At 37.6% G+C, this 70,575-nt stretch overlaps 4 protein-coding genes and 5 long non-coding RNA genes across 14 annotated transcripts; 4 read left to right on the top strand and 5 right to left on the bottom strand.

The window, feature by feature from the left end:
* Positions 1-1,890: 1,890 nt before the first annotated feature.
* LOC139195120 (uncharacterized) lies at positions 1,891-3,764 on the bottom strand. The gene is made up of 2 exons (XR_011579759.1): positions 3,427-3,764; positions 1,891-2,525 (listed from the first exon to the last, which is right to left on the bottom strand). It is a non-coding gene; the product is annotated as an uncharacterized lncRNA (long non-coding RNA).
* Positions 3,765-17,007: 13,243 nt separating this feature from the next.
* On the top strand, positions 17,008-19,881 carry LOC103433678 (vacuolar-processing enzyme-like). The gene is made up of 9 exons (XM_008371944.3): positions 17,008-17,252; positions 17,371-17,535; positions 17,643-17,799; positions 17,928-18,010; positions 18,124-18,320; positions 18,472-18,520; positions 18,627-18,818; positions 18,988-19,194; positions 19,334-19,881. Exons 1-9 carry the CDS (start codon positions 17,064-17,066, stop codon positions 19,481-19,483), a joined length of 1,389 nt encoding a protein of 462 aa, XP_008370166.1. The 5' UTR covers positions 17,008-17,063; the 3' UTR covers positions 19,484-19,881.
* Positions 19,882-22,573: 2,692 nt separating this feature from the next.
* Positions 22,574-24,071, top strand: LOC139195228 (uncharacterized). Its single transcript, XR_011579876.1, has 3 exons — positions 22,574-22,887; positions 22,981-23,073; positions 23,931-24,071. It is a non-coding gene; the product is annotated as an uncharacterized lncRNA (long non-coding RNA).
* A 1,440-nt stretch (positions 24,072-25,511) lies between these two features.
* LOC103400623 (uncharacterized) lies at positions 25,512-28,548 on the top strand. Of its 4 annotated transcripts, none has more exons than XM_029100827.2 (6): positions 25,512-25,693; positions 25,950-26,014; positions 26,108-26,176; positions 26,955-27,107; positions 27,716-27,816; positions 27,965-28,548. In XM_029100827.2, exons 4-6 carry the CDS (start codon positions 27,010-27,012, stop codon positions 28,468-28,470), a joined length of 705 nt encoding a protein of 234 aa, XP_028956660.1. In that variant the 5' UTR covers positions 25,512-25,693; positions 25,950-26,014; positions 26,108-26,176; positions 26,955-27,009; the 3' UTR covers positions 28,471-28,548. The 4 variants fall into 4 exon arrangements, with proteins under 4 accessions (XP_028956660.1, XP_028956661.1, XP_028956662.1 ...); XM_029100828.2 differs by having other exon boundaries at positions 25,512-25,851; XM_029100829.2 differs by having other exon boundaries at positions 25,555-25,693; positions 26,114-26,176.
* A 30-nt stretch (positions 28,549-28,578) lies between these two features.
* LOC139195230 (uncharacterized) lies at positions 28,579-29,311 on the top strand. The gene is made up of 2 exons (XR_011579878.1): positions 28,579-28,696; positions 29,098-29,311. It is a non-coding gene; the product is annotated as an uncharacterized lncRNA (long non-coding RNA).
* A 224-nt stretch (positions 29,312-29,535) lies between these two features.
* On the bottom strand, positions 29,536-31,287 carry LOC139195229 (uncharacterized). The gene is made up of 3 exons (XR_011579877.1): positions 31,065-31,287; positions 30,732-30,803; positions 29,536-29,731 (listed from the first exon to the last, which is right to left on the bottom strand). It is a non-coding gene; the product is annotated as an uncharacterized lncRNA (long non-coding RNA).
* A 12,834-nt stretch (positions 31,288-44,121) lies between these two features.
* On the bottom strand, positions 44,122-50,960 carry LOC103400622 (uncharacterized). 3 transcript variants are annotated; one of them, XM_008339274.4, is made up of 10 exons: positions 49,474-50,960; positions 48,811-48,970; positions 48,159-48,220; positions 46,647-46,806; positions 46,436-46,556; positions 46,118-46,199; positions 45,929-46,038; positions 44,689-44,767; positions 44,552-44,602; positions 44,122-44,398 (listed from the first exon to the last, which is right to left on the bottom strand). In XM_008339274.4, the coding sequence occupies exons 1-10, from the start codon at positions 49,726-49,728 to the stop codon at positions 44,315-44,317; spliced, it is 1,164 nt and encodes a 387-aa protein (XP_008337496.1). In that variant the 5' UTR covers positions 49,729-50,960; the 3' UTR covers positions 44,122-44,314. The 3 variants fall into 3 exon arrangements, with proteins under 3 accessions (XP_008337496.1, XP_070676514.1, XP_070676515.1); XM_070820413.1 differs by having other exon boundaries at positions 48,811-48,973; positions 49,474-49,881; XM_070820414.1 differs by having other exon boundaries at positions 48,811-48,973; positions 49,239-49,786.
* A 198-nt stretch (positions 50,961-51,158) lies between these two features.
* On the bottom strand, positions 51,159-53,806 carry LOC114824316 (uncharacterized). The gene is made up of 2 exons (XR_003772522.2): positions 53,264-53,806; positions 51,159-51,669 (listed from the first exon to the last, which is right to left on the bottom strand). It is a non-coding gene; the product is annotated as an uncharacterized lncRNA (long non-coding RNA).
* A 459-nt stretch (positions 53,807-54,265) lies between these two features.
* On the bottom strand, positions 54,266-70,098 carry LOC103400619 (15-cis-phytoene desaturase, chloroplastic/chromoplastic). Its single transcript, XM_008339270.4, has 14 exons — positions 69,685-70,098; positions 69,456-69,588; positions 69,190-69,278; positions 68,349-68,406; positions 67,052-67,207; positions 66,463-66,611; positions 65,413-65,532; positions 64,848-65,061; positions 64,660-64,762; positions 56,738-56,785; positions 56,015-56,060; positions 55,671-55,858; positions 55,105-55,267; positions 54,266-54,554 (listed from the first exon to the last, which is right to left on the bottom strand). Exons 1-14 carry the CDS (start codon positions 69,877-69,879, stop codon positions 54,492-54,494), a joined length of 1,725 nt encoding a protein of 574 aa, XP_008337492.2. The 5' UTR covers positions 69,880-70,098; the 3' UTR covers positions 54,266-54,491.
* Positions 70,099-70,575: the final 477 nt, after the last annotated feature.

The following is a 70,575-nucleotide window of genomic DNA, read 5'->3' as shown; positions in this document are numbered from 1 at the left end:
TCCGCCACTTTTTGGATCAAAGAATAACAACCCTTGCACAACAACGCTGGCTCTCTAAGTTGCTTGATTACAATTACACAGTGGAGTATAAGGCAGGTCCCCGAAACACAGTCCATGATGCCCTATCCCGCAAAAAAGAGATACTCATGTTAATAGGGTTATCCCAGCCTATTTTTTGAAGGCATTCAAGTCATACATCAGGCATGCACAAAAGATCCTGAACCTTCTGATCTCATGGTCAAAATTCAGCAAAACCAACCTCATCCTAAGCATTATTCTCTTCATAATGGGTTTTTGTATTACAAGGATCGCATGTTTATACCTCAATGTTGACAGTGGCGTCACACCTTATTACAAGAATTTCATGCGTCACTTACTGCAGGTCACTCGGGTTATTTAGCCACCTACAAGCGCATTTCCCATAACTTCATGTGGCCTGGAATCCGCAAGGATATCAAAAACTTTGTTGCCACTTGTGATACTTGTCAACGGAAAAAGTATGAGGCAATCAAACCCCCAGGTCTTCTGCAACCTCTACCTATTCCTCAGGATGCTTGGTAGGACATCTCTCTGGATTTTATGGAAGGGTTGCCAACATCTAATCGCAAAAATGCTATCCTAGTGGTCGTGGACATATTTACTAAATATGGACATTTCATACTTGTCTCTCACCCTTACATAGCAGTCAAAATGGCTGAGCTTTTCATTCACCATATATTTGGCCTTCATGGTATACCTCGATCGATTGTGAATGATCGTGATTCCACTTTCCTTAGCCAGTTTTAGGATGCTTTTTTTCAAGGTTTAGGGTTCAATATTGTGTCGAAGCTCTACTTACCATTCTCAGTCAGATGGCCAAAATGAGATGCTGAATAAGACATTGGAGCATTATCTTCGTTGTTTTGTGGGAGACAAGCCTTCTTCTTGGACCTCTTATTTGCCATGGGCAGAGTGGTGGTACAACACTTCTTTTCACTCTTCAATCCAAATGTTCCATTTTGAAGCCCTTTATGGCAGACCTCAACCCACGATCAGCTCCTATACCCCTGGATCAACTTCTGTTCATCAGGTTGATGTGGCCTTGAGGACAAGAGATGAGTTACTTTCTCAACTACGCCAGAACTTACAATTGGCTCAAAATCGAATGAAAGGCAGACAAGAACAGAACAGAGCGTGAATTCAATGAAGGAGACATGGTATTTTTGAAGTTTCAACCTTACCGCCAAGATTCCGTTGAATTTCGTTGTAATCACAAATTGTCACCAAAGTTTTTTGGACCTTATAAAGTGTTGGCCCGTGTGGGAAAAGTAGCATATCGATTACACCACCGAATTCTCACATTCACCCTGTGTTTCATGTTTCACTCTTGAAGAAACAAGTGGGAAATTCTAGCCTTGTCACCTCTGTGCTCCCTCCCTTGGATGGCTGCAACAATCAAGAAAAATGGCTTCCAGAAAAGATTTTGCAACGTGCAATGTTCAAGTCAAAAAATCGTGTTATGACTCGTTGGCTTATTCAATGGAAGGGTGTACATGAATCTGATGCAACATGGGACGATGTTGATGTTATCATCAAACGTTTCCCTCAATTCCAGCCCTGAGGACAGGCCTGTTCTTCAGGGGCTGCACTTGATGCGATAATTATTGTTTTGACCCTTAAGTATTAGCTATCATTTTAATTTACTATCTGTCATTTCCATTTATTATTCCATGCTGCTGCGCAGCACTGAATCATAGTTGTAGTAGTACCTAATTACTTGGGTTTTCCCATCTGATCCACTGTATAGTGTAATGATTCTGCCTCTCGAAGGGGTATGATATATGAAAGCCTCTTCTTTTTTAATTTCTTTTCTCTCTTATAAAAATTAACGCACCGAGGTACTGCATTGTCTTGTCATACGCAAGGATTTCCAATCTCATATATTTTCTATTAAAAGTCATATCTTAAATTCAACTAATCAAAATAAAATACTAGTTCAAAACTAATTTCAGAATCACAGACAATCATCTAATACTCCTCCTCTTCAACGTTCTCGCTTGCCTTCTAACATTTCTCACCTTGCTAAATTGAAGACGTCTATTGACCAAAAAAAATAAATTGAAGACGTCTAGAGCTTCTCACTGTTTGAGACATGCCCATAACCTAAACAAACCTTCCCCGGGACTTTAACCTGACATGGCGATGGCTGCGAGTAACATGCCTACTTGAAGGGTAAACAGAGCTCTGCAGCCTATCCTTTCTTCTCCTGTTGACTGACTTCCGCTTTCTACTGACGTTTAAGTTATGATAGTTATCCCACATGTCATTTTCTTTACTCGAACTGAAGTCTTGTTTTATGTCTTGAAATTGGCGGCGGCGGCGTCGGTCTACCCTCCTAGTGTTCCTTAGCTTGTACCACAAGAAACTAGTAATATCGTCCAATGCAAACCAATACGTCTCACATGCAGCCCAACACATTTTACATTGGCTTTATCCAATGCATTGGAAGATCCCCAGCTTGAATAATAGATAGAAGAACAATAAAGCTGAAAGAAAATAAAAGATTTGAGTAAGCAAAAATAAAAGATTAGAGTAAGCAACAAATCAACCATTCTGAAAGTGAAGCTCAAATTTAAATGCTCTTAGGAGATAATCCTCGAATCGAAGAAAATAGTAAATTAAAGATTAAACTAATTAAAGAAGGAAGAATTAGTTATGTAGCAGAGGATCGATATCATTAATAGTCTCAACAGATTGGAGACGAAATGATGCTCAATAAAATATATCAAATCTCAGGTCCTGAGATTGATATAACTCCTCATTTTGGTATCTGACAATGAAAATCGATAGAAGTGTCCCTGAAATTGTCTACTATAAATTATTTTGGTTATTCCGTAAAAAAATTTATCAATATCCTCGTTAAGTGAAGGGGTTAGTCTGACAAAAATACTCTTAAAATGTAGTCACAGATCATTCACCTACAAATTTAATGAGATTTCACGGAATGATCAAAATAATTTACGGCGAACAAACTCAAGGTTTCATTATCATTATATAATGTCAAAACCCCATTTTGGATAAAATAAAATAAAATTAAATTAAAATTTAAAATTTAAAAAAAAAAAAAACCTAATAAAAAGGATAATGCTAGGAAGCTAAATTTGTAGATAAAATTTGCAACTTAAATGATGTGTCACTAATAGGAATAATTAAGTTTATCAATGCTTAAGTAATAAATCAATCATCAACTCTCATATCATTTAATTTACAAAATTTTGTCTACAAACTTAACCTCTGTAACACTACTCAATAAAAAAAATAGGAGAATAATAGATAATGGGTGTGGAAAAACAATCATAGAAGCAGAAACAATGGCTGTAAACTTTTACTAAGATTTGACAAATCGGTACTGAACTAATGTTAGGGTTTTGAAGTTAAACAAATTACCAGAGCCAATAGCAGATTTAAAGGGCTATGAAACTGATCCCAGTTTCTCTCCCTTGAAAACTCAGCCATTTTCTTCTTCAGCTCCTGCAGGGTAACACCATCTCTTTCTGCAACTGCAACTGCAACTCGAACTCCACTCAAGCCATATCTCCAACCGCTGGATAATGACCAAACCCTCAAACTCTCTTGGTGGTGGCTGGTCTATTTTCTTCTCAAACAGGACGTCATAAGACTGGCTACCGGATTTTGCCGGTTCCTTCCAGCTGGGGGATTTTGATTTTCATTTGACAGGCACGCGCCGGTTTGCTGGTAGGGATTTGGGGGGACCAAATGTTGTTGGTTGGGGAGAATCCCCGATGGACCATTTTGGAAAACCGTAGCGTGCAAAATTGCAATGATGGGAGAAGGGCTGTATCGTGCAAAATTGCAATGATGGGAGAAGGGCTGTACCGTGCAAAATTGCAATGATGGGAGAAGGGCTTTGGATGTGGATAGACCCGTGGTCACTCAAACTCTGAAGTCAAGTTGATTTCATCTTCCTTGTATGATAGTATTTTTGCTCACCACCATTTAAAATGGTGTATCTCATCACCTTATTTATCATCGTTATATGAGTTTGAATTTTGAGATTCGTGTACAGGAGTGCAACACGGTTATCAATTTCTCTTATTTTCATGACAAGTAATATTAAGTAGATTAAATTTATAAACTATATGATGTGTCATAATAAAAAATAAGAACGTTAATCAATATTTAAGTAATAATCAAATCATTAACAATCATATCATATGACTTATAAAATTTGAAATTAAACTAGTGATGTCATTCCTTAATAAATAGAAATTAAACTAGTGAATACCTAAGTATTATCTATTAACTTGGCTCCTCAATGAATGAGAAGGATTTCTTCCTTAATTTACTACGTGTTCGATCGACGGAATTTCATGCTTATGATCGGAATCGTTCATATTAAAAAATAATTTGTAAAGATCATATGTGAAAAAAATAAATAAAATATGAGATAGTTTAGTTATCGAACTATTTTAAAACAGATTAATTGATTTTGTAAAAGTATCGAGAACCGTCTATTTATTTCTTAAGTGACCTTAGTTTTGATTAAGTTTTTGCATTGATAATTTTTATATACAGATTTATAATATGAATCATTAAACCTGAAATTTTATGAACCGGCGTCTTGAGGAGCCCACATAACACAATTTTTATTCAATGATGGCATACGAGATTTTGTCAGCATCTTGAAATTGATTTAACATGACTTTCAGTTAGGCTTTGGAGTCAAGCCCACTATTGTTAGATTTGTCTTACATGGGTCAATTCCTTTGGTTGCCCTCTTCGTTAACTGTGAAGAATAGTTTTCTTCTTGGATATGTGGCACTACTGTTTTCATGTCTCAATCTCAAGAATTTGTTGATTCTATTCACCTTAGTTAAAGTTGTCGATTGCACAATTTGGTTGACTTCTCATTCAACTAGATGTGAGAATGCTTTTCTTCATCAGTATGTGAGCACTAATGTTTTCACTCAACCTCTAGGATTTGTTGATAAGAAGTGATTTTCACACACTATTTTTAACTTCTTACGCAAACCTTATTTAATCATGATCATTAATTTCGTTTGATTTATTCAATCCGATTGCTATAAATAAAGAAGAATATGTGAGAATGTAAAAAAGATGTGCAAAAATATCTTCTTTTAATTTCCTTTGCTTCTCTCATTCTACAAGTGGGGTTTAGTCATCATCCAACCATTACCATACTCTCTATGTTTACTTTGACTAACATGCACGCATGGTTTGCTTGTTTCCCGTTCAACTTATAACCGGATCAACTTGTTGGTTTCTCCACTGACCTCTCCATGCACCGTTTGGAAGTTGGTTGTTTAAAATTCTAGTCCTTTCGGATCGATGGTTCTGGGAGGAGTGTTTGACAACCCACTTAATTTGTGCTTAATTTTTGTTTTAGATATAGCTTACAGTAATCAACTTTCTTAAGTGTACATCTCTATAGATAAGGAATCCCTTGCTTATGTCCTACTAACTCCTAATTGTATTGTACATATATGCACATGAGTGTAACTATATTGGCTAAAGCACATGTCTTCTCATTTGTGTAGTTAAAATATGGAGCCTAAAGCTTATGGAGAATATTCTATTATGCATTCTTCTATCTGGAGGCATATATTTTACAGAGATACAATTCCTTGCTGAGTAAGGAGAAAACATTTTTAATTTATACAATAGAAAATAAACGATATTATCTAACTAAGGAGAAGATGATGGGCTTAGCCTCACAAGTGGTTCAAATTCGCCTTTGAAGAAAATCAAACCTAAAACCTTTCACTTACCAATAAAGAGGAATGTAACTAAACAGTAGTACAAGTGCACATGTTGGATGTTGACTCACTCCCATGTGCACCCCACCTAAGTTTGAATTTCCATTCGGAACTTTAAATTAGTTTAAAATCAAGAGTTGTTTTATTCATACCACAAATATTGTTAAATACACTTCACATTTACTTTTTCAATTAATATTCATCTAAAACAACTCACATTCTTTCTCATAGCACCCTCACACCCCATCCTTCAAAATTTTCTCTATACACCCCACAACCCACATCAACCTTTTGTGAACCATATTCGTCTCTTGATTTCAAATTAGATGGTGACGATACTTCCTTTTGCGCAATTAACCCCTTCCTAAGCTTCCATAACATATAACCTAAAAGCCTCTTCCCCAACCATTCGGAAAGCAAAAGCAAGTGTATACTTGGTATTGACAAATTAGCAGGACTGGTCTAGAGATTTTTTAGGCCTGGGGCAACGCCAAAAAATGTGCTCTCACTTTATGAGAAAGTTATTTGTTTTCACACATAAGACATCGATAAAATTATACTTAGAAAATCACTTCAAACTTAATAATTTAGAAACACGGAAAAACTAATTTATTTTGTATCGTGAGAAGGAAACAAAAAAAAAAACTCCAAGTTTACAAGTAGATAGATATGAGTTTTGTTTTCCATCTGAACTTTTATAAGTGTTTTTGTACAAATCGTGAGGTGTTTTTTCTTATTTACTAACCTTGTCAATATGGGATTAAAAAAATAATGATGTTTTTGAGTCTTTAATTGATATGTATGAATAATAAATGGGTACTAAATTAAACTTTTTAATGACACGTCATATGATTTGCAAATTTGGTCAACGCATTACTCTTTGTTGAAGATTAGACTTGAATTGAAACAAATGTTTAAAAATAAAAACTCACATAGCTACTAGCTACTAATTAAAAATAAATTAACAACCAAACAAAAATTCGTAAAAATTGAAAAGAATAAACATGCACTTAGCATTTCAAACTTAGGACCCCTCGTTAATTTTAAACAACAAAAACCATCGATGCTAATTAAACTTCTTGATTATTTAGACAAATTTTATATATTTACACTCTTATGAAAAGAAGTTTGTAAAATTTGAAAGGTAAATAAGCACACATGGTGTTTTGAACCCAAGACATCCTCATTAATTTCAAACAACAAAACCATCAGTTCTAGTTAAATTTCTTTGTCATTGAACCAAATTTTATAAATTTATACTCTTATGAAAACATATATAAATATACCACCCTAACAATTTTTGTGCCCCCAATTATTTTGGGCCCCGAATGGTCGCCCTACCAACACTAGGCTTGGGCCGGGCCTGCAAATTAGTGTTATTCATACATCATTTTTTTACTTTCCACACACTATTGTTAATTTTTGTCTATTAATCTTCTTCAATTCATTCGATCTGACAACCAAAAATTGAAAGGAGTGTAAAAAGTAAAATTGAGTGTGTGGAGAGCATCACCCATATATAAAGTCTTACCTCATGTGAAGGAAGCCTCCCAAAATGTCAATTTTATGTTCTATTCGTCAAAAATAACGTTTTCTCATCAACATGTTTGTACTTTTATTTGTTAGAGTTTTGTTATAGAACAGACGATGGGACATTGGGAGTGCCTTTGAGAGCTTGAAAAGTCATTTGGGTTACACGTTGAAAGTGATATGGAGTGCATTCATTATCTTTATTTTTATTCTTAAAACTGTATGGGTATAAATAGTTATTTCATATGGTATATAGGTCATTTGTGTCACATCCTCGCCCGAGGCGGATCACTTCCCAGGCCCGTTCCACCACCGTAGCACGATATTGTCCGTTTTGGGCTTACCATTCCCTCACGATTTTTGTTTTTGGAAACTCACGAGCAACTTCCCAGTGGGTCACCACTCATGGGAGTGCTCTGGCCACCTACTCGCTTAACTTCGGAGTTTCGACGAAACCCGAAGCCAGTGAGCTCCCAAAAGGCCTCATGCTAGGTAGGGATGGGAATATACATTTAAGGATCACTCCCCTGGACAAAGTGTGATGTTACAATTTGACAATAAATTTTTATATACGTCCATTTAACAATACGTGAGGTGCTAATAAAAAATTATAAAATAAAATATAACTCGTATTGAAAAAAAAAAGTTTGCATTTATTTCCTAGCACAACTGTTATTCTAAAAGGGAAAATAATATAAACATGTCATACCTTACAAACCTTACAAATTACTAGGTCATATAATTTTTTGGTAGACTACATATATATGGAAGACTCTGGTGCATGACCTCGGAGATCAGTCCACTAAATTGTTGGTCAAATAAAATAAACATTACATGTTCAACGTTCAATTATGTGAGCCATTATTTTGGTTCGATACAAGTTTTTTTTTTTTTTTTTGGTACAATGGTATATTTATTGTAAGGGGAAGACGGGTGTTCGGTTAAGTCACATAATTGAAAGCCTAATTTGGTATCGAATTCGTCATCCATAGGATTCCGATACCAATTATTTCAAATCTCGTGCAGAGAAATACTATCAAACCGTAATACTGAGTGATGATACAAGTATTCATCAAAAAAAAAAAAAGAATTTTGAAATCGAATGACAACCATTCCTGTAAGGTGGTTGTGCATATCAAATGAAAGGATGTCCTTTACATAGCAATTTTTCATGGGTATCACACAGCAATTCTGTGAGAAATGCCAGTACATACCCAGCAATGTAATCAATTGAATGGAAGAAATTTATCCAAATTTGCATGATTTAATTCCCCAGTCATAGCTACTAATTCAATGTGAAAATAGAAGATCCATGGTAAAAAACCATGACCACGAATTTTATTGGATGATCCTTGTATGGATGATTTGTAGTGGCAATTATACCATAGTAAAATATCCAAACCCAATATCTTAAATTTTTAGGCAATTAGCTCAAATCAATCTAAGTATAACCTTGTATTAAACATTAAGGAATGGAAAATTTGGCCAAGTTATACAATGTGTCAATCAAAATACTTCGATGTTAAACTCATCAGATCTACAAAGTCGAATGTAAACCTCTCACTTATAAGTGGAGACAAAATTTTCATATACAACGATATTGCGGGTTGAAATTTTGGATAAGTCATACAATGAGTCAACCATAGTTTGGTATCGAATTAAAGGGTGTCGAAACCTATGACCTACCATGCACTTACAAGTGAAGATAAATACTACTAAACTATAATACTAAGCTTGTCATTTTGAAGAATTGAACATAAGAGCAAGTCCACTGTGGGCAATAGCCTTGTGGATTGGCAACAATTGCAAGCCAACTGCCCCTAGAGTCATGCCAGCCCAGTTGGGCAATTGGGCTGAGGAGGAACCCATAGTAGAGGTCAGGCAGAAGTCCAAGGCCCGAGCCCATGATGGGGGAGTGATGCAAGGCTGACGTCAACCACATTCTAAAAGAATTTGCGTCAGATGCATGGACAACATGCGCGTGTGGGAGAACATCTTTGACAACATTTCAGATGCTGCGGCCCGCGTGGCATCCCACTCAGTTACCATTTGACGAGGCACAATCTGGACAGTTTGATTTCTAGATCAACGGCCCAAATTTTTCGGTTTAAAAAAAAATGTTACCATTGGGCAACGTGTCAAAATCTCGACTGTTGGATTTCAATTTTTGTAATCCAACACTCCAAATTAACTAAGTTAATAAAAATTTAAAAATATTAAAAATTAATTACAATTTCAAAACAAAAAAAAAATTATCAATTTTCTTTTCTATAAATATGTAATTTGTATTTTTTTTCTATAAATTTAAGTTAATAACACCGTTTGGTATTTAATTTAGTACTTTATGTAATTTGGTGCTTTATGTAATTTTTCATTTATTTAATTTGGTACTTTGTGTAATTTGTATTTATTAAATTTGACACTTTATTTAAAATTAAACCTGTCTGAAATTAAAAATAGAAACATTTTTTATTATGTGATAAAATAAAAAAGTACTAATATTTTAATACGAATTGTCTAGGCCATTTAATTTTAGGAGTGAAAATGCAATAGACAATTACTATTCATTAAAGATGGTTACTATTCACTTGATTAGCCACACTGTGCTACGGTCTGGTGGTATTCATCTTCACTTAGTTGGAAGTGAGAGGTCTTAGGTTCGAATCTCATGGATGGCGAATTCGATACCAAATTAGGCTGCTCATTGTATGGATTAGCCAAATTCGTCCTTCCCTCAATGTAAAAATATCGATGTACTATAAAAAAATAACAAAACAAAACAAAAATTCCCCCTTCCCTTAATGTAAAAATACCAACGTACTAAAAACAAAAGAATTTCATGTTGCCAAGAGGGACCTTTACACACTAGAAGTGCTCTAAACCTCATATTTAAAATACTGAAAATATGATTTTAACCCCTAAAGCTTAATTTTTTCTACATAAAGCCTGACATAAGTTTTTTACTCTAATAAAACCCATTGACTAAATTCCACATCAGCAAATTCATTAATTGTATTAGTCTTTACACATTTAAAATTTTTTTGATGCCTAAAATACCCATATTTGAATGTTTGAAGATTTAATGATTTTACAAAAAAAAAAAAAAAAAAAATTATTTCCTAATTTATAATAACAATAAAACATGCCTACTATATGTAATAATACATGCTTAGTTTAGTCAATCAAATTATATTTTACAAATAAATGTAGGTAAATTATTTCACACACACACACACACATATATATATATATGGCCTAATCGGATAAATGGTCCCCGTGGTCATAAGGTATTCGGATGATAGCCCCTGTGGTAAAAAAATTCGGATTTAAACCCCTGTGGTCTAAGTCTGTTAGGATTTATGCCCATCTGTTAAATAATGCTCACATGGCTGCCAAATGTCTGCCACGTGGCAAAATAATAATTTTTTTTTTTTAAAAACCTGAATTTTTACAAACAAAAAAAAAAAAAAAAAAAAACCAGAACCTCCCCCCCGCCCTCCGCCCGTTCCCCCCTCGGCCGTCCTTCTCCTTCTTCCTTCTTCTTCTTCCCGCCGGTCTCCCCGCGCGACTCCTCCCTCTCCCTCTTCCTTCTTCTTCTTCTTCTTCTTCTTCTTCTTCTTCTTCTTCTTCTTCTTCTTCCCGCCGGTCTCCCCGCGCGACTCCTCCCTCTCCCTCTTCCTTCTTCTTCTTCTTCTTCCCGCCGGAGACCAGCTCCCCCCCTCCCCCGCCGGAGCCCTCTCCCCGCGCCCTCCTCCCTCTCCCTCTTCCTTCTTCTTCTTCTTACAGATCTGCGTTTTTTTTTTTTGGTTGTAAAAATTCAGGTTTTTAAAAAAAAATTAAAAATTATTATTTTTGCCACGTGGCAGACATTTGGCAGCCACGTGGCATATATGTGTCAGCCACGTCAGCATTATTTAACAGATGGGCATAAATTCTAACAGACTTAGACCACAGGGGTTTAAATCCTAACAGACTTAGACCACAGGGGTTTAAATCCGAATTTTTTTACCACAGGGGCTATCATCTTAATACCTTATGACCACGGGGACCATTTATCCAATTAGGCCTATATATATATATATATAACCCACAAAAAAAAAAAAAAAAAAAAAAAAACATGCCTGATATCGTAAAAATTAATTCGAAATAATTTACCTACAAAAAAAAATGTTATTTGATTTAGTGCACCTACTATTCAAAATTTAAAATTTTAGATGCTTAAAAAAACAAAAATAATTTACCCAATAAATGTAAAGTACATGAAAAAAAATTTACCTACATAATAAGGCAAACCCAATACATGCAAAATAATGTGCCTATATAAAAAATAATATTTTTTATTCAATACTAGTTTACTTATTATTTGTACATATAATAATAAAATGTGCTCAATATATGATACATACAAAATAAAATACCCATAAATGAAGAATGTTATTTGATTCAAAATTAATTTACTTACAAAATAAAGTAATTTTATTTGATTTAAAATTAATTTACCTATTATTTGTACATATATATATGTTAGTTTAGTCAATCAAATTGTATTTTAATACGAATTGTCTACACCATTCAATTTATTAAATTAATTTACCTATTATTTGATTTAAAATAAAGTAATTTTATTTGATTTAAAATTAATTTATCTATTATTTATACATATATATATGTTATTTGTACATATATACAATAACTATAAAACATGCCTACTATATGTAATAATACATGCTTAGTTTAGTCAATCAACTTGTATTTTACAAATTGTTGATGCACAAAACCGGAGGTCTTGGAATAACGTAAATCCGATCGTGAATCTGCAAGAAAGTAAATAACACAAGATGTATCGTGGTTCACCCCAATGTTTGGGCTACGTCCACACTGATATTGTATTTCTCTGTTTGTGAGCCTTGTGGCTTTGTATGTGAGGAAGAGAGCTTCTGAGGGTGAGAGAGCTCTCTCCCATGGCCTAAGAATTAGCCTCCCTTAATGAAGAGAGTGAGGAGTCCTTTTATAGAATAAGGGCTCATCACTTATTAAATATTTGCCCCTTCATTTATTACATAATTACATTTGAGTCCCCCGAGTATTTATACGAGATCTAAATACGGATGCCCTAAGTATGATACAAACAGTAGTCCCCCAAGTCTTCAGTCAAGAGAGTATTTTGGCTGGAGACTTGAAATTCAGTCCATGTGTGGGCTGAAGTAACTAGATGTCGTCTTAAACTGATACTCGATATGAGGCGGTGCTCAATCTGAAATGATGCTCAACTAGAAGTAGCACATGTTGCGAGGCTGCTCTGCTTGTGGCTTATGTTGCCTTGGTTGGCTCGGCTTGTGGCATTGAAGGTGAGGGAGTCCCTTTTATAGAATAAGGGCACGCTCCTCAATACATAAATGATGGGCTAGAGTTGATGCTCGCGACGAGTCAGTTGCTCAACAGGGGACGATGCTCTCTAATGATGGTGAGGGAGTCCCTTTTATAGAATAAGGATTCACTCCTCAGTACATGAATAATGGGTGTTCTCTAATGAAAGTGAAGGAGTCCCTTTATAGAATAAGGGTTCACTCCTCAGTACATGAATAATGGGTGATCTCTAATGAAAGTGAGGGAGTCCCTTTTATAAAATAAGGAATCGATCCTCAGTACATAAATAATGGATGCTCTCTAATGAAAGTGAGGGAGTCCCTTTTATAGAATAAGGGCTCGTTCCTCACTACATAAATAATGGGCTATGTCCCCCAAGTATTTTTCATGAGGCCCAATATATGGTATATAGTGTAGTCCCCAAAGTCTTCAGTCAATAAAGGTTGTTGGCTGGAGACTTCAAATTCAATCCATGTATAAGCCGAAGTGGCGGTTGTTCAGAGGCAGTATTTGTATACCCTGCACTAAAGCTTTGTAGGTGAAGCTTTGCAAGTGAAGCTTTGAAGCTGGAGCTTTTGTAAATGAAGTTTTTGAAGCTGGAGCTCTGTAAATGAAGCTTTCGAAGCTGATTTGACATGAGTGATGCTCATGAATGTTTATGTTGATTGACATGAGTGATGCTCATGAATGTTTACATAAGTGATGCTCATGAATGTTGACATAAATAATGGTCATGAATGTTTATGTATGATTGATATGAGTGATGCTCATGAATGTTTATGTATGATTGATATGAGTGATGCTCATGTATAATTTTGGAGTACTGGACGTACTTTTGATCACCTAGTGGGTGATAATAGCGGTAGGCTGCCGAATAATTTTCGAGTACTGGCCATACTTTTAATCACCTGGTTGGTGATAATAGCGGCAGGTTGCCGAATAATTTTGGAGTACTGAGCGTACTTTTGATCACCTGGTTGGTGATAATAACGGCAGGGTGCCGAATAATTTTGGAGTATTGGGCATACTTTTGATCACCTGGTTGGTGATAATAACGGTAGGCTGCTGAATAATTTTTTGTAGTACTGGACGTACTTTTGATCACCTGGTTAGTGATATTAGAGGGCCTGGCTCTTTTAGGCATATGGGCCTTCGCCCATGACATTCCAGCCCATTATTTTGGGCTTGCCGTTTTTTTATTACCCTCTGATGGGGTTTATACAGATGTCTCCGAAAGATAAGAAAAATAAATTACATCATTCAAAACAAAGGTTTCGACAGTTGCAGATCGTTGGTGCGTACTGCACCTATTGCGTACTGGGTTGTTGAAGATCTTTTTCCATGTGCGTATTCCAGTGGCTTTTTCAGAAAAGTGGAAACATGCATGATGAAAGTTTTATTTTTCAAAAGTTGATGGCATCTTCTGCTTTAGTGGTCGATAAAAGCAAAAGTATAATCATTTCCTTTCTCTTTTTATTCCTTGCTTTTGCTTTTGTTTCCTACAGCTCACTTGATTGCTTTTGCCTTTCCTCATCTTTGTTGCTTTTGTTTTTGTTTCCCATGTGCTCTCGCAGAGCAAAGTTCCATAAATGCAAAATCTCTCCCTTTACATGGTGCTTTGCCAAGGCCGGAAAGTTTAAACCATGTGTGCATCATTCATGAGGTAGGGCTTTCTGCTTTTTCTTCTTTTTTCTGCTTTCTGCAATTATCTCAGTGGGTAGCCATGCTTTCTGCTTTTCCTTTCCATTATTCTCATACCTGGCACCACCAAAATTATTACCAGAAGGCACCGGCAGCGGCTGATGCCCACCTGGATGCATGGTCTTGCTGATGCATGGTCCGATGTTCATAGAAAAAATTCAATCTCTGATACAAACCTTTATCAGAACATGGTAACTTATTGCCAATTGGCACACATGAAACAGGAACCCAATCATTTTGATTTAGCTAAGCTGCTTGCGCCACAGCAAATTCGACAGCAGCAGCATCAACAATGGAATATTTTGGATGGCGGCTTAAGGTCGCTGGTGGTGGTGCCCTCGGAGTCGAAGGAGGCAGTGCAGTGGAGGATGCCGGCATAGGCGCAGAAAGCATCGGAGCTATGGGCGTGGTCAGGGGGTGGAAGACACGAATCCTAGGCTCACTATCCCTTGCTCCTTGTAATATTCATTGACCTTTGAATTCAGAAATCACAAAACGATGAGAATTGGAAATGTGGGTTCTGACCTTTGAATCTGAAACAATCATTCAGTGGTCGATTCAAGGATCTGAAAATACAGAAGAACCGAATCTCTGAGACATTTTTTGTTCTTCTGTTAAAATGCAGAACTCTCATAGAACCCACCTACATCAAATACCTTTGTACATTTACTCAATCGATATTAAGTTTAAATGGGACAGCCAGAGAGTTGAAGAAACGGATAATCCCATGAGAATCGCTTCGATGAAGAAAATCACTCCGGATATGATTATGGTGTAACAGCGGCCGACCCAGTCGGAAGTTCTTCTGGCCATGGCAGACCTAATGAGGGAGCAAATTTCAATAACACCCATCAGGATCTCGATTTACGTGTCCGTGATCTTGAGGTCCTTTTCGATGTAGATCGAAGCTTTGATCATCACGCCAATATCATAACCTATCAGGATTGAAGTCATGGAGGCCAGAATAGCATAGGCGAGCACATACAGGTTTTCTTGGAGACGGCGATGGGTCGATTCAAATGGTGGTTGGGAGAGATCGAATGGTGGTCGATGGAGAACCGGACGTACGGAGACGGAGAGGATGAGGTGTAAAGGTTGACAAGCGTTGGAGAAGCAGATCTGTGATGGTGATGGTGGTTGATCTGCTTATTGTAGTAGTGGTGGTCCTCTGGTCGATGGTGTGGACATCGATATCGGTGGTCTCTTTGGCGTCGAAGAGAATGGAATGGCAGGTGAACGGCCTCTTGCTCGACCCCGACGGCTTAGTATCAGCTTGTATCACAGATTTTATAGCTTCTAGCTGAGCAGCAATCGAGGTCGCCATGTCTCAATAGTGCTTAAAAAAAGAAAAATAATTTACCTACAAAAAAAAAATGTTATTTGATTTAGGAATAATTTACCTACAAAAAAAAATGTTATTTGATTTAGTGCACCTACTATTCAAAATTTAAAATGTTAGATGCTTAAAAAAAGAAAAATAATTTACCCAATAAATGTAAAATACATGGAAAATAATTTACCTACATAATAAGGCAAACCCAATAGATGCAAAATAATGTGCCTATACAAAAAATAATATTTTTTATTCAATACTAGTTTACCTATTATTTGTACATATAATAATAAAATGTGCTCAATATATGATACATACAAAATAAAATACCTACATAATGAAGAATGTTATTTGATTCAAAATTAATTTACTTACAAAATAAAGTAATTTTATTTGATTTAAAATTAAATAACATTCTTTTATTTAATTAGTTTACCTACTAATTAAATAAAAGAATGTTATTTGATTCAACATTAATTTACCTACAAAATATATGTTAGTTGCTCATCATAAATTTACATATAGGTAGATTAATTAGTATAAAATGTTTGAACATATATGTAGTACTGCACACACAAACACACACACACACACACACACATATATATATATATATATGTTAGGGGTAATAATATGTGTAATAACTATTTGTTCATTGTAATTAAGGTGAGTAATTACATTTATTGATTTATTTTGAATATTGTGGCACAAGTTGTAAATATCTTGTAATAGGTCAATTATTTTCTACTTGGCAGTCATTTTCAAAATTAGGTTTTATTTGGAAGTTTATAACTATGTGGGTTTTTGTCTAGAAAATAAAAGTTGCAATGATCTATTTCTAAAGAACCCTATAAAATATAGAGAAATACCATTAAACTATAATGTAATAAACCATTATCTTTTACACTATATTTTTGTCTAGAAAATAAAAGTTGCAAGGATCTATATCTAAAAAACCCTTTAAAATATAGAGAAATACCATTAAACTATAATGTAATAAACCATTATCTTTTACACTATATATGAGGTTGACAAATGACAAATCGTTGTCCTTAATGGATGGTTGGAGTATTTCATTATATTTGTTAGAATTAATCCATGATATGGTGTGCCACGTACGTCTAGGATCACCAAGTTGATTATGAAGAGTTGAGTGGGTTGATGAAGTTTGAAACAACTATTCCTCAGAAAATTTTAGACATGCATTTCCTTCTTGAGCACGTAGGGGAGATTTAATCTGAACCATTCATTTCAACCGTAAGACATCTATAAATTGACTCCTTCATTAAAAGAGAATGTATTCGTACTTGACTTGAGAGTTTGGTTATTGGTTTGTCAGGGTTAATCTGCAGATCATGGCTAATCAAGTTTATTGTGTGGTTTTACTATCTCTTACTTTGTTAAGTTTGGCTATTCATGGAAGCTTGTGCTTCCCTGAAATTAATGAAGATAACAATGGCTCTCCAAGTACCACTGCTGGTAAGGGAAAAAGATGGGCAGTTCTTGTTGCAGGATCAAATGGTTACTACAACTATAGGCACCAGGTTTAAGCTTGTCCAAACTTTTGATTAATTATAGTATTATTAGTAAATTATTTATCTTAATTATGTTACAAGTAATAAAATTTAGGGTTACTTTTTAATCTTTTATCGTTCCATGCAGGCTGACATATGCCATGCGTACCAGATACTTAAAAAAGGAGGACTGAAAGACGAGAACATCATCGTTTTCATGTACGATGATATCGCGTACAACTCGGAAAATCCTCGAAAAGGTGTCATCATCAACAAGCCAAACGGACCTGACGTTTATAAAGGAGTTCCCAAGGTTGTAACTAATGTTCTGAGTTTGATTTTTAATTTCTAGTTGGTTAATTTGTTAGTTTAACGTTGTTTAATTACCTGTAAGTATTTTTTTTTCTTTTTCTAATGCAGGATTATACAGGAACTCATGTTAACGCACGCAATCTCTATGCTGTAATTCTTGGAGACAAAAGTTCTCTTACCGGAGGAAGTGGCAAGGTTCTAAGTAGCGGTCCGAATGACCATGTTTTCATATATTATGCAGACCATGGTTCTGTAGGATTACTTGGTAATTAGTAGTTTTTTTTATTTTTGTTTTATTAACTTTGAAAATATATATTTTGTGATCTTATATAGTCCCATAAATTCAGTAAATTTGGTTCTTCGGGTTGCATATGAACGGTATATTGTGTTCAGGGATGCCTAGTGATCGTGTTTATGCGAAAGATCTCATAAGTGTACTGCAGAAGAAGAATGCTTCTAAAGGTTACAAAAGCATGGTAAGAATTTTCACTTGAGTAACAGTCTTACTGAAGTTTTCAACTCTTTTTTTGATGATTTTCATGTATTTTTCTGAGGTTTTGATGCATTTATGTGAAAAAAAAAAAATTAGGTATTTTACATTGAAGCTTGCGAGGCAGGGAGCATGTTTGAGGGCCTCCTTTCAAGTAATCTGAATATTTATGCTACCACCGCATCGAATGCAGAAGAGAGTAGTTATGGAACATATTGTCCCGGTGACCTATCAGTTCCTGCCGAGTTTGATACTTGTTTGGGAGACTTGTATAGCATTTCCTGGATGGAGGATTGGTAATGCAGTGCCTTTCTTTATGAAAATGCTGTTCTAATGAAACAGAGTACATTACTTTGCCAGTTTCAAATACATTTTCGATCAAATGCTCATACTAATTACTTTGTTGTTTCGGTGACTTTTGGACCATATCTTCACATTTGAGAGCAGTGACTTAAGTGATTTGCATAAAGAAACTTTGGAGAATCAATATCAAAGGGTAATATTTTGACAATTTCTCGTATGTAAAATATTTATGGATATCATCTCTAATGTTGGTGAAATTAGAATAATATGACCATCTGACCATGTCGATTGAATTACAGGTTCGGAGAAGAACAACTAATTCGCATGTTATGCAGTACGGAGATATGAGTCATAAACAGGAGCTCCTCTTTGCTTACATGGGTGCAGATCTTTCTATTCGTAGCCTTACTTCCACCAGCGATATCTCTTCACCCTCAATCTCAAGGGCTGTTAACCAACGTGACACGAAGCTCCTCTACCTTCAGCAAAAGGTTTCTGCTCTTCTTTTATTCTGAATTCCAAACTTCAATGTGTTTAATTTTCATGTATACACGTATATGTATTGATTAGTGCATGCCAAACTCTCCGGCTAGAGAACTTTTCGTATGTTTTTGACATTTTGTACTTTTCGTTTATAACTATAAACTTTATATGTTTCAGCTGCAAAGAGCTCCTACTGGATCTCAAGAGAAACAGGATGCTCAGAAGCAGCTGCTGCTTGAAATTGCTCATAGGAAAAACGTGGACTATAGCATAACGAAACTGGGGGAGGTTTTGTTCGGACACGAGAAGAGCTCAAACGTTTTAATGAATGTTAGGCTACAGGGGCAACCTGTGGTAGATAATTGGGACTGCTTCAAGAACTTTGTAAGTTCATCTCCCCTAATTCTATACATCAAATTGATACAGACAACACTCAAGTGCTTGTGCTTCTTTGTTCAGTTTTTTGAAGTAAATCAACAAGTTTTATATCCGAGATAATTGATTTTGAGTTCTTTCCATGCAGTTGAATATTTATGAGAAGTACTGTGGACATTTATCTGTATACGGAATGAAGTACACGCGAGCTATAGCCAACATATGCAATGCTGGGATTACCACAGAGAAAATGGTTGCAGCATCTGATCAAACTTGTGCCAACAAACCCAATGTCTAGAACTTCCTTTCTGATCAGATAAATGATCAATTTATGTATGTGTGATGTGTTGGATGCTAAACCATTTCTGGAGTTGATCTTGAAGAAATTGCAGCAGCTAGACCAAGAAAGCCAACGGCTATTTTCTTTTGAAATGTAACGGCTAGTTTAAGTTAAGTGATAGTTTTTTACTAGTGTAAAGCTTAGATTAAATGCTCCAATGAAGGGCTAAGATTAGCTTTGTACGAACAGGTTGGTGAGCATTTTGTCAGCTAGCTCCAATGGAGATAAGGGCTGACTGTGCAATCCCAAAACCCTATAAATTACATATATATGTGTGCGCGTGTGCTATGATCAATACATGTATGTGTGATGCGAATAAGAAAAAAGAAATAATACAAAATATTTTGGGAAATTGTCTTGCAAGGCTAATCATATGAAGCAAAATCTCTACTGAGAGAAAAGGATTAAACTAAAGAGCAAAAAAATTAGTTATGTATACCACCGTAGAACAAGTTTGATCATGTTTAATTGTTGATTTGGACTCTTGACGTGAAGATTCATTCTTCGTTTCTCTTAAATAATTTCAAGTTTGGTATACCAGTATAGCGAAAACCTATGTTGGATTTGGTAAAGAGAATTAAATTGCAAGAGAGAAAAAACACGTCTAGTTTCACTCATAAGTTTTGGGAAATGAGGACAGAATAAAAAGTGTTTCTGTTGTGCGAGAAAAAACTTATTTTTGCTGCTTCACGTTTTTAGCTTTTTTTCACCAAAATTGTGAAAATAAGCTGTTTTTAAGTGTTTACCAAACACATTTTTGAGCTCAATTTTTTTTTATACCTACCTTTTATAAAAGCATCTCAGTACCAAACCAGTACTAAGTATTGGGAAGATGTTTGGTCGGGGCATTTTTGTTTAGAGTTCGGTTTCCCTGCTTTATTATCTGTCTAGTTTCCAAAAAATTTCCATTTGTAACATTGGGCAGAGGAATGGCAAAATGGAAGTTCAGTTTAGGGCAGACCTGAAAGAACCTGAGGTAATTGAACATCCTCTGTTAAAGGTATATGCCTTCATCCGTCCCATGCCGATTCTCAGAAATGGTCTCTGGACTCCGATGGGAGGTATTCGTGCATTGTCTCCTCATACGCGAGTATTTCCAGTCTCATTTGTTCATCAAATATATCATATCTTAAATTCAACTAATAAAAATACAATACTAGTTCCAAACTAATTTCAGAATCACAGACAATCATCTAATTCTCCTCCTCTTCAAAGTTCTGGCTTGCCTTCTAACATTTCTCACCTTGCTTAATTGAAGACGTCTAGAACTTCTCACCATTCGAGACCTGCCCACAACGCGAACAGACCTTCCCCTAGACTTTAACCTTACAGGGCGATGGCTGCGAGTACCATGCCTACTTGAAGGCTAAATCGAGCTCTGCAGCCTGTCCTTTCTTCTCCTGTTGACTGACTTCCGCTTTCTATTGACGTTCAAGTTATGATAGTTATCCCACAAGTCATTTTCTTCACTCGAACTGAAGCCTTGTTCTATGTCTCGAAATTGGCGGTGGCGGCGATGGCGGTGGCGACGTCGGTCTATCCTCCTAGTGTTCCTTAGCTTGTACGACAAGAAACAAGTAATATCTTCCAATGCAAACCAATACGTCTCACATGCAGCCCAACACATTTTACATAGGCTTTTTCCAATGCATTGGAAGATCCCAGCTTGAATAACAGATAAAAGAACAATAAAGCTGAAAGAAAATAAAAGATATGAGTACTTAAGCAACAAACCAACCCTTCTGAAAGTGAAGCTCAAATTTAAATGCTCTTCGGAGATAATCTTTGAATCGAAGAAAATAGTGAAATTAAGATTAAACTAATTAAAGAAGGAAGAATTACTTATGTAGCAGAGGATCAATATCATTAACAGTCTCAACAGATTGGAGCGGAATCGAAAATATTATAGTATTAGTTGTGAAGTATAATCCAAAGGTAAATGTTGCATACAGTCACATCATCTTTGCTTGAAAATGAACATATGCAAGCAGAGTAGTGTTCATCCTCCCATCTTGCGTAGGGGAATACTTCCCCTTTCGATCTGCATCAATGCCTATGATCCTAACGCATTGTTTGTCCACTCAACAACCTCAGAACATAAAGTGCCTATCAATAAGTAAAAATATGAACGCCATTGGCAAGACAAGGACATATAAACTTAAACTTCATGTATAGTGTATCTGTACTATCATGAAGGGCATTACAATAATTAAGAAGTGCATTACGAAGAAATTCCTTCTGCCAACAAAGTAATTCACCAAAATATTTTACCATCCAAGTAAGTTTATGAGAAAACGGAAAAAACAAAAAATGTTATACAAAGGAGACTTATAGGGGCCTCTGAGTCAGCGTAACAAACAAACTACTGCAGATGAAATGAAGTAAGCATCTACTCCGGCAAAGGTGTAGGACATAAAGCATCATACTAATTTTCTTCTGAAATTAGGGCATTTGGTTGGTTGGACAGAACATGATCAAGAATAAAGAGAACAATACAACTTTACAACTTACTCGCACGAGGTATTGATTAAATGGAGCCAAAAATGCTTTCTCAAGTAGATTGCCGACCCCATTTGCAGCTTTACTAACAACATCCCATTACGATACAAGTTCAAATGAATGTGTTTCCTGCTGCCAACTCCTTTCTAATTGCACTGTGACAAGAAGTCCAACGTTCTTAAGTTAAAGACTAGAGCCCTAGTTAGTTTTGTATAAAATGGTTGTGGAGATCAAAATCATACTGCACGAATACCAAAAGATCCAGTGACAAAACCAAATTCTATTTTTCTGCTAAATTTTGTGGTTAAGTAATAATGCAATGACGGTTACAAATATGAAATTATCAAATAGGAAATTCTATATATACTAAAACCCAAACCCCGGGTGGTACTGTTCTAGGGCAGTGTGCGGACCAAAATGCCCCTTAAATTGGTCTTCCCGGTGTTTTTTTCCTACTCTCTGCACAGCAAAATGGCCATTTTGCCCAATTTTCTTTAGCCCATTCTCTGTTTTGGTTTTGCTCTCATCTCCCCTTTACGCTCACTCTTCCTCTCGGGTTCTTTGTTGTTCTTCGCTATCTTTGGTTTGGAATATATTGGGCCAAGTTTCAGATTTTCCTGCTTTAGGGGATCGTGTTTGTGGTCTGTGATTTGAAGGAGGTTTTCCATTTGTATAAACCTAGGGTTTTGGGTGTTTTGTCCTCCATGGTAAAATTGCTTCGCACAATTTCTGGGGTTGCGATCAACGGTGAATATTTTGCGGTGTTTGCGTTTGTTTCCCTCTGTTCTTCACCGATATTGGCCGGATCTGTTTCCGGATTTGTTTTTGGTTTGACGGAGGGAAATCTATTTTTGGCGATTTAGGTGTGTGCTGTGTTTGGTTTTTGTTTTGAGTTTTGCTTGATTTGGATGAAATTGTAACCATTTTGTTTTGGGTTGGTTCTGATCCTGTGCTAGGTTTTCCTCGCTGAGAGGATATTTTGCATTTTGGTTCCTTCGTTGATCAGTCGCAAATTTGGCAGTGTCTCTGGCGGTCCTCTTATTTTTTGGGTAAATCTCCTTCCGCCAAAAACAATTTCCTTGCTATTTTTACTACTTCGTTCTCCTTCTTCTTCTTTATTATTATATACCTTCTGTTTATTTAACATGTTTGTAAGATTGGTTTATCATTTATGCATGTTTTTATACAATTGTTGCATATTTCATTCATATTTTACATGTATATGCTTCACTTTTATCAAGTACGTACTTGAGAGATTGGTAGCTTAATTTTTGGGTGAGTTTTTGTCATCATTTTTTTGTACGTCTGGGAACCCGTCGATAAGTGTTAGATTAGAGTGTGTTTGTAATTTTTGGAACAAATCAGAGGAATGATTGGAGTTTGGGTAAATTTGATGTTAGGTTAAAATTTCTTTGTAATTTTAGTATGCTGTGCATTACCCATTCGGAAATCACGCTTGAGCAGTGGTGTTGCACCATTGTGCTATTTTGCAAAGTTCCAAACCAGCGGAAGAAGATCGCTAACACTTTGTTTAGACAGAACCGTTTGTTTTGGCCAAAATCAAAAAGGAAAAAAAATACTTTTAACCAAATGGTGTGTTTTCTTTCTTCTTTGTCCATTTTGCCTTAAAACATTTAACCAGAACATGACAATTTCACTGAAAAAAAATCCCATTTTCCTACTTTTGATTGAATTGAGCAAAGCATTTTAAGGCTTTGTATAAAAGATTATATAAGCCAACTAAGAATCCTATATTTTCCTACTTTTTCAATGAATCAAATATGTTCTTTCAAATTAGTACCTCAATCTTCTTTCTGCTGTTACAATTAGTGGGTTAAGTGATGTAACAGATTTGTTTATGTTTCTGTGGAGATTTTATCGTTTTTTTCTTTGGAATTCTCTGCAGATCAATATCATGGTAGAAAAATCTCTACTGCGTGTGAATTCGGATTAGAATTCTTTGGCACTTAGCTGATTTTTGTTTATCAAATTGACTGGCCATTCTATATATTTGTAAGTGGTTTTGCCTTTGTATAAAAGATTATATAAGCCAACTAAGAATCCTTTTTTTTTTCTACTTTTTCAATGAATCAAACATGTCATTTCAAATTAATACCTCCATTTTTCTTTATGCTGTTAAAATTAGTGGCTTAAGTGATGTTACAGATTTGTTTATGTTTTTGTGTACATAGACAAACCCATTCCTGCAAAGTTTATGTTACTAATTTGTTTCAACATCTCAACATTCGTTCATTTGATTTAAATATTCTTCTATAACAAGTTAAAACTTTATTTTTTCGGTACCTTATCACAAAATAATTCCACCTTGGACAAATTACAAGGTATGCTACAATCTATGCTTTCATAAATTGCATTCAAATTGATTCACTTAAGAATGCATTGGAACATGTTTAGTTTCATGCCCGCAGCATCGCGCGGGTACCATTTCTAGTTGAGTAAACTGTCGGTTTACCCCCTGAACTTTCACCTCACTTTCGATTTCCCCCCTGAACTTTTCCATTGGAAAATTAAGGACTCAAACTAATTTTTTTAGCCAATTTGCCCCCTACCGTTAGTTTTTCATATATTCCATCCATATTTCCGTTAAGTGAGACCATGTGCACAACATGTGAGGGTAGTTAAGTTATTTCACTCTTAAAAATGATTAAAAAACTAAAAATAATAAAAAAAGCAAAACTTTCCCTCTATTTTTTCCCGCTAATTCCTATCCTCGATTTTATTTTTCCCTCTCATTCCTATGCATGAGAAATGACATATGGTGTTATTGTCTACCATTTTTATTTTCTCTAACAAATTAATAATTTGACAAATGCTAATGGTGCTATTGTCTCCAAAGCAGTGCATTAATATAAGAAACCCTAGTCTTTTTTATGGACATGTTTCTTATATTAATGCACTGCTTTGGAGACAATAACACCATAAGCATTTGTCAAATTATTAATTTGTTAGAGAAAATAAAAATGGTAGTACATGCTTCAAAAAAAAGATTAACTTAGCTACTTATGAAGACAATAACACCATATGTTATTTCTCATGCATAGGAATGAGAGGGAAAATTAAAATTGAGGATAGGAATTAGCGGGAAAAAATAGAGGGAAAATTATTATTATTATTTATTTTCAGTTTTTAATCATTTTTAAATTGAAATGACTTAACTATCCTCACATGTTATGCACATAGTCTCACTTAACGGAAATATGGATGGAATATATGAAAAACTAACGGTAGGGGGCAAATTGGCTAAAAAAATTAGTTTGAGTCCTTAATTTTCCAATAGAAAAGTTCAGGGGGGAAATCGAAAGTGAGGTGAAAGTTCAGGGGGTAAACCGACAGTTTACCCTTTCTAGTTTATACATACTAAAACCAAAACTTAAGTGTTACTGTTCTATAACAGTAAAATGTCGAAATTGCCCTTAAAAAGTTTCCTTTTGTTCGTTTTCTTTCCTGCTTTCCACAGTTAAAGGACGGTTGTGCCCTTTACTTCCGCGCGTCTGTCATCGCCGCTTTCACTTCGTTTTTCAGTTCCTTTTCACCGCTTTTAGTCGAATTCTTTCCCGTTGCATTTGGTTCTCTTCTTTTCCAGCCGTCTGCTCTCTCCCCCTCTCTTCTCTCTTCGCCTCGCTTTGTCTCAGAGTAGATAGTTTTGCGGTGAGTTCTTCTAATTTCGCATCTGGGGTTTTTTTTTTCCGACTGTATAGATTGTGTTCTCTTGATTTTTAAATGGTAGAAGCTTTTTGGGTTCAATTTCTACCTGTTTTCAATTCGATTCGAATTGTTTATGGGCTGATCTGATCGACCATTTTGAGGTAGGTTTTGTGTGTTTGTTATCGCGTGTGGTTTCGGTTTCGTGTGTTTCCTCGCATAGTTTTTTGCATGTCTGATGTCGTTTGGTTTTCGATTTCAGAGATTTTTCCCCATTTTTTATTCGGTTGGAAATTGGTTTGGACTGATCTAATCCGGCGTTTCCAGGTAAGCATTGCATGTTTATCAGTCTATATGGTTTCGATTTTCTGTGTTTGGTATGATAGTTTCTCTAAATGTCTGATGCAAATTGGTTATCAGTTTCAGGAAACGGTGCCTTTGAAAATTTGGGAGTTTCGATTTCGTTTTCCCAAGTTCTCTGTGTTGAAGGTATTTGAATGTGTTTTAATTTAGTTTGTTTTGCTTGCGCCTGGTTTTTTTTTTTTTTTAATTTTGTTTTGCTTATTTGGAAAGATTTTCTGTCATGTTTTAATTTCGCCTGGGGACTGCAATTTCATCTGCTCCAAACAAATAGATTCTTTTTATTCTGAATTTAGAAAATTATATTCGAATTTGTTTTACATCTAATTCAGTTGGATTTAGGGGTTGTGTTTTAGTGTTTCCTGGCCTGAGTTGTATATAAAGAAAAAGAGTGATTTTTTTTGTATCCTAAATAGTTCATCAGGATCATAGACATGAGTCTGATATTATCAGGTAAGATGCTGAGTTCTCTTGCATTCATATAATTACATTTGTGAGCTGCTTTTCTGGGTTTTTGTTGATTTTGTTTGCTTATCTGGAATATACAAGAAGAGTGACACTGCCACCAACATTATCAATTTATACACGAAAAACGTAACACTTGGGCCAATCTAACCATTTATTTTGAGCACGTCGCATTAGCAAAATAATAAAACATATGACAGCGGGTTTTTTCAAGTCAATTTTTTGTTGGCATGTTGTTGTTCATGTAAGTGTTGATTGATAAATGTGAGTGCTTTTGGCATTTCATGACAAAGAAGAAGAAGAATAGTAACATTATGAGTCAGAGATATTTCTCATTCTCCGGGTGAAATACGGATATCAATTCTCAAGATCAATGGTGTTTTATACAAAACTAACTAGGGCTCTGGTCTTTAACTTAAGAATGTTCGACTTCTTGTCACAGTGCGACTGGAAAGGAGTTGGCAGCAGGAAACACATTCATTTGAACTTGTATCGTAATGGGGGATGTCGTTAGTAAAGCTGCAAATGTGGTCGGCGATCTACTTGAGAAAGCATTTTTGGCTCCATTTAAGACTATGTTCAATACCTCGTGCGAGTAAGTTGTATTGTTCTCTTTATTCTTGACCATGTTCTGTTCAACCAACCGGATGCCCTAATTTCAGAAAAAAAATTAGTATGATGCTTTATGTCCTACACCTTTGTCGGAATAGATGCTAACTTCATTTCATCTGCAGTAGTTTGTTTGTTACACTGACTCGGAGGCTTCCTATAAGTCTCTTTTGTATAACATTTTTTTTTCCGTTTTCTTATAAACTTACTTAGATGGTAAAATATTTTGGTGAATTAATTTGTTGGCAGAAGGAATTTCTTCATAATGCACTTCTTAATTATTGTAATGCTCTTCATGCTAGTACAGATACGCTATACATGAAGTTTAAGTTTATATGTCCTCGTCTTGCCAATGGTGTTCATATTTTTACTTATTGATAGGCACTTTATGTTCTGAGGTTGTTGAGTGGACAAACAATGCGTTAGGATCCTAGGCATTGATGCAGATCGAAAGGGGAAGTATTCCCCTATGGGAGGATGAACACTTCTCTGCTTGCATATGTTCATTTTCAAGCAAAGATGATGTGACTGTATGCAACATTTACCTTTGAATTATACTTCACAACTAATACTATAATATTTTCGATTCCACAGGGATGTTTGTTCAGGACCTTGGGATTTGATTTGTTTCATTGAGCACCTTTGTGTCTCCAATCTGTTGAGACTGTTAATGATATCGATCCTCTGCTACATAAGTAATTCTTCCTTCTTTAATTAGTTTAATCTTAATTTCACTATTTTCTTCGATTCGAAGATTATCTCCGAATAGCATTTAAATTTGAGCTTCACTTTTAGAAGGGTTGGTTTGTTGCTTAATTACTCATATCTTTTGTTTTCTTTCAGCTTTGTTGTTCTTTTATCTATTATTCAAGCTGGGAATCTTCCAATGCGTTGGAAAAAGTCTATGTAAATTGTGTTGGGCTGCATGTGAGACGTATTGGTTTGCATTGGAAGATATTACTTGTTTCTTGTGGTACAAGCTAAGGAACACTAGGAGGATAGACCGACATCGCCACCGCCATCGCCGCCGCTACCAATTTCGAGACATAGAACAAGGCTTCAGTTCGAGTGAAGAAAATAACTTGTGGGATAACTATCATAACTTAAACGTCAGTAGAAAGCGGAAGTCAGTCAGCAGGAGAAGAAAGGACAGGCTGCAGAACTCGATTTACCCTTCAAGTAGGCATGGTACTCGCAGCCATCGCCATGTAAGGTTAAAGTCTAGGGGAAGGTCTATTCGTGTTGTGGGCAGGTCTCAAAGGGTGAGAAGTTCTAGACGTCTTCAATTAAGCAAGGTGAGAAATGTTAGAAGGCAAGCCAGAACTTCGAAGAGGAGGAGAATTAAATGATTGTCTGTGATTCTGAAATTAGTTTGTTACTAGTATTGTATTTTGATTAGTTGAATTTAAGATAAGATATTTGATGAATATATGAGACTGGAAATCCACGCGTATGAGGAGACAATGCGCGAATACCTCCCATCGGAGTCCAGGGACCATTTCTGAGAATCTGCATGGGACAGATGAAGGCATATACCTTCAACAGAGGATGTTCAATTACCTCAGGTTCTTTCAGGTTTGCCCTAAACCGAACTTCCATTTTGCCATTCCTCTGAAAGATTCCCCAATGTTACAAATGGAAGAATTTCGGAAACTAGACAGATAATAAAGCCAGGGAAACTATGCCCCAACCAAACATCTTCCCAATACTTATTCTGTCCTCATTTCCCAAAACTTATGAGAAACTAAGAATGAATCTTCACGTCAAAAGTCCAGATCAACAATTAAAAAGCATCAAACTAGGTCTAAGATGGCGTACGGAACTAATTTTTTTTTCCTCCCTTTAGTTTAATCCTTTTCTCTCAGTGGAGATTTTGCTTCATATGATTTGCCTTTCAAGACAATTTCCCAAAATTGTATTATTTCTTTTTTCTTATTCGCATCACACATACATGTACTGATCATTTGTCTGATCAGAAGGGAAGCTCTAGACATTGGGTTTGTTGGCACAAGTTTGATCAGATGCTGCAACCATTTTCTCTGTGGTAATCCCAGCATTGCATATGTTGGCTATAGCTCGCGTGTACTTCATTCCGTATGCAGATAAATGTCCACAGTACTTGTCATAAATATTCATCTGCATGGAAAGAACTCAAAATCAATTATCTCAGAGATAAAAGTTGTTGATTTACTTCAAAATCAATTGTCTCAGAGATAAATATTCATCTACACTAAAACCCTAAATACTCTGAAACATTGTTCATAAGCACAGTGTTCTTCCTGTTTTACCCCTGCTAAGTTTGCATTATTACGTTTTTACACGGACAAAAAAGCCCCGCACTCTTCTCTTTCCTCCCGATTTCTTCCTGCCTGGTCATCGTCCTGTTTTACCCCTGCTAACTTGGTGCGACTTCTCCTCACCAAGCAACCACTCTGCTCCAGATCTTTCAAATTGAAGTTCCTCTCTTTCAACCTTTGCATGTTGGATTCACATCAGCATCTCCCTATAACCTTGGAGCTTTGTTCGGATTCAAGCTTTCCGACGGTAATTGGACGATTCCTCCGACGCATGCCATCAAGGTTAGTTTGAAACGATTCCTACCTCATTGACCTATTGCATGTCAAAATCGGCTTCAAATTTGTGATATAATATAATTGGGCTTTTGAAAAAAAAAATCATGGTTTTGTCTAATCCAATTTAACGGTTAGAAATTTCGCCTAGAGACTGCAATTTCATCTGCTCCAAAAAATTGATTCTTTTAATTCTGAATTTAGAAAATTATATTCGAATTTGTTTTACATCTGATTCAGTTGGATTGAGGGGTTGTGTTTTAGTGTTTCCTAGCCTGAGTTGTATATAAAGAAAAAGAGTGATTTTTTTTGTATCGTAAAGAGTTCATTAGGATCAGAGACATGAGTATGATATTATCAAGTAAGATGCCAAGTTCTCTTGCATTCATATAATTACATTTGTGAGCTGCTTTTCTGGGTTTTTGTTGATTTTGTTTGCTTATCTGGAATATATAAGAAGAGTGACACTGCCACCAACATTATCAATTAATACATGAAAAACGTAACATTGGGCCAATCTAACCATTTATTTTGAGCACGTCACATTAGCAAAATAATAACACATATGACAGCGGGTTTTTTCAAGTCAATTTTTTGTTGGCATGTTGTTCATGTAAGTGTTGATTGATAAATGCGAGTGCTTTTGGCATTTCATGACAAAGAAGAAGAAGAATAGTAACATTATGAGTTTGAGAACTGAGACATGTGAATTGTATGTGAGACATGTGAATTGTATGGAGATAAGCAACAATTATGTGATTGTTTTTTTGTTAAAATGATTGTGTGACATTTTGATATATTGTTCATTACGAAACAAGGAAGAATAGGAAGAAAATGATATGATCTCCAACTATTTGACTTTGTTACAAGAAATATTGTTTGGTGAAATAGTTGTGTTAAGATATTGGTATAAAATTAAAAAAATTTAAATTAATTTTAAGGTGTTTCACATTCTCCGGGTGAAATCCGGATATCAATTTTCAAAATCAATGGTGTCACAAAGTGGCATATGAAGCAAGACTCTAGTACATACTACTTACGTCTGTCTACTCGTTCCAACGAAGTCGGAGAAAAAGTACTTGTTAGGATCTGACACCTTCCAATCTTCAAGCCTGCTATTAAAAAAACAAAGCCCACCAAAATCCACGTCAAATACGTACTAATCAATCCGGCATAACCTAAAATTTTGATGGAGTTACTCATCCATGAATGTATAAAACTAACATTTTCGGACATGCCAGATAACTGTAAGTTCATGATCCACGTAACAACTCAGTCCAAGCAATTATATTGTTGTAGGAAAAGGAAAAGTACTTAAATTTGAAAAACTAACAGAATCGCTATCTAATTATCTAAACACAACTTTCACTTGCCAAAAACAGAAGAAGATGCACGGGGAAGAAGAAGAAGAGGGAAGCGATATCTCAGTTGTGTGGAGTTCGGTACTGTTCGACTTTCTCTTTCTCTTTCTTTCCTTCCCCTCTCTCTCCCACTCTTACATCTACATGGAACCCAGAGGTTGTCGGCAGCGAATCCAACTCAGATCTGCTGTCGTCAATCTCGATCTATCAGCCGGATTTCACCGACATCCTTTTTGTTCTTACTCTGGAGCAGGAAAGAGAATAAATAAAAAGGGGAAGAGAGAGAGAAAGAAAGCGATAGGGAAAGAGGTGAAGAATCCAGAACAAAATCGCGCTAAAGCTAGGGCGTCACCCGTAAGTGGCGCGCTGTGTGGCCCGAGCACAGTGATAAGTGAGCAAGGGTCGCTGTATCTCCATCGGCACCCGGATGCAGTGTTAAATGAGCAAGGGGGCCGTAGAAACTTCTTTTCGAACGACTCCACTCAAAGTTGTTTGGGAGCATATGCTCCTATCAACTTTACACGGGACACACAAAAGAAGTACTTTGATCCTATTAGACGGGGGAGGGTGAAGAAGCTAGGACAGAAGGGTAGAGTTCAAGAGAGCAAAATGCGTTTAGGAACGTGGAATATAGGAACCTTAACGGGAAAATCTATGGAAGTAGTGGAAGTTATGGTGAGGAGAAGGATAAATATTATGTGCCTACAAGAAACTAAGTGGGTTGGTAGTAAGGCAAAGGATCTAGAAAACTCAGGGTTTAAACTTTGGTATTCGGGCACAAATAGAACGAGAAACGGTGTTGGCATCATTGTGGACAAGACCTTGACACAAGATGTTGTAGATGTCAAGAGGGTAGGAGATAGAATCATGGCAATCAAGATTGTAATAGGACAAGAACTTATCAATGTGATTAGTGCGTACGCACCTCAAGTAGGGTTGGATACGAGTTCGAATGAGAAATTTTGGGAAGACCTTGGAGACTTGGTGCAAGGAATTGCTCAGACGGAGAAGTTATTTATAGGAGGAGATCTAAATGGATACGTGGGCAGGGAGACAGGCAACTATGGAGGTTTTCATGGTGGCCATGGTTTTGGGGAGAGAAACGAGGATGGGGAAGCTATCTTGGATTTTGCAATGGCATATGATCTCTTCTTAGCCAACACCTTCTTTAAGAAGAGAGAAGAACATGTGATCACCTACAAGAGTGGGTCGTCAAAAACACAAATAGATTTTCTTCTAATGAGGAAAGGGGATCGTATAACTTGTAAGGATTGCAAAGTTATACCAGGAGAGAGCGTGGCTAATCAACATCACTTGTTGGTGATGGATGTACATATCAAAAGAGGGAGACAAAAGAACAAGACTTGGAAGTGCCCAAGGACTAGATGGTGGAATCTAAAAGAAGAAAAACAAGCCATTTTCAAAGAGAAGGTAATCACCCAATGTGTGTGGGATAGAGAGGGGGAAGCTAGCCAAATGTGGGATTCCATGGCTAGTTGTATCCGAAAAGTAGCAAAAGAGGTATTAGGAGAGTCCAAGGGCTTTGCCCCACACCAAAAGGAATCTTGGTGGTGGAATGAGGAGGTACAAACAAAGGTGAAGGCTAAGAAGGAATGTTGTAAAGCCTTATACAAGGAGAGGACCGATGAAAATGGTGAAAGGTATAGAAAAGCGAAGCAAGAGGCGAAGAAAGCGGTCAGAGAAGCTAAGTTAGCGGCTTACGACGATATGTATAAACGACTAGATACCAAAGAAGGAGAGTTGGATATCTATAAACTAGCTAGAGCAAGGGAAAAGAAGACAAGGGACCTAAACCAAGTGAGGTGCATCAAGGATGAGGATGGAAAGGTTCTTGCTACAGAGAACGCTGTTAAAGACAGATGGAGAGGTTATTTTCATAATCTTTTCAATGAAGGACATGAAAGGAGTGCTTCTTTAGGGGAGTTGAGTAACTCAGAAGAGTGTAGAAACTACTCTTTTTATCGTCGAATCCGGAAGGAAGAAGTGGTTGTAGCTTTGAAGAAGATGAAGCATAGAAAAGCAATAGGCCCAGACGATATACAAATCGAAGTGTGGAAAGTTTTGGGAGAGACAGGTATAACATGGCTCACTGACCTTTTCAATAGGATTTTGAAAACGAAGAAGATGCCAAATGAGTGGCGAACGAGCACTTTGGTGCCTATCTACAAGAATAAGGGCGACGTACAAAATTGCATGAACTATAGGGGTATTAAGTTAATGAGTCATACAATGAAGCTTTGGGAGAGAGTCATTGAGCATAGATTGAGGCAAGAGACACGGGTTTCGGACAACCAATTCGGGTTCATGTCAGGGCGCTCAACCATGGAGGCAATCTATCTCTTACGAAGATTGATGGAAAGATATAGAGATGGGAAAAATGATTTACACATGGTCTTTATAGATTTGGAAAAAGCGTATGATAGGGTCCCAAGAGACATTCTTTGGAGGATCTTAGAGAAGAAAGGAGTACGAGTAGCATATATCCAAGCTATAAAGGATATGTATGAAGGAGCAAAGACTGCCGTAAGAACTCATGAAGGACAAACCGAAAGCTTTCCCATAACTGTAGGATTACATCAAGGCTCATCCTTAAGTCCTTACCTTTTTGCGTTGGTAATCGATGAGTTAACAGGACATATTCAAGATGATATTCCTTGGTGTATGCTTTTCGCAGACGATATAGTGTTGATAGATGAAACTCAGGAAGGGGTAAATGCAAAGCTTAACCTTTGGAGAGAAGTGTTGGAATCTAAAGGTCTTCGCCTAAGCCGATCAAAGACAGAATATATGGAGTGCAAGTTCAGTGCAGATGGAGGCCAAAACGAGTTAGGGGTGAGGATCGGAGATCAAGAAATACCAAAGAGCGACCGTTTTCGTTACCTAGGATCTATCTTGCAAAAGAACGGAGAATTAGATGGAGATCTCAACCATAGAATACAAGCTGGATGGATGAAGTGGAAGAGTGCATCTGGCGTGTTGTGTGACCGCCGTATGCCACTGAAGCTCAAGGGAAAATTTTATAGGACGGCAATAAGGCCGGCGATGTTGTATGGCACAGAATGTTGGGCGGTGAAGCATCAACACGTACACAAAATGGGTGTAGCGGAGATGAGGATGCTTCGTTGGATGTGTGGGCACACGAGAAAGGATAAGATTAGGAATGAGGATATCCGGGGTAAAGTAGGAGTAGCCGAAATTGAAGGAAAGATGAGAGAAAATCGGTTACGGTGGTTTGGACATGTGCAAAGAAGGCCTACTGACGCTCCGATTAGAAGATGCGACTATGGGACAGAGGTTCAGGGCCGAAGGGGTAGAGGAAGACCTAGGAAAACTTTGGAAGAGACTCTAAGAAAAGACTTAGAGTACTTGGATCTAACGAAGGACATGACACAGGACCGAGCACAATGGCGTTCTAAGATTCATATAGCCGATCCCACTCAGTGACTTGGATTTTCCAAGTCTCCAACCGAGAAGTTTTCCTCACTCGAAAAATTAAGGGAACACTACCCCAACCTACATGCTCCACTCAGAAAGCTTCAACATACAAGCTTCAACAAAAGAAAATTCAAAGAACTTAGCGAAGAAGGCTTTGGTGTATTTAACACAATACGTTGAAATGAAGGAAAACTTATTTATTGATATCCCCGATAAGCTACAAATATGTACATATACATGAGTCAAAATAAACAAACAAGATGGAGCCTTCACAAAGGTTGCTTAGGAGAAGTCTCAGCAGTCGGTAGAGCCCCAGAAAGAGAAGGCATCGGAGGGGGATCATTCGGAGCCTCAGTACTGGACAGAACCCTAGAAGGAGGAGGCATCAGAGGTTGATCATTTGGAGCTTCATTACGCGGTACAGCCCCAGAAGACGAAGGCAATAAATGCCTTTGAAACAAACCCACAAATCTCTGATGATCAAGTAAAACCTGACCATCAGTTTCCTTCATCTGGTCAAGCTTCCTCTTCATGTTTGTAGCATAGTCATGTGCGAGCCGGTGCAACTGTTTATTCTCATGCTTGAGCCCTCTAATCTCCTGTTTGAGACTCATCACTTCGGCCGCCAATGATTCAACTTGGCGGGTTCGAGCAAATAGGCGTTGGGCCATATTAGACACAGAACCTGCACACTGAACACTGAGAGCCAGTGAATCCTTAACAGCTAACTCATCAGACCGTTTGGAAAGTAGTCTGTTATCTTTGGGAGTGAGAAGGTTCCTGGCCACCACCGCAGCGGTCATATCATTCTTCATCACGGAATCCCCAACGGTAAGAGGACCAGTAGGGGAGACGAAGGATGGGCGCCATATGTTGTCTGGAGAAGGCGGGGCTGCCTCTTCAACAAGGTTCAAGTCAAAACGACGGTCGGAGGGGCCAGACATTTTCAAAGGTATTGAAGAGAGAAGAGGTCGGACAAATCAAGATCTTAGAAGTGCAAGAATGGAGCTTCTACTGGTGGAGATTCAAGTGTGCTTTGGAACTTAATGCCAGCCCCTATAAAATGCTGCACTCGACGGAGCTTCAGACATCGAAGAGGCGCCTGCTCAGAAATCGAAGAGGCGTTTGCTTTCTCAAAAGCTGGGCTGCTTAGAGACCACGAGGGTTGATCTCATAAATCGAAGAGGTGTTTGCTTTCTCAAAAGTTGGGCTGCTCAAAGACCACGAAAGCCGATCTCAGAAATCGAAGAGGCGCTCGCTTCCTCAAAAGCTGGGCTCCTCAGAGACCACGAGGGCCGATCTCAAAAATCGAAGAGGCACCTACTTTTCCAGCCTTGTCAGCACCTGTCACACGCACACTCAGCTTTGCGGAAATTATGGGTATTCTGTCGAAGACTTCTGGGGAAGTAGAAAACACATGAATCTTACTATCCAATCACCCACTTCCCACACGCAGCAATAGCTCATGGGTACCACAGATAACTTTGCCAAAGTTCTCTGCCAAAGTTGAGCACGTGAAGCTTGCAGCTCCCACTACATCGCTCTGACCAAGAAGGGTAAAAGAATAGCAAAGAAACAGCACTAACCAAGTTTAGACCCATAAATTTTGAAGGTCTAGCTACCATATTATTACCCACAAGGGTAAAGGAACAGTACCACTGTTGGATAATTGGAAAGTCCCTGTGTGTCAACCTCTGTGCCTCGTGGCAAGGTAGACTAGCAAACATGCCCAACCTTTACTCACATTCGAGAAAACACTCCCAATAAGATTGCTTGCTCCAAAATCGAAGAGGCACCGTCATCCGAATCTCGAGAGCCAGACTCCCAACATGACTACTTTCTCAAAAATCGAAGAGAGGGTAAAGGAACAGTACCATTGCTGGATAATTGGAAAGTCCCTGTGTGTCAACCTCTGTGCTTCGTGGCAATGTAGACTAGCAAACATGCCCAACCTTTACTCACATTCGAGAAAACACTCCCAACAAGATTGCTTGCTCCAAAATCGAAGAGGCACCGCCCTCCGAATCTCGAGAGCCAGACTCCCAACATGATTACTTTCTCAAAAATCGAAGAGACACTGCTCCCCGAATCTCGAGAGCCAGACCCCCAGCATGATTGCTTTCTCAAAAATCGAAGAGGCATCGTTCTCCGAATCAATCGAAGAGGCGCTCGCTTTCTCAAAAGCTGGGCTACTCAGAGACCACGAGGGCCGATCTCAGAAATCGAAGAGGCACCTTCTTTTCTAGCCTTGTCAGCACCTGTCACACGCACACTCAGCTTTGCGGAAATTATGGGCATTCTGTCGAAGACTTCTGGTGAAGTAGAAAACACATGAATCTTACTGTTCAATCACCCACTTCCCACACGCAACAATAGCTTATGGGTACCACAGATAACTTTGTCAAAGTCTCTGCCAAAGTTGAGCACGTGAAGCTTGCAGCTCCCACTACATCGCTCTGACCAAGAAAGGTAAAAGAATAGCAAAGAAACAGCACTAACAAAGTTTAGACACATAAATTTTGAAGGTCTAGCTACCATATTATTACCCACAAGGGTAAAGGAACAGTACCACTGTTGGATAATTGGAAAGTCCCTGTGTGTCAACCTCCGTGCTTCGTGGCAAGGTAGACTAGCAAACATGCCCAACCTTTACTCACATCCGAGAAAACACTCCCAACAAGATTGCTTACTCCAAAATCGAAGAGGCGCCGCCTTCCGAATCTCGAGAGCCAGACTCCCAACATGATTACTTTCTCAAAAATCGAAGAGACACTGCTCCCCGAATCTTGAGAGCCAGACCCCCACCATGATTGCTTTCTCAAAAATCGAAGAAGCATCGTTCTCCGAATCTCGAGAGCCAGATACCACATACCACTTTTTCAAAGTGCTCTGACAGAGTTAAAACATGTGAAGCTGGCAGCTCCCACTACCGTGCTATGACCAAGCAGGGTAAAGGAATAGCATTACTACTTGTTGTTAGGGAGACTCCTATATATGTCGACCTCCATCCCCAACGGACAGGCAGACCTGCAAAAATGCTCAACCCTTCCTCATATCTGAGAGGGCACTCCCAACGAAGCCTTTCGAAATATTCAGCTTTCTTTCCCCCCGATAATACCTCTGCAAACAAGCTATACTAGAGCAAGAATATCTCATATCATCAGGGTTAAAAGCAAGAGTATCCCATATCATGCTTTTTCCCTGTCTTTTCCTTTGGCCTTGTTTTTACCTGCAAGACAAGGAGAAAGAGAGCAATCAGTCAGCACTTGAAATCAAGCTCCCAGCCAGGAACTGACAGCCTGGAACCCCTTACCTGATTACTTACCTGGCATTGCTCTCGAGTACTCATCTTCAACATCTTATGTTGCCAGGGAAGATACCGCATCTGCTTGAGGAACAGATAGGGCAAGTGCGAAGGATACAAGGAAGCATGTGGAGACAAGCGTAACAGCACACGTGCCGATCCATCCATTACTCTGTCAAAAGCAAAAGTATCGCATATCAGCAGGGTCGAACGTACTCTAGATTTGATGGACTTGTTTTGACCCTCAAATTCTTCAGTCGGCCTTATACTCTGGAGGAAACCAGAAAACCCTCCAGCTCAGTTCAAGAATAAGCCTGTGGAAAGTTACTTCTTCAAAAGCAAAAGTATCCCATATCATCTCTTCTCATTTTTCTTCTCTTTATCCTTCATGCTGCTGCAAGATGGGGAGAAGGTGAACAATCAGCCGGAGCTCTGATTGCTTACCTTGTCTGTCACCTCTTTCAGCAAATCCCCTAGCTCGGCGACTTGGGGGACTCCTACTACATGGTTTGTATCGCGCTTGACTAAGCCTGAAACTACAAGTAAGCTTCAAGTGAAATTGATACATTACCTTGTGCATCTCCACCAGTTAAAGATACCACCCCTGGATGGAGGAAGAGTACTTCCAGAGAAGCTGCCACATCTACCTATGAGACAGATAAGGCAAGTCAAGATGATACCACACTCCGATACTTAGAAGTTTCGTGATTACGAGATCATTCTCCCACAATATTTCCTAATGTCATTTGTACTCTAATGTCATTTGTACTAAATCATTCACTTGTACTCACTAAAGGAGAGCTTGAACCTATGTACTTGTGTAAACCCTTCACAATTAATGAGAACTCTTCTATTCCGTGGACGTAGCCAATCTGGGTGAACCACGTACATCTTGTGTTTGCTTTCCTATCTCTATCCATTTATATACTTATCCACACTAATGACCGGAGCAATTTAGCGAAGATCACAAAAAGCGACCGTTTTCGCTACCTAGGATCTATCTTACAAGAGAACGGAGAATTAGATGGAGATCTCAACCATAGAATACGAGCTGGATGGATGAAGTGTAAGAGTGCATCCAGCATGTTGTGTGACTGTCGTAGGCCACTGAAGCTCAAGGGAAAATTTTATAAGACGACAATAAGGCCAGCGATGTTGTATGGCACAGAATGTTGGGCGGTGAAACATTAACACGTACACAAAATGGGTGTAGCAGAGATGAGGATGCTTCGTGGGATGTGTGGGCACACGAGAAAGGATAAGATTGAGAATGAGGATATCCGAGGTAAAGTAGGAGTAGCCGAAATTGAAGGAATAATGAGAGAAAATCGGTTCCGGTGATTTGGACATGTGCAAAGAAGGCCGACTGACGCTCCGGTTCGAAGATGTGACTACGGGACAGAGGTTCAGGGCCGAAGGGGTAGAGGAAGACCTAGGAAAACTTTGGAAGAGACTCTAAGAAAAGGCTTAGAGTACTTGGATCTAACGGAGGACATGACACAAAACCGAGCGCAATGGCGTTCTAGGATTCATATAGCCGACCCCACTTAGTGGGAAAAGGCTTTGTTGTTGTTGTTGTTGTTGTATTTAATTATTTTGTGAAATGAATATCAGGGTAAAATGGGTATTTTAGTGTCAGTTAAGAAGTAGGAAAGGTGTCAAATGCTTATTAGTGGGGAACTCTAGGTCAGCATATGTGACGGATACCTGAGAAATTTTATTCGTATCTAACCAATTGTATTATTACAATTGGTGTACCGGCTCTTCCCCACATTAAAAAATCTCGAATGGAGAAGGGTTGGTTGGGTTTTGTTTTAGTTTTTTTAGTAGTGTTATATTCACCCCATTATCTTATTTTTCTATCCATCTTATATTCCCACCCTCCATAAAAAAAGTGAAAAAACACATAAACTCTTTCCTCACCCACCAATATTCCCAAAACAACCCTAAAGAATTTTTTTTGTTAGATTTATAAAAGATATCATTTTAAAAAGCAATTATTATTAGACCTTAGTTTACTTACAGCAATGGAGGATGGGTGCAGCCAAACCGCCATCGTCACCCCCAAATCCTCAGCCCAACCGCACCATCCCCCAAAACCCCATCTCAAACGTACCAACACCCTCAAAACCATGCCACACCGACACCCAGTTCCCCGCCTAGGTCGCCAACCATCGCAATACCACCACACCTCAAAAATGCTCCAGTGCAGAATCTCTATCATTATCCACTTTAATATAAATCATCTATAAAATCTTCCATGAAATCCTCTGTGAAAATCTCGTGACGAGAATTCTAACAATTCACTCAACATTGTGTTCGCCTTCCTCCACTTTGATTCCTTGGCAACCAAAAAATATGAAACCAGTAAATGCATGGATGGGAAAACCAAAACCACCAGATCCTATTGCAATGACCAATACAAATACAACCCTGACAAGGATTTTTGATTGTATTGGACTCAGTTTATGTTTATTAACACCGTGATTTATTTTAGGAATCTCAATCCGTACGCGCGCTATGAATATTTCTGAATCTTGTGCTACAATAAAATGAAAGGAAAAGTTAAAAACACTCATAAACCAGACGAAGAACACTTTCCCGTATAACCCCCTACCAGTAATCTCCACAAGAACACCTGCCTTCTTTAAAGTGATGAAATCTACTAGCATCACGTACTATGATCTCTCAGTTTTTTATTAGAGATATGAAGTTAATAGCAACATGGTAGTCGATGCAAACCCGCAATTTCTTCATCACCCTTACTGGTGCACCCTCAGGAATGTTCATTAAGGCGAAAGCAATCACCTACTTCTCACTATGATGCTTTTGGTTCCAAAACTTTAAAGTAGGGAATTGTTATTGGCACTCCAAACTTTTTATATTTGGAAAGAAAAATGCACTTGTGAGGAGTGTGAATGAGATTTTTTGAGTGCCAATAACACTTTCCTTGAAGTATATAACTAATAATTATGTGGCAAAACTTGATTGGTTGGTCTTTAGGTATTTGGAGATCATTTTACAAGGATAGATTTGTCAATAAACATATTATTTCCAAATGAGTGAGAAAATAAGACAATGGGATGGGCTTGGTAACATTTTTTTTCTAGACCTTTCATGAAAAGAGTTTGGGCTAATTTTATTTTAAACAAAAATCATGCTATAACTTATTTTTAGTGAAAAATAATTAAATATAATGAAACCGCCCTAAATTTTAATAAAAAGACAAAAGAACTTAAATTTTAATGAAAATGACATAATTTTAATATAAAAAATAAAAAAGAAAACCTGACGCGCGGGACCCGTGTATCCATAACAAACACTGTTTTTGAAACTAAACACTATTTTTGAAACTAAACACTATTTATGAAACTGAATGATACTACACTATTTATTGGTCATGTGTCATAAATAGTGTCAAGTTCTTGGTCCACTTTCATAAATAGTGTCTAGTTCTTGGTCATGTTTCATCAATAGTGCCTAGTTATTAGGTTCAATTTCATAAATAGTGTCTATCCAGTTTCATAAATAGTGCTTAATTATTGGTCCACTTTCATAAATAGTGCCTAGTTCTTGGTCATATTTCATAAATAATGTCTAGTTCTTGATCTAATTTCATAAATAGTGTATAGTCCAATTTCATAAATAGTTTTCAGCTATTGTTTAAATTTAGAAATAGTGTCTAATTCTTGATTTCGTTTCATAAATAATATCTACTTTTGATCTAGTTTAATAAATAATGTCTGCAAAATAAAAAAAAATAATGCAAATTAAATCAATAATGTCAAATACAAAATATCCATCAAATAGTGAGTGCACATATAAAGCTTTCGATCATTTTAGTCTTGGATACTAATTATTTAATTAATCATGATGGCAAGGGCATGCAAGACCCTAGTGGAATGAGCAGGAGATCAGGTTTTGTTGCATTCTCAACTCCTGAATTAAATAAAAAAAATCTTCATCGTTAATGTTTTCCAAGCATTAGTGGAGATCTGGTTTGATGATAAGAACAAGTTGGAGATCAGGTTTGACAAGAAGTTGTACCCAAAACAACACTTTTGCCGTTTTCTTACACGCGCTTTTAATTGGGTTTTTTTTGTTTGTGTTTTTGTCTTTATCGTTAAATACATGTCCACTCACAAAATATGTGAAATTTTTTACTTTTTTTTATTTTTATTTTTTAAATTAAAGGAGAGAGGAAAAGAGTGAAAGAGAACGTAAAAGTAAGAAGAGGGGAGAGAGGTTTATTTTTATTTTTTGATTTTTAATTGTAGTAAATTATGAATGTTAAAGTCAAGTGAGATCAGGGGCGAAGCTACATAGGCTCAAGGAGGGGCGGTTGCCCCTCCTCTCGTCGGAAATGATGCTCAGCAGCAACTTGCTGCCCCCTTTAGATCGTCGGAAAACCTGCAAACCATCCATTTTCCTTCATGCTGCTGCGCTGCGGGTGTCTGTTCTTTTGGACCTGGGTTTATGAAAAAGAAACCTTAAGCAGAACGACATCGTTTCGGCGTACTAAAAAAATAGTAAGAAGCTAAAAACGGCGCGTGTGATCATTGAAAGTTAAAAAGATAAGGGGACGACCACCTTCCATTCGTCTGTGTCCCCATCCATTCCAGCTTCAAGCCTTCAAGCCTTAGCCAGCGGCTTCCACCTTCCATTCCAAGGAGCCTCGAAGCCTCGAAGCCAACATCTTCCAAGCCACTTCCATAGCCACTTTTAATGTAAATATCTAATGTTTTTTTTTTAAATTTAATTATCCCTAATTGATAGTTTAATATAAATTTTTGTTTAATTGATATAGAATAATTGGTATGAATTGTATGGTTATTGATCAATGAATTGTTGATTATTGATGAATTTAACTATTGATTATTGATTAACTGAATTGTTGATTCTTGATTAAATTAATTGTTAATTATTAATAAATTTATATAATTATTAATATTAATTAACTGAATTGTTGGTCTAATTAGTTATTACTCGTAGTAGACTCTACTCTAGGATTAAGTGACTTTTTTTCTTTCCGTTATACATTTAGGTAATGGAATGATACTATAAGTTATGGGGGAAGGACAATCGATGTTTTATCATCCGTTAGTTTGATAATTTTGAGTGGTGATTGAAGTATAGTATAACAAAAGATGCAGCATTTTGCCGTTATTGCTACTTTTCAAATGTGATTTTGATAGAGCGAGAACTGATGGAAGTAATGTCTTAATTGAGAAACGATTGACTAATTGGAGGTAAGGATTCGAAAATTTTCGTCCCTCCACCCAACAATTCCTAGCTTCGCCATTGCGTGAGATTCAAACAAAAACCAGCAAAATTCTTGTCAAACCTGATCTCCAACTTGTTCTTATCACCAAACCAGATCTCAACAGATCTCAACAGAATCAATGATTTTTAATTCTATCATTCGACTTTTCTGTTTACTCACAAAAAATGTGGGTGACTTGAAAACGTGACAAACTTCGGAAAATTTCGATCATGACTCATCCATCATCTAATTTCGGCCTGATTTAGTACTGAAATGATTCTGAAAAAAGCTGTTATAAAAAAAAACTGGAAATTTTTTTGTGTTTGGTAAACATTCAGCTTCAGCTTTTTTTCACAGTTTTGGGTGAAAAAAAAACCAAAAACAAGAATCTGCAAAACCCAACTTTGAAAAATCGATTTTTTTTTCACATCTGTTTTATATAAAAGTTTACCAGACACTATAATACTGTTTTTTTTTTTCAAAAGCATTTTTACAAAAAAGTTTACCAAACACTCTACAGCTTTATTTCATAGCCGCTTATTCTCACAGCACAGCAAAAGTAACTTTTTTTCAAAGCACAGCAATACCAAACCAGCCCTTCAACTTAAACAAGATACAAAGTATTGGTTTGGTATTGAGGTGATTTTAAAAAATGGGTAAAAAAAAAAAAACTGAACTAAAAAAGATGTTTGGTAAACATTTAAAAACAGCTTATTTTCACAGTTTTGAATGAAAAAAAAAAACTAAAAACGTGAAACAGCAAAAATAAGCTTATTCTCACATCACAACCGAAGTAGTTTTTTTTTCAAAGCACATCAATACCAAACCAGCCCGAAATCCAATCAAATTCAATCTTAAACACCAAATTAGGTTTACATGTAAAACAACGCACAATGATAATTGATTAAAATTGGACTTCAGCTTTTCATCTGTACTTTTTGAGGCAAATGCAAGGAAAACTGAAAAGCCAACTCATTCCTAACAACAACAAAGCGTTCTATTAACTAGGGTCTGCTGTTTGAATTCTAGAACGTCATTCCGCTCAGTTCTACGCCGAGTCTCAATTAATTTCTAACAAAAGGAAATTAATGTTAAACATGTATTATATCGACCAACCTTTGCTCGTAATTCTTTTTATACAGCTGAGAGCGGAATTTGAAAAAATATATTTTTTTTTTCTAATTTCTATACAGAAAAAAATCACAACCTGAATATAACTGTGGAATGGAACAGATTCATCTATGGCACACGCTCCAGTACATGCTGCAGGGCCTTTTTGATACCTTCCTGATCAAGTGTTGTCGTCAGTTGTATTTCCTGAACCTGAATCACAGATCATATAAACAACGTTTGTATGTGTGCACTTCCGAAAGCGTACATGTTCTTAACAGTGTTTGATTTTTGAGAGAGAGAGAGAGAGAGAGAGAGAGAGAGAGAGAGAGAGAGAGAGAGTGAGGTCGAACATAATGAACTCACCTGCCTTCCCGCACGAGCAAGGAGAGTAAATTTCCGATTAATGGCCGGTGACTGTTTAAAAATAAGATAAAAATGAAGGTTTTACGATAAGAAAATAGAGTTGCTTAGATTGAGTCATTTCGCAGAAAGGAACTCACATTCGAAAGCCAAAGCTGCAGGTCCTGTGAAACCACCCTTTTCTCAAACCCCTGGCGACTGATTCGTACATCATCTATACTGGAAAGTATTGAGGCAGCAACAATCAAGACATCAGTTTCTCAAAAACCATGCAATTCACACGGTACGTTTGAACTCCAAGAAGATAATTAACGAGCAAGATGAATATACACACACAAAATAAGGTTACATTGTGACTACAGAAAATCATTCAAAGGAGGCAAATGCTTTTGTAGCTAGCAAACTCCTTCCTCGTTTACACCCATTCTGGAAGGCAACATTCATCACGTCTGGAATACTGTTGTTATAACATTACTACTCATATAATATAATAACTTTTAATATAATCAATGATCCAAAAATCAAGTTATGAATGGCAAATAAAATATATCGATAGCTCGCTACACTCTCCCTCCTCATGTGTAGCCCCATCCTAGGGATGGAGATCCAAAGAATTGGAGACATCGAAACACATATGGGCGTAGCCCCACCCTGAACCTTGCAAACCAAAGAAGCAGGGAATGGAGATTTGAACCCAGGACCTCATGCAAACCAAGGCTATGATAGAATGTAAGATAATCGCCGACCCTTAAACGCTTAAGTTGTTGGGGAATGAGCCAATAATGTATATCAAGTAAACAACAAAATACTGTTCCCATTAGATTCAACAAATAAATGTTTACAAGACACTCCTAATAGACTAATAATCTGAACTGCAATAGTTTACCACTCAGTCTTTGAAAGCGTGTAATTTAATCACAACCAATGCTTTGGAAACTTCATGCTTATAAGTGCAATTTTGGAATAATATATTTTGAAATATATAATGAATTAACTTTTATCTAATGAGAAGCCAAAGAGGCCTGGACTACTTTGTTGCAAAAAAAAAAAAATCATCCTTGTGGCCTCAATTCCATGCATGAGTTGTCACCGAAGGAGTTGAATTTTGACCTCAGAACATGTATGAGTTCATGAATGGAGTTTGGTAGTTAATCATTTATTTCTTTATGCACACTTTTTTGAAGTTCTGACAAAATCTAGTTTTTTGTAACTATCATCAGTTTATGTTGATATAAATATTGTCTTGACTCTTGACAGCAATGTTACAGTCTTGGAACTTTTCCAAATCCTAAATATTCATACGGATTCTAGTTTCTCAATCGAAGCCATTAAATTATTCAGAAATAGCTCTTCATAAACCCAAAAATGCAAAAACCTTACCCATCTTCCTGTACTAGCTCTTCAAGTATGGATGCAAGCCCTGGAAGAGGTTCTATATCATTGCTAGTGCTAGTACTAGTGCTCAAAGAATCAGGATCTACAGAGCCATCCTGTGAATCGTCAAACTCATCAGTTGAGAATTATAAACGAGACTACAATTTATATATCAGATATTAGCATGTTACAAACCTGTGGTATTACTTTGTCCAATGTTTCTAGAAGCGGATCTTCCTCCAATTGTTTAATGGAAAGTGTAATTCTTGACTTTTCTCTGCATAAGATTTTCACATGCAAACTCATCTGAATTTATCTGTATAGGTAAGTCAGGTGGAAACTAAACAATTTTTTTTTTTTAATTTTATCATCACATGCACCTTAATTCTCAACTGTGAACTGTCTATCTGATCAAACAGATGAGAAATATGGCTTTATTTAAGGGCATTTTTGCATGTAATTGTGTGTGCGTGTGCATAACACCTAAAATTTTAATCATACAATAGAACTCACCTATCAATATTAATAATCTTGACCCTTACGTCGTCACCCTCAGTTAAAATGTCTCTTATATCCTGAACTAAATCCCATGAAACCTCTGAGACATGTACTAGTCCAGTCAGATGATAAAGACCTGTTTCATTGTTTTAGATGCCAATTAGGAATTCCGTTCTTTTTTTTTTCATATCGAATCAAAATGTAGAACAGCATATAAGAAAAATACCATCAGGAAATCGCAGGTGAACAAATGCACCATAATCCTCCATAGAACCCACCCTAGCTTCAAAAACATCCCCAACACTAATTTGCTCAGAAAACTTTGACCAGACAGCTTCCTTTTCTGAGAAAATTAGTTTCTTGTTCTCTTCGTCTGCTTGGATCACCTAAAATATCAAGCAACTGAGATAAGTTGTACATTAAAGACAACTCTTTTGTACATTCCAACCAGGAAAAATAGCAAATCTGTATAATAATTGTGACTAGGTAAAGAGAGTGAAACTTAAAAATGAAATCTTTGCATATCATCATCTGGTATCACAAAAAGGAAAAACACAACTGTAAAATCTAAAAAAAGACAAATGCCGAACATTGCACCAACCATGGAAAACGAGTACTGATACAAGTACGAGTCCAAACTACATTCGTTTTAATTCATATAGTACTAATTTCATCTTCATCTTCTAAGACTCTAGATGACTTTTATGGACTTTTTCAAGCTACTTATGTTCTTTAAGTAGTCAGCCTTTCAGCCTTCCATTATTTTTCATTAGTCTGATCGTCGGCCTGACCAATAAGGTCAGAAACAGATTGACCAAACTGACATGATTTTTTTTTTATAAGAACTTTTGATTGACATATCAAAGAAATAATGGTTCAGTCATCATTTTGGTTGGAAAGTACAATGATATGACCCTCAACTAGTCACCACTCTCATGCACCCAGTTCTCTCTCTCTCTCTAACTTCCATGCAGAGCTTCAATCAAGCAATTAAAGGTCAAGACACCAAAATTGCTATATCAAAAGCCTTAGATTTACTGATCCCACGCCTTTCCTTCTCTCCACTGTTAGCATGGGGGTGACTAAGCTAACCACTTTAAACATATATACCAAGGGTGCTCCTTGGTATCACAAATTCACAATTGAGGAACCATATCACAATTGTTAACCCTCCCATGAGCAATAATCCAATCAAACAACCAAACCTTTGGAGGTACTTTCATCCTTCAAATTGTATTGAGGAGATATAATAGGATATAGAAGGGTCCTCCATCAACCGACTCGAATAAGATTTAAAAGGAAAGACCCCTTATGGCCCCAGCATCCACCTCCACCTATCCATCCTTGATGAACCCACATCTGACTGAGATAATAAGGGCATAAGCTCCCCAACTTCCAAACCATTCAAGTTTCTATGAAAGTTGAAACCCAACATCCCAACTTCTTTGAAACTGAGAGGGATTAACACACCCCCTAGGTATGCAAAAATTGTGACACTGATAGTCTGTATAATCTAGGAAAAGAAAAGGATACGGAATTTTCCCCAACCCACCTCTCTTCCGAAACCTCACCCTTTTCCCACTATTCAACACAAAACAGCAAAAAAATAAAAACAAGTTAATGCCTAGTGAAATGCCCTTTTGATAAGATGGTTTTTTCTAAAAAGATCAACAGTTTGGGGTGAATAGAATATTTAACAAATTAATGAAAAATATATTTATGTAATTAAGATCATCACCTTCATGGATATAAGTGAACCAGGTAAACCTTTTGCAATCTCTTGGAGGCCTTTTCCCCGTTCTGCATGAAATGGAATCATAAACATAATAGAATATAAATTACAAGTACACTTCCTAGAACATAAAGTTGGTAAAAAAAACCCATTCCAATTAACATAGATGTATGGATAATCGGATATCAGCATACTAGTACAAATATGCAGGATTGGTTCCCCTAATAGTAGTTATTCAAAGTAAAGAAGGCACTGCCAAGGCATATTGCATGCCTGTAAGTTTTCTTCATAGGAAGACTTTGAATTTGAATAACATACAAAACAGAGGATCTTTAAATGAAACTTTTAAAAAAAAAATCATGTCAAATGTTTAACTTCTATGTCATACAATGTATACAAGTAGATAACAAAAGGCTAACAAATAGAACGGCTACATAGAGAGATATTTCCCACCCTAGCCAAACCTTGCCTCAACATAAGGTCATAATCTCGTAAGGGAAAGTGAAAGGCATCTCAAATCCATCCAAATCAAGACCATGCGACTCAATGGAAATTATTATCGACACTATGATATCAAAAATACTTAAGTAATTAAAAAAAAAAACATTTGAAAACAAGAACAGAACAAGAAGAGCAACAACAGTTATTAAATCAGTACCTTTGCAAAAATGTGATGGGCTCAACTGTGGAAATGGAAGAAACCCCACTAGGGAATGAAACTTAATCAGCAAACCTCCACCATTATATCCTTCAACCATGCCCTCATAGATCAATCCACTGTCACTATAAGCCTTTGCTACCTTCCAATCAGCAGATCTCTACTTCATTGCAGAAATTAAGTATTAGCTCATACAAGAGTATGGAGAATTAAACTTGTGAAATCAGACCAACTTGAAATGCTTCTCCATTTTCAAATAATTATATTCTTCTTGCGGATAACGAATAAACAGAACAAACCACAGCAATGTCTCCATTTATTCCCGTCTATCCACACCGGTAAAGGAAATATAATAATTTGCATTCTCCGAACCATTGCCATTATATTCATTCGACTTAGAACTCAAAAATTAAGGTTCTTAACTCTACCTCTGATCACCCCCATTTAAAAACATTGCCCTTAAAACATGGGGTTGGGTTCTGTCATTCCAAGAGGCAAATGGGGTTCTTCGAATTCACATTCAACACATATACGCATGCCATACAAAACACAAAACCCGAAAACATCGAAAAATGAAAGTACCCAATACAAAGTTACAAATTCAAAAACATCCACTACTAATCAAACGAAACATATAACAAGAAATTGGAAAATTGAACACACCCGAGCGTCTTGGAGGGCCTCTGCAGAGGCAGCCGAGTCCTGAACCAGTCCGGAATGTTGGGTGTCGGAGACTCTGCTCGACGCGTAAACCGAACATCTTCTCTTGCAGTGAGACTTTTGGGAATGCCTTGAGAAGTTGATGTGGTTCAACAGACGAGACTTACTGCCATTGTTGCAGAAGGCAATGGCATCGCCGGTAGTAAAGAGCTTAGAGGAGGCTGAACCCAGAGTCAGTGCACTTGTTTGCAGTGGCATTTCTTCTGCAGAATCTGGATTCTGGGTTTTGGGAATTTGGATAGATTTTCTTAGAAACAAGGGTGGATTGGATAACGTTTCATTTTTGGTGGGGAAATTGCTTTTGGGGAACTCTGCTCGAACGTTCCAAGTGTCATATTCTAGCCCACATACAATCTCTATCCATTTTTGTTGGACGTTACATTGAATAAAAGGCGGGCTCAGAAAGTTTTTTTGGGGTTTAGAAAGTTCTTTTTTTTTTTTTATGGAAAATTAATGAAAATGTTTTAAAAACTTTGAGTTTTAACGATAAAGATAAAATAAAAGATAAAATGAATAGTATCAAGATTAACTTTTTAGTGTAAAAATGTAATTTTTCGTTAAAGTGAACAGTACCAAGAGCTTTTCGTTAAAGTTTATTTTTTTAATATAACTGAAAGCGTTTTCAGTGAAGTTGTTTTTGGATTCCAAAAAGCTCTTGAACTTCAAGACTTGAAGTGCATTTTTAATATTCAATTGCGTTTTTACTATGCTATACATCAACACATTATGGTTTCGAGGGTTATTCAATATGAAAATATCTTCTTTTGAGGGGATATGCGGAACTACACTACGATGATTAAGAGAAATGTGTGGTTTTTGAATTGAGATGATCGAAGAATTTCTCTATTTCAATTTTGCTAGTCGTTAGGAGCAACGTAGCGACGAATAGTTCAAAATCAGAATAGGACGGGACAAATCAATAAGAAATGCTATTTGATTTGTAAGAATAAGAATAAACTTTAAAGATCAGTTTCAAAAACATTTTCATCAAAAGTGTTTTTAGTCATTTTAAAGGCATTTATAAACGAGTTCTAAATAAACGAAAAATCAAGAGAAAAAAACAAAGAGAGAAGTGCAGAATGAGAGAACGAAAAGTGCATAAATTATAGTTTTTCATTTGGAGGGAAGCAGTGAAGCAATGCTACTTAAAACTCCATCGTTTGACTATCGTCTTTGAAGTTGTCAAAAATTAAGTAAACAGAGTTTGGATGCCAAGATTATAAGGAAAATGGTCAGGTAAAAATGGAGGTCTGAGCAAGAATCAAGGTCCTACTTAAATTACTGTCGGTTTCTGTCGCTCGATACGCTTCTCATCCAAAATCACCAAGAGGCGGATATAATACAAAAATGTTTAGTTCTATAGTTGATTCGGGCAGCTCATGAAGAAGAATTCCCTCCTCCCATCCGTCTAATAAATTTGACAACCCAGCCCTATGAATAAATAATTTATTTGCGTTCACTATGACAATATTCACCCTAAAGACAAATTAAAATGGCACAAAATTTGGCCTCCCTCCTTTATTTTACTGTGGTGTTTCATCAGCTTGTGGTAATACATGTACCTACATTTGTAAGTACCCACCTAGTAAATACAATCAGAACCCAGATTGCATGCTAAAAATGTGTAATTTCCGGCAAAAAGTACGGTAGCCTTCAATATCGTATCATATGTTCGGCACATACCCACATTTGCAGGAAAACTGCCTCAACGAACATAAATTGAGTGCAATATCTAGCTATTCAAATGAAAATTTAACATAAAGTTCGGCACATAGAACTTTCCGGATATTACAATTAAGGGTTTGACAAATAGTGTGTGTGTCCAAAACAGGGTAAAGAGATACGTACCCTTGCAACGGTTGTAGAGGTTACAGCCTTCCCGGTCTGCACAGGGTTTGAGTGGCGGGGAAAGTGCTTTATCTTAATCGAGGAGGCTTAAATGAAGAAAGTATCCTCCCTTGGCTAAATCTCAAGTCATAAAAGTTAGCAACAAAATTCCATGGCTTTCCAACATAACTGATGGTGACGATGGGATGGAGAAAAAATCATGCATGCTTGAACAGTTTCATGCTGAGCCAGTGAAAATATACAGCTACCACAAGGACCGGCAGAGTCAAGGGCACCAAGAAGCAATAATACCTGTTAGAAATAAAAAAATAAGTTGGAGAAAAGATGAAAAACAGGAACTTTCAGTATACTACTACTCCCAATGACAAAAATCTAGTCAAATAAGTTTTCTATATTTGAAGGTCGTGCTAATCTTGGTTTTTCCAAAACAACTTGATATCTCTAGGCACTAGTTTTCTATATTTGAAGTTCGTGCTAATCTTGATTTTTTCATAACAACTTGATACGTCTAGACACTAGTTCACTTAATCATACTTAAGAGAAGTTGGAATCTGTCAATCCAACATTATTTTGGTCCATCAATGGATTTTAGATAACCACTCAGTACCTTTCGCTTTCTTATCTATAAAGAGTGATGCTATTTGGACACATGAACACACAATAGCCATATCTCCTGTAATGCAGAATTAAACAAGCCAATACAAAAGATATACAACAACAAAGCCTTTTCCCACTAAGTGGGGTAACCAATACAAAAGATATATATATATATATATATATATAGATGTTTAGTGACTGATAATTTGGACTTTTTGCCTACCATTAAAGCCAACAGTTGAGATTTTTTAGGTTTTGCGGATAGAACTTGCAAGCATATTTATCATCTTGTGTGTCTGGTTTTGTGGATTGCTTAAGGTTCAAGAATTGAATAATTCAGCATCTTTATTTAGGCGCTCTATGATATGTGCTTGCGTTGTGGAGCACAATCAGCTCATAACCTTTTTGTACCTACAAATTTTGTATGGATGGCAACAAATAACTGTAACTTCAGCCCCTCCACCTTATTAGTGTTGGAAAAAACATGTTTATGGTGTGTGATCTACCATCAGTCTTCACAATTATGAGTGACGCCTAAAAACCCCTACTCTGATGCCTACATTGGTTGGATTAATCTGCCTCACTGCTGTGTTTCATCTTAGGTAATTACACACCTCCCGAATTCAATTAAAACCAAGCTTTTCTCACAGATTGTAGTATCCTAGAAAGCTTCATTTCCGACAAAAAGTAAAACCATGTTCCTTCGTATCATGTTTACTGAGGGCAAACTGCCTCATCAGCATAAATTTGCTGGACATCTCTAGGAATTCAAATGAAACCCGAAAGCCAAGTCTATAATTCTGTCCCAAATGTAGCTTCGCTCAGGGCATGTTTACTTGGTATGGGAAAATGGGTATGCCATAGCTAATTTCGATGTAGGATCCCCTTACTTTTCCATTACTTGTGCGTTAGTAAAACGCGGCATATGCCGGGAATGAGAATGATGCAAACACGCCAATTGACATCAATTTAATGAAAGATCGAAATGTCACGGGTTCAAGTCATGAAAACAGCTAACGCTTCTTACAAGAAACGCTCCCCCAACCTCGCAAAGCAGGGAGCCTTGTTGGCTTAGGGTCGCCCTTCTTACTCCCCTAAAATTTGACAATAATTCAAAAAAATCCACCAGCTGAAAAGTAACAACTAAATCATACACATTGTTACCGAAAATCTAAAACCATTCATTTAAAATATCTAACAAGATCATAATATGGTGAAAAATTAATGCTTGCCAGAAATATAGACAAATATAAAATCAGGGAAAACAAAGAAAGAATGATGGAATTACCGGTCGCTTTGGATCGCGGAGACGATAGGATTATCTGAAGGCGGAAGAAGCTTGGATATCACGGCGGCGTAGAGAAAACCCAGAAAGAAAAGGGAGCCAGAGGCGATGAAAACCCATCCCCAAATCAATTTCTGTTGCTGCATTTCCTTCCACTTGTATCCTCCAGAGTCGTGACTCCAAACGAAACCAACAAAAACGTCGATTCTTTGGGTTTGATTGTATGAGCAGAACAGAAGTACCAAATTAGAGAAGGAAGAGAAGCTATGTTGGTGGACTGTGGCTGCAGGAGGAGGCGGAGGAGGAGGAGAAAGCTTTGTAACGGCAGTGGAGATTCTGGAGAAGAAGCCGAGTTCACTACACTTTTCGGGGTTCTGTTTCTAATCTCAGCCCTTTGTTGCATCCAACGGTCATCATTTCTTCTGAGTTTTTCTTATATAAAGAATTTTTTTTAACAAACAATAGTATAGCCTAAGCCTTACAACATGCTTGCTATAATAATGCGTTCAACTGTACCTTTGACGAAAATTGAACCTAAAACCTTTCACTTACTAGTGAAAAAATATATATCACTAGACCACAGTATTAAGTAACTATAAAGATTTATATTTTCGGATCCCCTCAAATTGAGCCAGGTTTCAACTTTTTTACATTAACCTTGAAATTTTGAAATTGTATCAATTTTATGTCTTCTATCTGATGTATGAAATTGAAAAAAAAATGAAAAACGTCGTATGATATTAAAATGAGACGAAAAGTTGAGGAGGTTAAATGTAGTTTGCCCCAAAAAAATCCGTTAGATTGATATGGATCAAACGAAACTCATGCATTACTTCATTTAGGCAAAGAATTTACAAAATCCCCTCAAAAATGTAATAGAAAAAACAGAGGAAAAATTAAGATGCAATGCAATGAATGATCAGATGGAATTTGCTAGTTTCTGACCACATCACAACTCTTAGAGCTCTTTGTGTTGCTTTAGCAAGAACAAACTGTAGAGTAACATTTCGACAACAATTAAACATCGTCTCCACTTAATTTCTTTCCGGAATTGATTTCTTTGTTAACAGATCTCCTTGATGAATCATAGGGATCATATTTTGTACATTTACACGATAATATCACACGGTAAACAAAAGATAACGTCATTTGTGAAGAGATGCAGTACCAAAGGACTGAACAGGCTTATCTTCGTATAATTGCCTTAAGGTGGGGGGCATTCAGATTCTCGTCATCGAGCGGCTGCCTCAGCCAACGTTGTTTTTTTACCCCGGGCAGCAAGCAATTCATAATCCTGCATATTTTAATACATGAATGTTCAACGGTTTAGGGTACACAGAAATTATAAACGATTCACCAAGCATATAAAACTCAATGCTAAAAGGATTGGAAGGAAAAGGAGAAAAAAGTGAGGAGAGAGAACATAAATGTGAAGGGGAGGGGAGAATTTTACTCCAGAAATTAAAAGAAAGAAACCTAAAGAGCTTCTTTTTCTTTTTCTTTTTTTAGGTTTTAGCTTTATGCATTCTCTTTTATTTCTCTATCGCCTCTCTCGTTGTCATCTCTTTACATTCATGAAAACAGCAGTTTAAACTCATTCCTCAGAATTTCGCCCGCTTAAGAGATTTTCTTTGAGCCTCACAAGAATTATGTTATGGTAATTATAAACACAGAAAACTCAAGTCACTACCAAATACTTCCATTACTTAATAATTAAAAATAAAAGTAGGAAGACTTTTGTAAAGTGAAGCTGCCAAAAGAAATCAGTTTAAGTAGATTCCGGAATAGATGAACAAAAGATGTTGATCATACCACATAAATTCCAAAATCGTGATGGAAATTACCTGTACAATCGCCTGAGCACAAAGTTTCCCTGATAGAACCGCTCCTTCCATTGAGGCTAAATACTTTTGTTTTGTGTAATCACCAGCTAAATAGAAACCCTCTAGGGGAGATCTTTGCAAGGGACGGCAAGGTTCACAACCTGGTACAGTCTTGTAAACAGACCTGAGACATCAACGAGTCATAATTCAGTTAAAACACTAATATCCATAACCAAGTCATCCACAGGCACGTCAGGCAGTGGTTGTATGGAACCCCTTACGAAGGGTAGTCCCACTGAATCCAAATTACCGAGACAAAAATTACAAGTAAATCAAAATCCAAGTCTTCCAAGGAATTTGCTGTCACGTGGTTTCCAACTTTCTATTAAAATTTTGCATAGAAAATTAGTTGCTCGAAATTCCCATATTATAGACAATTTAGATAGGTGGATATTAGACGATATGTTAATATTTCAATCAAACAAATTCATGTGTACGGAAAAAAAAACCCTGCCATTTATTTTCCATTGCGTATTGCAACGTGATTTTTCAGATAATATTTGAAACTTTTGGCTTTAGAGAGAGACCTTGGTGTTTTCACAACATGGTACTTCAAAATCTTTGCTTTGCTCTGATCTGCAGCTATTTCGTCAGGAAAGAGTTTTGCAAGTTCTTTGAGTGTAGCATCAATAATTTCAGAATCACTACATGAAATCCATTCTTCTGCCGGTGCAAAAACCAACTCCAGCATAGATTGGTTTGGATTGTAATATTCCTGTCATGATTTACAGTATTCGTTAATATGTTGACATCAAGAATTGTATAGTTTTTTTCTGAACTTACATTATTAAAAAAAATGGTAATTAGAAGTTAGATAAACCAACAAATATCTACTATTGCTTACTAATAAGTAATAAATAACAGATATTACCTTACATGTTACGGACATGTCAGCATACACACTTAAAAGAGGACTTCTGCATTGGGGAGAAAAAAGACGTGTCAGAAACCCTACTGGGATAGTTAAAAACAATTTTCAGAAGTCATAGCCAAGCAAAAGAAACCGTCACACAAGTTTTGATACCTCATACACCGAACGGACTGTAATTTTTGCAGTTCTTTTTACTGAAAATATTATATTAACAATCCGAAGTTTGTTCTGACTATCTACATCCATTGTGGACTGAATGAATATAAATTCTCTCACCAACTAAGGACAACAAACTTTTCAACTAAGGAGGACAAACTTTTTCTAACTTTAAATGTTTAAGCCTGAATGGCATGTCTTAGCATTTTTGTGCAACCCTTAGATTTGGGGACCAAAGCAACACACATTATCTAAACAATACCAACTTTGTTATTGACAATATACCTCCATCGTCGACTCCAAGATGATAAATTCTATCACCAACTAAAGAGAACAAACTTTTTCTAATGCTTAGGCCTGGGTGGCATGTCTGAGCATCTGTACAACCCATATGCACACACACAATTATATATTATACACTATCAGTGATTGAATATGGCAAGGCTAGTCAGAAGGTACAGCTGAAAGCAACAAACATCAAAGAACCATGAGATACACCCTGAAAGACTGAAAGTAAGAGTTATAGAAAAATCTATGCTAAACTACACAACTAAGTATGAGCAGGACCTGCTAAAAAGTAGGTGATCATATGTGTTCTTCAGCTTTCTGTCGAACCTGCAATTAAAGAAAATCCATAGCATCAGATTAGAACATATTACTAAAATTTTACTTCAGTGCAACAAAGAGAAACTTCAGACAGAAATGAAAAAAACAGAGAGAAATTGAGTAAAGTAAACCAGTTAATAGTATGTTCAACATTACACCTGGAAATCACATTTTTGGGCCATCTAGGCAATGGAACCTAAAAGGTATGGTTTCCTTATATGATGACTGGTGAAGAGAACTAAAGTGAGAAACCCAAAGAGATTAAACAAATGTACCCATGGCAGTGTTGGGTTTTTGGCTCAAAATTAGGATGATGCAATAAATTAGGTTTGTGTTACCTATTTGGTTTTGGTGTCCTATTTGGGTTTGGATTTTGACTTCTTAGTTAGTTTCCTTGGTGGAGAGATTTTGTTAATTACCTATTTGATTAGGATTTGGATTTATTTCCTATTAGGATTCTTATTGTAACCTAAGTCCTATGCACTATAAATAAGACCTTAGGGTTAGTGTATTTGTGTGTGGCTCTTTTTTATGGTAATTTGGTGAGAGTCAATTTGTGAGTTAGATTTTCTCCTAATGAGGAAAGGGGATCGTATAACTTGTAACGATTGCAAAGTTATACCAGGAGAGAGCGTGGCTAATCAACATCGCTTGTTGGTGATGGATGTACATATCAAAAGAGTGAGAAAAAAGAACAAGACTTGGAAATGCCCAAGGACTAGATGGTGGAATCTAAAAGAAGAAAAACAAGCCATTTTCAAAAACAAAGTAATCACCCAGTGTGTGTGGGATAGAGAGGGGGAAGCTAACCAAATGTGGGATTCCATGGCTAGTTGTATCCGAAAAGTAGCAAAAGAGGTATTAGGAGAGTCCAAGGGCTTTGCCCCACACCAAAAGGAATCTTGGTGGTGGAATGAGGAGGTACAAACAAAGGTGAAGGCTAAGAAGGAATGTTGGAAAGCCTTATACAAGGATAGGACCGATGAAAATGGTGAAAGGTATAGAAAAGTGAAGCAAGAGGCGAAGAAAGCTGTGAGAGAAGCTAAGTTAGCGGCTAATGACGATATGTATAAGCGACTAGATACCAAAGAAGGAGAGTTGGATATCTATAAACTAGCTAGAGCAAGGGAAAAGAAGACAAGGGACCTAAACCAAGTGAGGTGCATCAAGGATGAGGATGGAAAGGTTCTTGCTACAGAGAATGCGGTTAAAGACAGATGGAAAGGTTATTTTCATAATCTTTTCAATGAAGGACATGAAAGAAGTGCTCCTTTAGGGGAGTTGAGTAACTCAGAAGAGTGTAGAAACTACTCTTTTTATCGTAGAATCCGGAAGGAAGAAGTTGTTGTAGCTTTGAAGAAGATGAAGCATAGAAAAGCAGTAGGCCCAGACGATATACCAATCGAAGTGTGGAAAGTTTTGGGAGAGACAGGTATAACATGGCTCACTGACCTTTTCAATAGGATTTTGAAAACGAAGAAGATGCCAAATGAGTGGCGAACGAGCACTTTGGTGCCTATCTACAAGAATAAGGGCGATGTACAAAATTGCATGAACTATAGGGGTATTAAGCTAATGAGTCATACAATGAAGCTCTGGGAGAGTCATTGAGCATAGATTGAGGCAAGAGACACGGGTTTCGGACAACCAATTCGGGTTCATGCCAGGGCGCTCAACCATGGAGGCAATCTATCTCTTACGAAGATTGATGGAAAGATATAGAGATGGGAAAAAGGATTTACACATGGTCTTTATAGATTTGGAAAAAGCGTATGATAGGGTCCCAAGAGACATTCTTTGGAGGATTTTAGAGAAGAAAGGAGTACGAGTAGCATATATCCAAGCTATACAGGATATGTATGAAGGAGCAAAGACTGCCGTAAGAACTCATGAAGGACAAACCGAAAGCTTTCCCATAACTGTAGGATTACATCAAGGCTCATCCTTAAGTCCTTACCTTTTTGCGTTGGTAATGGATGAGTTAACAGGACATATTCAATATGATATTCCTTGGTGTATGCTTTTCGCAGACGATATAGTGTTGATAGATGAAACTCAGGAAGGGGTAAATGCAAAGCTTAACCTTTGGAGAGAAGTGTTGGAATCTAAAGGTCTTCGCCTAAGCCGATCAAAGACAGAATATATGGAGTGCAAGTTCAGTGCAAATGGAGGCCAAAACGAGTTAGGGGTGAGGATCGGAGATCAAGAAATACCAAAGAGTGACCGTTTTCGTTACCTAGGATCTATCTTGCAAAAGAACGGAGAATTAGATGGAGATCTCAACCATAGAATACAAGCTGGATGGATGAAGTGGAAGAGTGCATTCGGCGTGTTGTGTGACCGCCGTATGCCACTGAAGCTCAAGGGAAAATTTTATAGGACGGCAATAAGGCCAGCGATGCTGTATGTCACAGAATGTTGGGCGGTGAAGCATCAACACGTACACAAAATGGGTGTAACGGAGATGAGGATGCTTCGTTGGATGTGTGGGCACACGAGAAATGATAAGATTAGGAATGAGGATATCCGGGGTAAAGTAGGAGTAGCCGAAATTGAAGGAAAGATGAGAGAAAATCGGTTACGGTGGTTTGGACATGTGCAAAGAAGGCCTACTGACGCTCCGATTAGAAGATGCGACTATGGGACAGAGGTTCAGGGCCGAAGGGGTAGAGGAAGACCTAGGAAAACTTTGGAAGAGACCCTAAGAAAAGACTTGAGTACTTGGATCTAACGGAGGACATGACACAGGACAGAACACAATGGCGTTCTAAGATTTATATAGCCGATCCCACTCAGTGACTTGGATTTTCCAAGTCTCCAACCGAGAAGTTTTCCTCACTCGGGAAATTAAGGGAACACTACCTCAACCTACATGCTCCACTCACAAAGCTTCAACATACAAGCTTCAACAAAAGAAAATTCAAAGAACTTAGCGAAGAAGGCTTTGGTGTATTTAACACAATACGTTGAAATGAAGGAAAGCTTATTTATTGATATCCCCGATAAGTTACAAATATGTACATATACTTGAGTCAAAATAAACAAACAAGAGGGAGCCTTCACAAAGGTTGCTTAGGAGAAGTCTCAGCAGTCGGTAGAGCCCCAGAAAGAGAAGGCACCGGAGGGGGATCATTCGGAGCCTCAGTACTGAACAGAACCCTAGAAGGAGGAGGCATCAGAGGTTGATCATTTGGAGCTTCATTACGCGGTACAGCCCCAGAAGACGAAGGCAATAAATGCCTTTGGAACAAACCCACAAATCTCTGATGATCATGTAAAACCTGACCATCAGATTCCTTCATCTGGTCAAGCTTCCTCTTCATGTTTGTAGCATAGTCATGTGCGAGCCGGTGCAACTGTTTATTCTCATGCTTGAGCCCTCTAATCTCCTGTTTGAGACTCATCACTTCAGCCGCCAATGATTCAACTTGGCGGGTTCGAGCAAATAGGCGTTGGGCCATATTAGACACAGAACCTGCACACTGAACACTAAGAGCCAGAGAATCCTTAACAGCCAACTCATCAGACCGTTTGGAAAGTAGTCTGTTATCTTTGGAAGTGAGAAGGTTCCTGGCCACTACCACAGCGGTCATATCATTCTTCATCACGGAATCCCCAACGGTAAGAGGACCAGTAGGGGAGACGAAGGATGGGCGCCATATGTTGTCTGGAGAAGGCGGGGCTGCCTCTTCAACAAGGTTCAAGTCAAAACGACGGTCGGAGGGCCAGACATTTTCAAAGGTGTTGAAGAGAGAAGAGGTCGGACAAATCAAGATCTTAGAAGTGCAAGAATGGAGCTTCTACTGGTGGATATTCAAGTGTGCTTTGGAACTTAATGTCAGCCCCTATAAAAATCTGCACTCGACGAAGCTTCAGATATCGAAGAGGCGCCTGCTCAGAAATCGAAGAAGCGTTTGCTTTCTCAAAAGCTGGGCTGCTCAGAGACCACAAGGGTCGATCTCAGAAATCGAAGAGGCGTTTGCTTTCTCAAAAGCTGGGCTGCTCAAAGACCACGAAGGCTGATCTCAGAAATCGAAGAGGCTTGCTTTCTCAAAAGCTGGGCTGCTCAGAGACCACGAGGGTCGATCTCAGAAATCGAAGAGGCACCTACTTTTCCAGCCTTGTCAGCACCTGTCACACGCACACTCAGCTTTGCGGAAATTATGGGCATTTTGTCGAAGATTTCTGGCGAAGTAGAAAGCACATGAATCGTACTGTTCAATCACCCACTTCCCACACGCAACAGTAGCTCATGGGTACCACATATAACTTTGCCAAAGTTCTTTGACAAAGTTGAGACACGTGAAGCTTGCAACTCCCACTACATCACTCTGACCAAGAAGGGTAAAAGAATAGCAAAGAAACAACACTAACAAAGTTTAGACACATAAATTTTGAAGGTCTAGCTACCATATTATTACCCACAAGGGTAAAGGAACAGTACCACTGCTGGATAATTGGAAAGTCCCGGTGTGTCAACCTCTGCTTCGTGGCAAGGTAGACTAGCAAACATGCCCAACCTTTACTCACATTCGAGAAAACACTCCCAACAAGATTGCTTGCTCCAAAATCGAAGAGGCACCGCCCTCCGAATCTCGAGAGCCAAACTCCCAACACGATTACCTTCTCAAAAATCGAAGAGAGGGTAAAGGAACAGTACCACTGCTGGATAATTGGAAAGTCCCTATGTGTCAACCTCTGTGCTTCGTGGCAAGGTAGACTAGCAAACATGCCCAACCTTTACTCACATTCGAGAAAACACTCCCAACAAGATTGCTTGCTCCAAAATCGAAGAGGCACTGCCCTCCGAATCTCGAGAGCCAGACTCCTAACATGATTACTTTCTCAAAAATCGAAGAGAGGGTAAAGGAACAGTACCACTGCTAGATAATTGGAAAGTCCCTGTGTGTCAACCTCTGTGCTTTGTGGCAAGGTAGACTAGCAAACATGCCCAACCTTTACTCACATTCGAGAAAACACTCCCAACAAGATTGCTTGCTCCAAAATCGAAGAGGCACCGCCCTCCGAATCTCGAGAGCCAGACTCCCAACATGATTACTTTCTAAAAAATCGAAGACATCGCTCTCCGAATCTCGAGAGCCAGACCCCCAGCAGGATTGCTTTCTCAAAAATCGAAGAGGCATCGTTCTCCGAATCTCGAGAGCCGGATTCCCGACAGGATTGCTTGTTCGAAAACCGAAGAGGCACCACTTTCCCAACTTCAAGAGCTGGATCTCCTTGGATAAAGCTTGTCTGTAATCTTCACACGCAACATTAGCTTTCCAGATACCACAGACCACTTTTTCAAAGTGCTCTGACAGAGTTAAAACTTGTGAAGCTGGCAGCTCCCACTACCATGCTATGACCAAGCAGGGTAAAGGAATAGCATTATTACTTGATGTTAGGGAGACTCCTATATATGTCGACCTCCATCCCCAACGGACAGGCAGACCTGCAAAAATGCTCAACCCTTCCTCTTATCTGAGAGGGCACTCCCAACGAAGCCTTTCGAAATATTCAGCTTTCTTTCCCCCCGATAATACCTCTGTAAACAAGTTATACTAGAGCAAGAATATCTCATATCATCAGGGTTAAAAGCAAGAGTATCCCATATCATGCTTTTTCCCCGTCTTTTCCTTTGGCCTTGTTCTTACCTGCAAGACAAGGAGAAAGAGAGCAATCAGTCAGCACTTGGAATCAAGCTTCCAATCAGGAACTGACTGCCTGGAACCCCTTACCTGATTACTTACCTGGCATTGCTCTCGAGTACTCATCTTCAACATCTTATGCTTCCAGGGAAGATACCGCATCTACCTGAGGAACAGATAGGGCAAGTGAGAATGATACAAGGAAGCATGTGGAGACAAACGTAACAGCACACGTGCCGATACATCCACTACTCTGTCAAAAGCAAAAGTATCCCATATCAGCAGAGTCGAACGTACTCTAGATTTGATGGACTTGTTTTGACCCTCAAATTCTTCAGTCGGCCTTATACTCTGGAGGAAACCAGAAAACCCTCAAGCCCAGTTCAATAATAAGCATGTGGAAAGTTACTTCTTCAAAAGCAAAAGTATTCCATATCATCTCTTCTCATTTTTCTTCTCTTTATCCTTCATGCTGCCTGCAAGATAGGGAGAATGTGAACAATCAGCCGGAGCTCTGATTGCTTACCTTGTCTGTCACCTCTTTCAGCAGATCCCCTACCTCGGCGACTTGGGGGACTCCTACTACATGGTTTGTATCGCGCTTGACCAAGCCTGAAACTACAAGTAAGCTTCAAGTGACATTGATACATTACCTTGTGCATCTCCACCAGTTACAGATACCACCCCTGGATGGAGGAAGAGTACTTCCAGAGAAGATGTCACATCTACCTATGAGACAGATAAGGAAAGTCAAGACGATACCACACTTCGGTACTTAGAAGTTTCGTGGTTACGAGATCATTCTCCCACAATATTTCCTAATGTCATTTGTACTAAATCATTCACTTGTACTCACTAAAGGAGAGCTTGAACCTATGTACTTGTGTAAACCCTTCACAATTAATGAGAACTCCTCTATTCCGTGGACGTAGCCAATCTGGGTGAACCACGTATATCTTGTGTTTGCTTTCCTATCTCTATCCATTTATATACTTATCCTTACTAATGACCGGAGCAATCTAGCGAAGATCACAAAAAGTGACCGTTTTCGCTACCTATGATCTATCTTGCAAGAGAACGGAGAATTAGATGGAGATCTCAACCATAGAATACAAGCTGGATGGATGAAGTGTAAGAGTGCATCCGGCGTGTTGTGTGACCATCGTAGGCCACTGAAGCTCAAGGGAAAATTTTATTTTATAGGACGGCAATAAGGCCAGCGATGTTGTATGGCACAGAATGTTGGGCGGTGAAGCATCAACACGTACACAAAATGGGTGTAGCGGAGATGAGGATGCTTCGTGGGATGTATGGGCACACGAGAAAGGATAAGATTGGGAATGAGGATATCCGAGGTAAAGTAGGAGTAGCCAAAATTGAAGGAAATATGAGAGAAAATCGGTTCCGGTGGTTTGGACATGTGCAAAGAAGGCCTACTGTCGCTCCGGTTCGAAAATGTGACTACGGGACAGAGGTTCAGGGCCGAAGGGGTAGAGGAAGACCTAGGAAAACTTTGGAAGAGACCCTAAGAAAAGACTTGATTACTTGGATCTAACGGAGGACATGACACAAAACCGAGCGCAATGGCGTTCTAGGATTCATATAGCCGACCCCACTTAGTGGGAAAAGGCTTTGTTGTTGTTGTTGTTGTTGTGAGTTAGAGAGCAATTTGGGAGAATCTTCTCCGTTAGTTTTGGGTTCTCTACTCGTTTGGTTTAGGGTTTGTAATTTGTGGGATTTGGGTTGTGAGAGTTTAAACACTCTTTTGCAATCTCCGTTTGTTTAATGAAATTCCTTGCAGTGTTTCACCCGTGGACGTAGGCTTTACGCCGAACCACGTAAATCTCTTGTGTTAGTTTGAGATTGTTTGTTTTAGCTTTCGCCTACGACGTTGATATTGGTACTTTGTTATAATTTGCTTCCGTTTGTGCATAAAGTACAACAGGCAGTCCCAATCTCCAGGGATAAGGCTTGTATTTAACTTAGAAATATTGCAATTAACCTATTTGAAAATTCTCTCATTTATTGAAATTTCCCAGCCAAAAACAAAATTTAAAGAAAGAAATAAATTGGGTCAGTTCTCGATAGAGACCATCCAGGTTTATTTTCTGATAATGAAAGAATAAGGAATCAAAAGTGTAAGTGTGTGTGTGTGTGTGTGTGAGAGAGAGAGAGAGAGAGAGCGAGCGCGAGAGCTATTTTTGTTCTTGTTTAATTCAGTTTGTCTCCACTTACCATATGTGAACATTGATAACTGGAACTCCAACTAATTTCTCCAATTTCTTGAAATATGGCATCTCTTTCCAGTTTTCAGGCAATAGAAGCTTTAAGATATCAACTGTTTAAAAGAAAATCAAACAATCTCTTGAATATAAATTAAAGACCAAATTATAAAATCTTAAACAAAAAAAACTGTGCCAAACCTGGAGTGGCGAACACATACGCATCTGCTTCAATCACGCTCCCATTATTTAGTACAAAACTCTTCACAGTTCCATCGTTATTTAGATCAATTTTCTGTATTCGGGAATTAGTTCGGACTTCACCGCCCAATGACTGGATATGATCAACAATTGGAGCACAGAGTCTCTCGGGGGGACTACCATCCAAGAAAGCCATCTTGGAACCGTGTTTCTCCTACATGTGCGCAAATCTGCTGATCAGCAAATGCTAGGTTGTAACAAAAATTTGTCCACTAAATAATAGTTTACTGATCATCTATATACGGTAGTGCATACAGAGAAGGAACCCATCCAAAATTGAGACTGATCTTCCACAAGGAATGCTACTCAGGATATGTTGCTTCTGAGATCTGACTTAAGCTCCATGTAATATACAAGGAAACGAAAAAGACGTGGTTCTAAACTTGCATTAATGGTGCACATGAAGCCATAACATTGTATCTTTTATTTTCCTCCATACCAATATTATATGAAGGAAAAGGAACAAGATTTTTTCTAAAAGTCAAGTTGGGGTAATTCAATATACCTGGAGGAATCGGTTCAAAGCAATCAATATGCACTGCATTGAAAGTTCATCAGGGTTAATAAAGTTAAGGGCCTTTGACATGGCTATAAACACCTCTGTAGTTACTCGATCAGGTATGCCCTGCGAGAAAAGGACAAATCATAAATTACTGTTTGTTTTTCCTTGTATAAACCATCTTCATCAAGATAACAGAAAAAGCTTCACTAATGCCCAGCCGGGCGCCATAGACTTTAAGGAAATATTAAACTGGCCTGCGAATCACCAAAATTTTGTTCTAATATACATATTAATTACTATATTTTTGGCTGGTAGTTCTTCCAAACAATTAATTAAAAGTTGTTAAATCACTAAGACAAGCATAGTATTCTGTCGCAATCTCTCAGTTTTTTTTTTATTTCTGTAAGTATCTCTTGTTCTCTCACTGGACATGTAATTTTGTGGATTTCAGTTATAATTAATTATGAGCATGTATAAGCTTATGCCTATTTTTCCTTCAAAGAGAAAAACAGTTCAATTTTCTTAGGTTTTTTTTCCTAAGATTTCGATAATTTTTTCAAAACTCCTACCTCTTCTTCTCAAAATTCACGAGGCTAGCACTGCCTCATTCACATCTTGACCATTATGAAACAAAAGCAGTAAATGGAAAACCAGATACTGGTGCCTACAGAATTTCACAATCCAAACTAGTGCCAAATAGGATTTCTATGTGCCATAATAAGTAGTGTCTTATTATAGACTAATAATTTACAAGTACAGCAAATCTCATTTTAATAATTTCATCGTCTTATCTGCTAGTACCAGGAATGTTGACTAGATTAATATTCTCAGCATACTGTACTGAGATCAACCAACCTTGGCACAGTTCATGTTGTGAAACTGAAGGGTCAGGAAGCAGGTTTGTCTAAGCACAATCCTCTTATGTTAACTCTTTAACTTTCAACTCATTATGAGATGTGTTCATGGCACATAAGCTAGCCTAATAATATGTCACAACACGTGACTCGCTCAATAAAACATGCAAAAAGAACATGATCAAATATTTTAGAGTACCTGTTTCCTCATCCAGTCTTTTACGCTCAAGCCATCTTGGGCTTCAACATAAGCCTGCCCACCAAGGATTGCTGGCAGTAGTCCAATTGCAAACTTGATTTTCTCTGGCCAAGTCAGCATCTCATTGTTCTTCAATATGGCCCATATTCCTGCAAGCCGCAATCACAAGAAGCTCAAAAAAGTAACAATACACAGTGACATGGAACACAGCTGTATATCATCTGATCATGAAGCAACAGGGTTGTCTCCCAGAATTTGAATCGAACTTTTAAAATTGTCTTTTACAATGCGAGTAAAGACATATTTGTATGAATATTTGCAGGGTGCCCTAAAGCTACAATGAGGAATTATTGTTCTTTCATTCATGTTTTGGTCTTTAGGTCACAGTTGATAATAAAGGGTTGGCAGTGCGAGCGTTGGTTATCAAATATAGACAGACAATTGGATAGACTAGGTATTGCAGTACTTCCATCTATGAAGTATTTTGTAATGCGTGTATAAAGCAAGGTACCTTCCCAGGAACAGAAAGAATTTTCTGCATTTGTAAACAAACTACTTTCAATCTTCAAGAGGTGACTGTAATATTTACCATTTATGGGTGCTGGCAGAACTTCCAGGAAATCAAACCGACTGAACTCCCCTGGCTTGTTTGGCATTGCAAATATCATAGAATGTTCCTTCCACTGCAACCGATCGTTAATACCAAGCTCTCCAAACAGATTCTGAATATTTGGATATGCCCCAACTTGCCAACACAAACAAAAAGAATTACATCATAAGAAATTAAATCCACTGTGCAACTGTCTATGTAAAAGCACTAGACGACAGTAGTCTGGTTTTATAGAACATTCCTAAAGCAAAGAAATACAACCAGTTTCATTAAGCAATGTGTAAATAATGTAGATCCACCTTGGACAGAAGATGACAATGAAAACAGATGCTGGAAATCCTGGGGTTCGAACCCCTAAGATGTTAGGTACAGCTACCTTAAATTTTCTGATTTTGTAAGTACTGTTTCAAAACCCCATCAAATATAGTGTCCCATTCTCTTGGTCACCAGGTGACCAAGGATTCCCTTAAATTTGATATCAAGGGTTGAGATTAAAAGATAAGCACATCCATTTATTTTCCACCCTTCATATCAAATCCAAGGGTGAGTGACCATACATTTCTTAGTCTCCTCATGACCAAGAGAACATTCCTAATCAAATATAATCCTAAACATTTTGTTTCATTAACATATAGCAACGTTCACCCAGAATTAGTTTATTCCTCCCTCTGTTGCAGCTTGCTTGTTAGCTAAAATATTGTAGTGATATATAAAAGGTCGTACCCAGTGCACAAGGCTCCCGCTTTACGCAGGGTCTGGGAGAGGTGAATGTCGGCTAGCCTTACCCCCATTTATGGAGAGGCTGCTCCCAAGTCTCGAACCCGAGACCTACCGCTCATTGTAGTGATATATAATATGATAAATTTATACATCGGCAAATTCTTCTCCTCAGCTTCGTGAACGTCTCAATCTGACTTTCATTTTATCTTTTCAGAGAAGATAATCACTTGCCAGCGTAATTACCTGACAGTGTAATTTGCTCTCATTCAATACCTCTAAAGAGGAATTTTATTTTATTTTCTATATATAAAACATAAATAGTGGACTCCATGTACCCTGGCACAGTCTGAACTTTGAACCAAACACTGGAAGGAGAATAATGCAAGCTACTAACTACTAGGAATCTCATTCCCAGATTTGTTACACTGTTACACTCCATCATCCTCTCCTATACCAGCCACCCAAATGTAGCATGAAGAATCTATTTGGAAAAAGGACCTCTCTATAAGTTTAAAAAAGCATTTTCGTATAAGTAAAAGAGAAAAATTAAACTCACAGAATATATGCAGGCCTGTTTCATACCAGTCCCCATCACTATCTTTCCATGCTGCCACCTGTAGAAAAAATGGAGAGTTAAATAAGCAAAAAAAAAAACGATTTCAGACCTATCGAGTTAGAATGTTGATATAATTGGACAATGACCTCTAAATGGCTGCTACTGTTAACACCTAAATAAATAGCAGGGCACCCTTACACATTTAGGACCTGTCAGACAACACATCCCCCATCCCAACACACACCCCGCCACCAACAGATAAGAGTGTCTGATCAAAAGCACTCAACTCAATAATTCCCAACCCACCATCCTTCATCATAAGAAAATATGTCCTAATCAATAATGGTACTGAAACTCAGCATTCAAACACGCTAAAATGAAAATCCATTCTGTCTTGCTTGACTAAACTATTGGGCAATGGTTTGAGATAAAAACAAGGACAAGACATAAGTCGAAAGACTAGAAAGCACAACTATACAAGGTCCCCAAATTCCACCAGTTTCATTCCATGGAGGAGCAAATTGTATCGTAACCAAAGATAACATATAGCTTCATAATGTAAGACTGAAGCTTCTACTTTTGAACTTTGTCTTTAGATGGCAATAGGTTTCAAGAAATTAGTGTGTTTCATTTTTGCAACTCATAATAAATTTCCTTAAGCATGTAAAACAATCCTTCCCTTGCTCTCCTACTAATGGATTATGTCTCTGTTCCTTATGTTTCCTTTGGTAAATTTTAAAAGAGATTCCGAATTATTAGCTATGAAACATGTAAGTTATAACATTTTCAAGCTAACAGCAATATGGTTTCATAGAAGGATAAAGTTAGAGCGGCCGAAAACCTTTCCGCCTAAAACATCTCTCGCTTCTAGTAGTATAGGTTGATGACCCGCATCCGCCAAATATTTTGCAGTTGCCAGACCAGCCAAACCTGCAAAAACATATAGAAAATAAATATTAATCCCTTAATAAAAGAGAAAATGCTATATTTCGTATACATACAGGATTCCTACGAGACATTATAAACAGAAGAATAAAACCCAATTCAGTTCTAAGCAATTTAGGAATTGATTTTCCAAAAAATATAAAATCAGATTGAATTAATCACCTGCACCAGCAATCACAACTTTTAACGGCTTGGTTGGACGAGGAGAGGCTCGGAAAGTGGAAGAGAAGTACGCAGCTTCTAAGAAATTAGCAGTACTGTCAAGGTCTGGTCTTGGATAATCAACGCAAACAACCTATGCCATTACAATCACACACAAATAACTTGACCACCCTTTTAACAATTCAACAATTTAGCAACAAAAACACTAAAAAAATTATAGAAAACAAACCTTCAAGGGGCAAACACCATTCCTGGGCCTTCTATAAACAGCTTGTGGGCTTGAAAATCTACAGCTCTGAGCCATAAATTCACTGCCTTTGAAAGAAAAGGCATCGCATCCAGGACTGTTTCGTTGCTTTTGAGTGTTTACGATGGTAGCTTGGCAGCTCAAGTTAGCAGCGGAGACACAAGCCCACTGCGCCATTTTATCAAACAGGTTGCGCGCAGATCAAGAGTCTCAGCCCCCGCCAAGAAATGGAGCTTTTTTTGAGCTCCAAATTTGGGTGAGGGAGAGGAGGAAAGGTGTGCGAGTGCGATGAGTGATGAAATGGTGAGTGGAAGTAAAGCTGAACACATGAGCTTGTTGGGTGAGTTTTCCGTGTCCTCTTTGTCTTGTTGCAAAAGTATGGGCCGGGAATCTGCCAAAATTGGCATTTTGAGTTTGTGGGTTAGGCCAGCCATGAGAATATTCTCCTAACCGCGTTTAACCGTTTGCAAATATTTTTATAATAATTGAAAGCGTTTTAGAGAAAAAAAATTTGGTTCGAAAAGTACTTGAAGTGTTTTTTATAAGAAACACCGGTTAACACACATTGTTAAACAATTCAGTCTAATAGGTCAACCATGAGAATATTCTACTAACTGCATTTAACAATTGAAAACGCTTTCATAATGACCGAAAGCGTTTTAGAGAAGAAAAAAAATTCATTCGAAAAGTATCTGAAGTACAAGAAGCACCAGTTAACACAAATTGTTGAACAATTCAATCTAATAAGTTAAGGGATAGTTTGGTACTGTTGTGGTTTTGAAAAAATTGAATTTGCTGTCTTGTAAGAATAATTAGCTGTGAAATGAAACAGTTAAGTGTTTGGTAATTGTGTTTCTAAAATTGCTTTGAGTA

The sequence above is a fragment of the Malus domestica genome, chromosome 04 (assembly GCF_042453785.1).
Source record: "Malus domestica chromosome 04, GDT2T_hap1".
Classification (NCBI taxonomy): domain Eukaryota; kingdom Viridiplantae; phylum Streptophyta; class Magnoliopsida; order Rosales; family Rosaceae; genus Malus; species Malus domestica.
Note: the sequence above shows the minus strand (reverse complement) of the source record. Positions and strands in the feature narration are given on the sequence as shown.

What these genes read in the sequence shown, in the direction of transcription:
- LOC103433678 (XM_008371944.3), top strand. Translation starts at nt 17,064, where the DNA reads ATGGCTAATCAAGTTTATTGTGTGGTTTTACTATCTCTTACTTTGTTA. An exon ending in CTAAAGGTTACAAAAGCATG is followed by an intron (nt 18,011 to 18,123) that starts GTAAGAATTTTC and finishes AAAAAAAATTAG; the next exon opens with GTATTTTACATTGAAGCTTG. An exon ending in ATTTCCTGGATGGAGGATTG is followed by an intron (nt 18,321 to 18,471) that starts GTAATGCAGTGC and finishes ATTTGAGAGCAG; the next exon opens with TGACTTAAGTGATTTGCATA.
- LOC103400623 (XM_029100827.2), top strand. Translation starts at nt 27,010, where the DNA reads ATGGGGGATGTCGTTAGTAAAGCTGCAAATGTGGTCGGCGATCTACTT. An exon ending in ATGTTCAATACCTCGTGCGA is followed by an intron (nt 27,108 to 27,715) that starts GTAAGTTGTATT and finishes TCGATTCCACAG; the next exon opens with GGATGTTTGTTCAGGACCTT. An exon ending in ATCGATCCTCTGCTACATAA is followed by an intron (nt 27,817 to 27,964) that starts GTAATTCTTCCT and finishes GTTTTCTTTCAG; the next exon opens with CTTTGTTGTTCTTTTATCTA.
- LOC103400622 (XM_008339274.4), bottom strand. Translation starts at nt 49,728, where the DNA reads ATGCCACTGCAAACAAGTGCACTGACTCTGGGTTCAGCCTCCTCTAAG. An exon ending in CCCATCACATTTTTGCAAAG is followed by an intron (nt 48,221 to 48,810) that starts GTACTGATTTAA and finishes CATTTCATGCAG; the next exon opens with AACGGGGAAAAGGCCTCCAA. An exon ending in GTTCACTTATATCCATGAAG is followed by an intron (nt 46,807 to 48,158) that starts GTGATGATCTTA and finishes TTGATATTTTAG; the next exon opens with GTGATCCAAGCAGACGAAGA.
- LOC103400619 (XM_008339270.4), bottom strand. Translation starts at nt 69,879, where the DNA reads ATGGCGCAGTGGGCTTGTGTCTCCGCTGCTAACTTGAGCTGCCAAGCT. An exon ending in ATGGTGTTTGCCCCTTGAAG is followed by an intron (nt 69,589 to 69,684) that starts GTTTGTTTTCTA and finishes GTAATGGCATAG; the next exon opens with GTTGTTTGCGTTGATTATCC. An exon ending in ACATGTCCGTAACATGTAAG is followed by an intron (nt 55,859 to 56,014) that starts GTAATATCTGTT and finishes AAATCATGACAG; the next exon opens with GAATATTACAATCCAAACCA.